The sequence below is a fragment of the Nicotiana tabacum genome, chromosome 5 (genome assembly GCF_000715075.1).
Source record: "Nicotiana tabacum cultivar K326 chromosome 5, ASM71507v2, whole genome shotgun sequence".
Classification (NCBI taxonomy): domain Eukaryota; kingdom Viridiplantae; phylum Streptophyta; class Magnoliopsida; order Solanales; family Solanaceae; genus Nicotiana; species Nicotiana tabacum.
This window is the reverse complement of record NC_134084.1, coordinates 9,740,623-9,812,711: the sequence shown is the minus strand read 5'-3', so window position 1 is coordinate 9,812,711 and position 72,089 is coordinate 9,740,623. Positions and strand designations below refer to the sequence as shown.

General features: G+C 39.5%; 1 protein-coding gene across 1 annotated transcript; it reads right to left on the bottom strand.

Moving 5' to 3' along the window:
• Positions 1-26,558: 26,558 nt before the first annotated feature.
• Positions 26,559-30,215, bottom strand: LOC107777993 (cytochrome P450 81C13-like). The gene is made up of 2 exons (XM_075253325.1): positions 29,171-30,215; positions 26,559-27,253 (listed from the first exon to the last, which is right to left on the bottom strand). The coding sequence occupies exons 1-2, from the start codon at positions 30,107-30,109 to the stop codon at positions 26,630-26,632; spliced, it is 1,563 nt and encodes a 520-aa protein (XP_075109426.1). The 5' UTR covers positions 30,110-30,215; the 3' UTR covers positions 26,559-26,629.
• Between the last annotated feature and the right edge of the window lie 41,874 nt (positions 30,216-72,089).

Genomic DNA, 72,089 nt, shown 5'->3' with positions numbered 1-72,089 from the left:
TCTGGTCTGATCTGGGTCGTTGATCTCAGAATGATCAACGGCCAAGATCACACTCCACATACCCACGAACAAACCCGACCCGTTCAACCCCGGACCAACCCAACCCCTTGCACTTGAAATGACACCGTTTCCCACTAGCTGAAAGATCCTGGCCCTTCATCTCGCCTCATCCGACGGCCAGGATCTATTCACCCACTAACTATATAAGCCTATAACCATACCCCACGCCCCATCCAAACACCCCCTACCTTTCATCGTCCTCACCACAGACCCTTTAGAACCCTAGCCGCCCCCTTTCCCCTCACCATTAATCCCGGCGGCATGGACGCCGGTGACCCCCACCTTAACACCCTAGGACCGCCTCACCACCCCGAACATAGATCTGTTGTCCTTTGGTCTCGAATCCCCTCCCACCTTCTCAAATCTTCATTTAAAGGTTCGAGTCGGACCTCGACTTACCCCGATCTACCCCTGTTTCACACCAGACAGTCCCCGGACCTCCCTCGTGACCAAACCATGCTTGGTTTGGTCCGAATCTAACCAGGGAAACTTAGATCCCAAATCTACCCTTAGGAACCCTAGAAGTCCTGATGCCTGGTCTGTGGCCGTTTGAACTAAATGATTAGGGTCTAATGGACCTTAATCGAAGTGTTCTCAGTAGAGAACACTTCGATTAAAGTCCATTCAGCCCCAAGAAAGATCGATTCAAATCCGAACTAGGGTTTGCTGATTTTTCAAGATTTCAGGTATTTGTGTTTTCCTTTTTATCAGTTCATGAGTTTTGCTGTAGTTAAATGTTTGTTTATTGCCCCAAAATGTTTAGTTGATTTTATTTTTGAATTGTTTGTCGACTGTGTCCTGTCCGCCTTGCCTGAACCTCTATGTTTGATCGAGTTTTTCTTCTATTCACTGATAATGTGTATATGTGTATGAGCTGTGCAATCAATTGAACTTTAAATTTGACTGATTAATTGATTCCCCAGTACAATTTTGGCTTAGTTAGTACAATTCGAATCATGTGTTTGATACTGTTAGATGTCTGATCATGGTTTTCGATTGTACATGTTATAATTAGTATAGTCGATTCGATACGTATCGTCAAATAGCTTCAGCTGTTTGAATAATAACAATTTGATCTGTTTCTGTTAAGCATTGTCTGAATCAATTAGGAATTGAGTTTAGCTACTTATAATTGATGTATTTGAATCAGAAATTTGAGGATTTGTTTTGTTTAGTTGCAGTCTGAAATGGGGGCATGTGCATTTGTGCACAATATGTGCATTAAGGCCTTTTTAAAGTTTAAAATAGTTTGACAGCATATGCTGTCAGGTTATATTCCTGCTGCCCATGTCTACTTTTAGTTTAATAAGAGGATAAGGGTGACTGTCAGGGAATATGATGGGGGGTTCCTAATTTTAAATGTTTGAGTGGGAAAAACAGCTGAAAAGGAATATGTTCTGAGTTGTTTAAACAGGCTGTGAAAGCTGATGTTAGGATATAAAAAAAACAGGCAGAACTTCCATGATGGGGACTGAATTTTGGAAAAAGAAAAACACAGACAGATTTTAGACTGAAAAATTTAGGCTGTGCCAGGAGATTGATTTTTAGAAGGCATAGATACAGAGAGATATCACAGAATAGGCATATACAAACACATACACAATAGAGAAAAACATACAAAAAATCAGAAACTGTTTCTTCCTACTGTTGTTTGGGTTTCATTTGTTCAACCTGTTCAATCAATCCTGATTTCTTCCAAGTCTCAACTAAAGTCTATTGTTTGGTTTGCATTGTTTGTTCTCCGGGACTTGGTCTTGTCTTGGAGCATTATTTCTACTGCATTGTGTGCTGCTGTTGTTTTGTTACTACTTGTTCTATCGGCTATAGTTGCACCTTGCTCTGGGATTTGTCCTGTTGTTATCTGTTGTTACTGCTGCTGCATTTGTTGCCATTGTTACTCTGCTGACTTCTCTTCTTCTTCAACTGTAAACACTTCCAGGTACACACTTCTGAAACCATGTGTTGTTGAAAGCTTGAAGTTTTGAAGCAGAAATAAAGAAATGAATGTTGTTTACTTCACAATGCTTATGTTCAAAATATAGCCATAGTTTGAATGATAATTTGGCCTGCATTTGTTTAACTTCAAACTGCAATTGCTCTGTATGAATTAACATACATTCTGATTGAGATGAACTATTAGATAGCATTGTTTGTTAGCTCAGACGTATTTTAATGCATATAACCATTGGGTCTTGATTTAGTTATGACATTATAACATAGAATCATGGCAAGCATCTGTATGTATTTTGTCTAGACCTCTGAACTGTCAAATCTGTTGTATTTGGTTCCATTTGACTTCAGGATAAACGTATCCCAAACAAATTCTCATGTGGTTACGTTAACAGTTTGGCCATGTACGCCAACTCTCTTGTTAGACTACTTGTTCCGATATAGGTTCGATATGGGCTTCGATATAGATTCACTGTTTCGAAATAATGCGATGACTTTTAGGAAAACTAATAGGCATTTTTGAGTTCAATTAGTAGTAGTTTTCCTAATAAATAGCCGATTTCATTAATCAAGCCCAAATAAGCTAGTTGTAAAATTCAAATTTGAAGGTCGTTTAATGTAAGTTAGTATATGTTATTAGTTTGCTTGCAATCTCCCTTAGCAAATTAACAAGCGTATTCACTTGTTGAAGACAAGGCATGAGGTAACTCTCACTTCGTAAACAACCAATCAGGTAATCAAACAAAATTCGGATTCGGCAAACATAGTAAAGATTTAGCATGTAGTTGCTTAAACAAGTAAATTTGGTATCTTCTTTCTTTTATTTTTTAGAGACAAACGTAATAGAAATGTAGTCACCTTAGGACATCTTTTTTTTTAAAAAAAGTAATGAGACGAGCCTCGTCAAATAAAGATACACATTGCGGGGCCCTCAATAATCGATCATAATAAACACATAGGTTTTGGGATGGACTGTCTAGAAAAGTTCACTCCTTCCCCAAAGATAATAACGCGTTAGGCTCTTTAGGCGCGACTTAATTAAATTACATTCTTAAATTCGGGTGCACATTGATGTGACCCAAATCCAAATCTCAACGGAGTCAAGATGTGTTAACAACTACGGGTGCATTGATTGCGACGTGGTTCAAGATGCATTTTCACGACATTGCAATTCTATAAAAAATGGTAATAATGAAAGCGGTTTAAACTTAATAAAAGCACATAAGTCACAACATGTATTTAAATCAGATATTTAGCCATTATAACAATTTAAGCGACCGTGCTAGAACCATGGGATTCGAGGGTGCCTAACACCTTTCCTCGGGTCAACAGAATTCCTTACTTAGAATTTCTGGTTCGCAGACTTCATTTGGAAAAGTCGAAAATCTCCTCGATTTGGGATTCAAGATAAACCGGTGACTTGGGACACCAAAAACCAAACCTTTCCCAAGTGGCGACTCTGAATTAAATAAATAACCCCATTTCGAATATTGTCACTTAAATTAGAAAAACTCCCTCGTGCATCTATCCCTTCGGGGCGGGCGCGCAAAAAGGAGGTGTGACAGCTCTGGCGACTCTGCTGGGGAACGAACCCAGAATCTCTGGTTCAGGGTTCAAGAATTCGAGCTTAGAATAATTGTTATATTTGGCTTTATTATCTGATATTTATTACATGTTTTGATATAACGTGCTGAATGTTGTCTTTTACCGCTTTGATATTATCTGAACTGTATATAAACTGTGCCGAAACCCTTCTCTCTTCACCTCTGGGGAGAAGCTTGCTGGTCGAGGCTCCCTATTCTGTTAGTGTCAATACCTGAAATAAGAAAGAGGACGGATAAGTTACGAAGCCGGACGGCCTTTTGGTTCCCGGTAAGTTGCCCCTCCTCGACTCGAGTTGTCCGCGCGGGTACACAGTCTAGAACATCTACCCAGGTTATAAACCTAGTATAACGAAACCTCATGCCGGATCCCTAGTAGGAACGCCTATCTGCATCATGTTGCATTTGACATAGGGGACTCAACACAGGGGTTGGGTCCATCTAGGACAGGCAACCTGGAATGAAAAGACCATCCTGCTGCATCCCGTTTGTTTTGCGCATCTATTTGCTTCAGATCTGCATGTTGACCGGTTTCCGAAAAATTTTCAAAAAAAGAATAGCAGGGTAGGGAGATAATTACTTATTCTTTTGGAAACCAATGTCCAAGTAATGTCAAAACCTCACCGGAATTTTCTTTAAAAAATATATATATAAAAAAAATGAAAAAAATAAAGCTTGTCTTTTAGTTTGACTATTCCTTTTAATCACTTTCAAAATCCAAAATATATATAAATATATAAATAAAAATCAAAAAAAAATTATTGTTCATTTGTAGTACTCTTTAAAAGATTTTCGAAATTTCAAAAAAAAATGAAAAAAAGGAAGTTTAAAATGTATAAGTATTTCCTTGGTTTCTTTTTAAAAAATAAATAATAAAATAAAATAAAATAAAACATATAAACAAAATTCCAGAAAAAATAGTTATTCTTCTTTTCTTTAAAGGATTTTATTTTTGTTTCCCCTATTTTGATCCGACCGAACTACGCCGGTTTGATTCTCACACGGTGTGAGATACGTAGGCAACTCTCATCGGGTCCAACCTCCCATTTTGCAAAAAAAAAAAGATCTTTTTAAAAAAAAAAGATCTAGATAATTTTAATTTTTGAGTCTAAAAAAGGTTTTTTTTAATCACCCTAAATAAATGTGCAGGATGAGCACGATACAAAACGAACCTTTTTCAATAATGACCAAGATCCCTTTTGAGTTGCGATTATGGTGGAACGACTTAGGCAAGGAGGGGCAAGGTAAAGTAAGGAAATATCTGAAAAATCTCCCGGATTTACTAGACATTCAGCCTCGGGGCGATATTATCAGATCATTGGTCACTTACTGGGATTCGGCGCACAATGTATTTCATTTCTCAGACTTCGAGCTCACCCCGACTTTGGAAGAAATAGCGGGATACATTGGGGGTGATGAAGCTCCGTTAAGGTTCAAATACTTGATTGCACCTAGGGCCGTCACGGTACACCGGTTTCTAGATTTCCTGAAAATACCCCGAACAATTCACCATCCAGATCTTGCCAAAGGTTTCTGCAGTCTCCACCTCATGTATGCTAGATACGGTCACGAGGGCGGGTTCAATAAGCCGGATTTCAAACTGTGTAGCAAAGGCAACCGACAAAAGTGGGACGAACACAGACTATTAGCTTTTATGACAGCCTTCTTGGGTCTTATAGTGTTTTCGAGGAAGGACGGAAACATCGATCTAAAAATAACTGGGGTCGTCAGTACTTTGCTTACCCAAGATAAAAGTACTCTGGCGCCTATGATTATGGCTGACATTTTCCGGGCTCTCACTGCTTGTCGAGCCAGGGGCGACTTTTTCGAAGGATGTAACCTACTGTTGCAAATATGGATGACCGATCATTTATGCCACCGCTCCCCGCTCTTGGGCTACGGTTCGCCCGAAAAAACTTGTATTGGAGAATTCTACACAAGAATCAAAGGGTTCAATTTACCTGAGGGAGTCACATCATGGACCTCACTTCTCCGAACTCTCACTGCTAGCCAAATCCAGTGGACGCTCGGATGGTCGCCTATTGAGGAAATCATATACATGCCGGCAACCAGGCCCCACTTTCTGTTGATGGGACTTAAAAGCATCCAACCCTATACACCATATCGGGTTTTGAGGCAACTTGGGAGATATCAAGTGGTGCCGAAAGATGAAGATCTGAGTACCCAAGTGATTAAAATCAGTCCGGACGGTCGTTTCCCCGAAGAAGAAGTTCGCCAAATCTGGAGTGAGTGCCAACATCTGACAGCAAGCACTTGTGTGATGGATATAGCAAAAGGGGAAGTTGCCCCAGGGTATCACGCTTGGTTCAGAGGCGACCTGTCTTGCGAAAGACCAGCTAGGAGACCGCATCTCAAAGATTTTGTAGAATCGTCCCAAGGGCAATGGAACTGGTTAGCAAAAGAAAAGGGGTATCGGGCAGAGATCGGTGATTTGAAGCTACAAATTGACAGTCTGAAATTCAATAACAGCATACAAATCGCGGCGGATCGAAGCGAAAAGAATAAATTGATCCAAGAGAATGAAGAACTTAAGGCCCAAATCCAAAAATTGAGATTGTCTCTTGATGAACAACCCAGAAGTCGATCAGACCAGCAGTTGATTAAGGGTTTAAAAAGAGAAGTCACGGGATGGCAAGATGGTTTAGAAGAATCTGAAAAGGTCATGGCAAAGCTCAAGTCACAGTGGGGAACAAGAGTAGAGAAGCATCGCCGATACTTGAACCAATTGAAACGCGACCACGAGAAAACTGTTGCCAAAATGAAGAGAGAGATGGCTATACTTGAGATCAAAGCAGTTAATCAGACCAAGGATTTCCAAATTGAGAGCAGATACTGGTACGACTTGTTAGCCCAGATGAAGTTAGAAGTACGGCAACTGAAGAATCAGCATATACAGGATTCTCAGGTATTCAAGATGTGTAGCGATCATATAAAATGCTTACTCATAGAGAAGAAGCAAACCAGAGATAGGATCAAGGCCATTGCCCATGCCATCACCAGACGATGTCTACGATGTGAGAACATGACCAGCGTTACCGTCCTCTCGGCAGTGATAGGTTATGTCAAGCAGACCATGCATGAGCTGGAGCAGCTTGAGAGGGATCTCGCACCTAGGACCGCGGCGAGGCCAAATGATGCCCCGCGGGCACCAATTTTCAAAACCATAATGTACTCATAAGTCGAGTCTTTATCGTAGCATCTTCTGCCTGTTTTTCCCATCAGTTTGTTTTAGTCTATTTGAGTCTAGGTTTATTTTCAAAGTTTGCTCTTTCTTTTGCAAAATGTAGTTTGTAATATAGACCGTTTCAACAATAAAAGGTGTGCTTCTTTTACGCTCATTTGTGTTTTGAACTACGTAATGATATGATTCACGTGGCATCGTGATACGTAGGCAATCCTCATCGGATCCGGTCGCGGTTTAACCAAAGAGAAAAATTGAAAAAAAAAGGGGAAATAATAAAAGGAAAGCCTAAAAGAATGCCGGAATGACACATGCTTTCGTCGCAAACATGTAGGAATCCATTTAACTGTATAGGTGCATCATTCCCAACGTGAGATTGCCTATCTGTTATTTGATTCGAATTAACCGTTCGTTTGTCGTTGAGTTCCTTCCAGGTTTTTGGAAAAGGTGGTTGGTTTGGTGAAAGTCTGGCCTCGCACCCGTATTTCACGAGATCGAAAAGGAGTGTTCAATTACCTATTGTTAAGACAGGAGGCAGTGCTCACACTTACTTCACTAGGTCAAAAGGAAGTGTAGAAATGTCTTCAGAGATTCCGTTGCCAACAATCCCTGTTTCCGAGGAAAGTTCTATCTCGGCCGTCCTCACACCCGAATCCGCAACTGCGGAGGAAAATAGAATCTTGCGGCTTCGCATGCTGGAAATGCTTGATGATTGGAATAATGGAAAAGAGCCACCAAGCATCGTCCCTGGATTCCTAGAGTTATTCTCCAGGACAAGCGGGATTTCTAATGTCCCCATAAGCTATCCTGCTACCCCATTCAGATACCCAGCCATTTCAGCCTTCTCTGCTGGATCGCCCTCTGAGTCTCATCCTCGAGTGTCAACGACGGATGTAAACACAAATATCTTTACTGCACCACCTTGCCCGATCACGGAACAACCTGCTGCATACAAGCCGACTTTTGACTCGTCCTCGTTTACATTCCAAGCCCCATCTTTCTCAATGGAACCAACTAGATTCGCCACCAGCACTAATCCTCCACAGCCTCAGTGCGAGCTTGCACCTGGGCAGGATCAGAACCCCAGAATTGCTGAACAAAATGAGATGGCCAAAAGAATGAGAAGCCTTGAACAAAGCTTGAAGAACATGCAAGGTTTGAGCGGACAGAAAAGCGTCTCTTACGCCGACCTATGCATGTTCCCTCACGTGCACCTACTAGTGGGTTTCAAGACCCCAAAGTTTGAGAAGTACGACGGGCAAGGTGACCCCATTGCTCACCTCAAGAAATATTGCAACCAATTAAGGGGAGCTGGCGGGAAAGAGGAATTGCTAATGGCATATTTCGGGGAAAGTCTGGTAGGAATAGCCTCGGAATGGTACATGGACCAGGACATGTCCCGATGGCATGTCTGGGATGATCTCGCTAGAGATTTTGTGAGACAATTCCAGTATAACATCGACATCGCACCAGACCGAAATTCTCTATCGAACTTGAAGAAGAAACCTTCAGAAAGCTTCAGAGAGTATGCTATTAAGTGGCGCGAGCAGGCGTCGAGGGTGAAGCCTCCCATGGATGAGGTGGAAATGGTCACTACTTTTCTCCAAGATCAAGAGTCTGACTATTTCCAAAACATGATATCAGCCATTGGAAAGTCGTTCGCAGAAGCGATTAAGATTGGAGAGATGGTGGAGAATAAGCTAAAAACGGGTAGGATTTTGAGTCAAGCAGCCATAAGGGCAACCTCCCAAGCCGTCCAAAGTGGGTCTGGAGTAATGGCAAGAGGGAAGAAAAAGGAGGAAACGGCTATGGCGGCATCAGAAACAAGGGAATGTCGTAATCCCAGGCCTCGTTTTCCAGAAAGGACTCCACAACACTACTACCCCCACCAAAACATGGCATATTCTCCTCAACCATACATGGTTATGAACACCCAGCCTTATGTCCATCCGCCACAACAAGCCAACCGAGGCCAAGCTCCACCTCCCAGAAATCAGCCTCCATACCGCAACCACTACAACCCACAGCCTCCTCAAAATAATTTCCGCCCTCAGGAACCACCTAGAAGGCGGACTTTCACGCCCATCGGTGAACCATACTCTACTTTGTTCCCGAAGCTAGTCCAGTTGGGTTTCCTGCAGCCAGTCCCTCAGACAAGGCACAACCCAACGTCGCCTTCTTACAAAGCCGGTGTCAGATGCGCCTATCATTCAGGGGCCGAGGGGCACGATACAAATAACTGCTGGTCATTGAGAAGAGTGGTCGAGAATTTAATAGAGCAAGGGAAAATAGTGCTAGGGGACGAGGAGGTCCCGAATGTGACTAACAATCCACGACCTGCTCACAATAATGGGCCGCTGATCGGAATGATTTGCGAAGACAAAGAATTTGACCCTGCTTTAAAAGCTATAATCGCCATTGTCGACGCAGGGAAAAAGCCTGAAACAGCCCAGAAACCAGAAAAGGGGGAAAAAGCCAATACTGTAAAGTGCGAGCCCGAAATGAAGGTGGAGAAGAAGGCGATGCCTGTGAAGAATGGAGTTCTTTACATCCCACGAGGTCAAGCAGAGAAGCCTCAGAGCTTCGAGGTCAAAAGGGCAAAACCTATGTACATACTGAAAGGGGCCTATATGGTCCGGGGAACGATTCAACCACCTCGGCTGAGTGAGCCAGTGGTTATCGGACGCGTGCCACAAAAGCCGATGACCAACCCGTCCACAGTGTCGTGGAATTATCAAAGAACGTTGGTAACGTACAAAGGTGAAGAAGTCATAGGGGAACTTCCGGAAAGTACTTTCATTGGAAGGTATTCAAACACCCAAGAGCTGAACAACGCCACACGGAGACGCTTCCCGCCAAAGAAGCCCGTAAGCATTGAAGAAGAGGAATTTTTCTTCCAACAAATGAAAATGCCAGACTACGAAGTAGTAGATCAACTGCGCAAATGCCCTGAGCAAGTGTCCATGTTATCTTTGCTAATGAGGTCAACCGAGCATCAAAAGATCTTACTCAAGACCCTGAATGAAGCATACGTACCAGTAGAAACCTCAGTTGAACAATTGGAACGGATGACGGAGAGGTTCTTTGCCATCAACCAAGTCTCTTTCAGCAAGAACGATCTACCCCCAGAGGGAGCGGCACACAACAAAGCCCTGCATCTAACAGTTAAATGCGAAGGCTACTACGTCAAGCGGGTAATGTTGGATGGGGGTTCAGGTGTCGACATTTGTCCCCTCTCCACACTACAGAGAATGGAAATTGGGACCGGAAGAATCCGCCCCAATAATGTCTGTGTGAGGGCTTTTGACGGCATCAAGAGAAACACCCTTGGGGAAATAGATTTGATTTTGACCATAGGGCCAGTAGAGTTTGAGGTAACTTTCCAAGTACTTGACATGGATACGTCCTACAATTTCCTCCTTGGCAGACCTTGGATTCATGCGGCAGGAGCTGTGCCTTCCACTCTTCATCAGATGGTGAAGTTTGAGTACGAAGACCGAGAGATCGTGGTCCATGGAGAAGACGAGCATGCTATTTATCGGGACCCATCCATCCCATATCTTGAACCAAGAGAAGGGAGCGAACACACGGTCTATCAAGCTTTCGAGATTGTGTTAGCAGAGCAGCATGAAGAGGGAAAACCTTGCCCCCAACCTTTCTTGTCTAACGCCTCGGTTATGGTGGCTAAAGAGATGATCCGGCACGGATTCAGGCCAGGAAAAGGGCTCGGACGAACATTGCAGGGAATAACAGAACCCATCACCCTGCCTTCCGCCAAAAAACTTTTTGGGATAGGTTTTCAACCAACCCTAGAAGATGAAGAATGGGCAAAGAAAAGGAAGAATAAGGGGTGGAAATTGCCTCGGCCACTACCGGCTTTATATGAAATTTTCGTCGGACCAAGATTCACTGAAGAAGAAGACGACGAGGTTTTCACGGCTGAAGAAATCGTGGAGATATGTGGGGCAATAAGAGAAATGCTCTACGAGGCTCACATGGTTCAACCAGGAGAAGGCACCAGCACCGCCAAAATACTATATATGGGGCAAAACACCAAACTCCGAAACTGGGAGGCCACGCCATTCCCGACTAGACGGAAGTCCGGGTAGACCTGTCCTGCCACCTTTCCTGCATCACAAGTTATCTCCAGGATATAACTTGGATGTTTTCTTCTTTTAATTGTTGTTTTGAATTCCTGAGTTTGTAAACATTGTTGTCTTCCAAATTTCAAGAAGAAAAATAAAAAAAATTATCGTTGTTTTCCCATTTTTCCTTTGTTCTGATTTTGTTATTTTTCCTTTATCTTTTCTTTCAGTTATAATAATGCGGCTTTAAATATGACATGCTCGCGGACTTCACGCCCAGATCACAGTGAGCTATTTAATTGTGAAATAATGAACCCAGAACCAGAATATGATGAAGAAGAGGCTTTTAGGGAAATAAACCGAGAGTTGGAACATTTTGAGAATAAACCTAAGCCAAATCTGAATGACACCGAACCGGTTAATTTAGGAACTCCTGAAGAAATCCGGGAGACCAAAATAAGCATTCACATGGACAAGAAAACACGAGACGCGATAATTCAACTTCTTTTTGAATTTAAAGATGTGTTTGCTTGGTCATACGATGACATGCCGGGATTAGGTGTTGATCTAGTGGTTCATAAATTGCCAATTCACCCTGATTTTCCTCCAGTTCAACAAAAGCAGCAAAAGTTCAAAACTGAGGTCAGTGACAAGATTAAAGAGAAGATCACCAAATAACTGAAAACGGGAGTGATTCGGGTAGTCTAGTATACAACATGGTTGGCAAATGTGGTTCTAGTACCGAAAAAAGATGGGAAGACTCGGGTATGTGTGGACTATCGAGACCTGAATAGAGCGAGTCCCAAGGATAATTTCCCATTGCCCAACATCCATATCCTTGTTGATAATTGCGCCAAGCACGAGATACAGTCTTTCGTAGATTGTTACGCTGGATATCATCAGGTATTGATGGATGAAGAAGACGCTGAGAAAACTGCCTTCACCATGCCTTGGGGCACCTACTGTTATCGGGTCATTCCATTTGGTCTGAAGAATGCTGGGGCTACTTACATGAGGGCCATGACTGCCATTTTTCATGACATGATGCATCAGGAAATAGAGGTGTACGTGGACGACGTAATAGTCAAGTCCAAGACGCAGGATAATCACATCCAAGACTTGAGAAAGTTCTTTGAGAGACTAAGGAAGTATGACTTGAAGCTGAACCCAGCCAAATGTGCTTTCGGAGTTCCATCGGGCAAGCTTTTGGGCTTCATAGTGAGCAGGAGAGGTATCGAATTAGATCCAACAAAGATAAAATCTATCAGGGATATACCTCCCCCAAGAACGAAGAAAGACGTGATGAGTTTGTTGGGCAGATTAAACTATATCAGTCGATTTATTGCCCAGCTGACAAGCACGTGTGAGCCCATATTTAAGCTGTTGAGGAAAGATGCGGCGATCAAATGGACGGCTGAATGTCAGGAAGCTTTTGACAAAGTCAAAGAATACCTTTCAAACCCCCCAGTTTTGGTCCCGCCAGAGCCAGGGAGACCACTGTTCTTGTATCTGACAGTCTTGGAAAACTCTTTCGGTTGCGTCCTCGGGCAACATGACATAACCGAAAAGAAGGAGCAAGCGATCTACTACCTGAGCAAGAAGTTCACTAGCTACGAGGCCAAGTATACTCTGTTGGAAAGAACGTGTTGCGCTTTAACGTGGGTGGCTCAGAAACTGAGACATTATCTCCAAGCTCACACTACTTTCCTCATAAGCAGGTTGGATCCTTTGAAGTATATATTTCAGAAACCAATGCCTACTGGAAGACTGGCCTAGTGGCAAATCTTGCTTACTGAATTCGACATAGTCTATGTCACTCGCACGGCAATGAAAGCCCAGGCGCTAGCAGATCATTTGGCTGAAAATCCAGTCGATGAGGAATACCAGCCATTGAATACCTATTTTCCAGATGAAGAAATAAACACCATAGAAGTGGTCTCGGAGGACGCTCATGTTTGGAAGATGTTCTTTGATGGAGCCGTGAATGCCAAAGGTGTAGGGATCGGGGCAATTCTGATTTCTCCTTCCAGTTAGCATTATCCAGCCACAGCTAGGCTGCGTTTCTTTTGCACAAACAATACAGCTGAGTATGAAGCCTGCATCATAGGCATGCATATAGCGATCGATCAGGATGTCGAAGACTTACTGATCATGGGAGATTCTGACTTGATCATCCGGCAAGCCCAAGGTGAATGGGAAACTCGGGATGTCAAGCTTATCTCTTACCGACAGCACGTGGAGGATCTCGGCAAGCATTTTAAATCAATAGAGTTCAGGTATATCCCACGATGTCACAATGAACTAGCAGATGCACTTGCTACTTTAGCTTCGATGCTACCCTACCCAGGCAACGCCCATGTCGATCCTTTGGAAATCCAAATCAGAGAGAGACACGGTTATTGTAACGTAATCGAGATAGGATCGTGCATACAGCCATGGTACCATGATATCAAGAGGTTCCTGAAGACGCAAGAATACCCCGAGCATGCTACTGGAGATCAAAAGAGAACCATTAGGCGGCATGCAAGTGGTTTCTTTCTGAGTGGTAAATTATTGTACAAGAGGACCCCGGACCTCAATCTACTAAGATGTGTCGACGCCGAGGAGGCAAGAAAGATCATGCACGAAGTACACGCAGGTGTGTGCGGACCTCACATGAACGGGTATGTCTTGGCAAAGAAAATCCTTCGAGCAGGTTATTACTGGATAACCATGGAAAAGGATTGCTTTAGCTTCGTTCGGAAGTGTCATCAGTGTCAGGTGCACGGTGATTTGATTCATGCACCTCCCACGGAGTTGCATCCCATGTCTGCACCTTGGCCGTTTGTTGCTTGGGGCATGGACGTCATTGGTCCGATCGAGCCGAAGGCCTCAAATGGACATAGATTTATACTGGTTGCCATTGACTACTTCACAAAATGGGTAGAAGCTGTCACTCTCAAGTCGGTCACCAAAAAAGCTGTAGTGGATTTTGTACATTCGAATCTTATCTGTCGCTTCGGTATCCCTGCAACTATCATCACAGATAATACAGCGAACCTGAATAGTCACTTGATGGGAGATGTGTGCGAGCAGTTCAAAATAACGCATAGGAATTCTACTCCTTATCGGCCCAAGGCCAATGGCGCTGTAGAATCGGCAAACAAAAACATCAAGAAGATTTTGAGGAAAACGATCCAGAGTTCCCGACAGTGGCATGAGCAGTTACCATTTGCATTGTTGGGGTATCGCACTACGGTACGCACGTCAGTAGGAGCAACTCCTTATCTTTTGGTTTATGGGACCAAGGCTGTGATACCAGCGGAAGTAGAAATCCCTTCGCTTCGAACCATTGTTGAAGCAGAAATCGAGGACAGCGAATGGGTTAAGACTCGATTGGAGCAGTTGACTTTGATTGATGAGAAACGAATGGCCGCGGTTTGTCACAGACAGTTGTACCAACGAAGAATGGCCCGTTCTTACAACAAGAAAGTCCGACCCAGGAATTTCGAAGTAGGTCAACTGGTACTGAGGCGCATTCTGCCACATCACTAAGAAGCAAAAGGGAAATTTGCCCCAAACTGGAAAGGCCCATACATCATCAGGAAGACATTGTCGAGAGGAGCATTGTACCTAGGTGACATTGAAGGAAAGGATCCCGAAACAGCAGTGAATGTGAACGCAGTCAAAAGATACTATGTCTGAGTGACGCCCCAGCGGTCCTGACACATTTGAAATACGGAAGGTTTGATTCCCACTATCAACCCTCTCTACAAACCTTTGAGCCGGTTACAAAAAAAAGGAAAAAAAAGAGAAAAAAAACAAACAAAACAAAACATTGATCGAATCCTGAACTACGTTTGACTTGATTCCGAAAGGATACGTAGGCAGCCTCTCCCTGAGGTTCAGTCACACCAACAATAAAATCCCATTTACCCTGAAATTGAAACCGGGGCACGTCAAGCGGTTTAGAAGTTAGTATCATCTACTTTTTCTTTGCCAAGCAAAAGCCTTTCAGATCAATTACCAAAGGTAACGGGAAGCCAAAAAGCGCCACGAATGGAGACCGGTACACTGTAAATTGAGAGAAATAAAATGAGAGAGTCTCGTCGGTGAAAATCTTTGGGCACCGCGAGGCGACGGGAGTAGAGAAATCAAAAAGAGAGAGCTTGTGTAGTAAAAACTCGTAAAGAGTGCTATCAAGCGACAGCAAGGAGGGAAACGAGAGAGGTCAACTAGCGAAATCCCACAAAGGGCGCTGTTGGCCGAAAAGATGACTCCACCCCAGAAAGTCTCGGCAAAGTTCCACCGGTTTGAAACACAAACCCATTTTGGTTCGGGAGGAAATGCAATTTCATTGAAGGTCAGGCGTCCAGTCCAAAGAGCATGTCATGTCCATTTAAAGTCAGCATTGTTTTCCTCAGATAAGTCTTTTTCGTCTCGAAAGGGACACTTCTTTTCTGAAGTTTGCTTTCTCCTTTCTTTGTTTTTCTTCGAGTCCCTTTCGTTTTTAACCCTAAGTTCCAGATATACCGGAAAGGACAGGTGGCAGGTTTGGTTTCACGGAATTCCATTTTGAAGGAAAATACCTCGTTTCGTTGGCACGTTTGGCCAAACCCGGTGAATCATGATGTTCGACTACATTTAAAGTAAAAAAAAAGGTGGGAGAGAAATTTCCCCAGCAAGTCCGCCTTGTACAAATCCCCACAGAACTTCCCTTGTACAAATCCCCCACAGCGCCATCCCTTTGTAAAATTCCCCAGCGAGCTTTCCCAACAAATCCCGGCAAGTCCGCTTTGCAACAACTCCCCGGCAAGACCGCCTTGTACAAATCCCCACAGAGTCTCCTAATTAAAATCCCAGTTGAGAATCCCCAAGCAAAATAGGACACAAAAAAGGGAGGCTTACAAGGCAAATCATCACAAAATTTGGGAAAATACAAGCCTGAGTAGTCCAAAAGGGTTTCGCCATTTGAATCCAATCAATGGCAGGACTTCTCAACAGAAATAAGGACGCAACAAAGCAACTGGAACAATCAAGGTCACCGAACCAACCGCCATTTCCGAACTAACAATTGTGTTTTTTGTTTGAGAAGTTGAAACAGGTATAATCCAAGACGACCGTGCAAGAAGCAGGTGTCACCTAATGAAGAAGGTACATGAGTACAAGAAACAGTTCGGTAATAAGGAATCCACTCGAAAGTTAAGTTTCCACGAAATTCTCTTTTATCGCTTACTAGAATAAGAAAATTCAAAAAAAAACCGGCCAGTTAGTATCCTCGAATTTTTCCCTTCAGTCAGCATTAGGGTTTTAAACCCTAAACTGAACTTTTCCTTTAGTCAGCATTAGGGTTTTAAACCCTAAACTGAACTTTTCCCTCTAGTCAGCATTAGGGTTTTAAACCCTAAACTGAACTTTTTCCCTTCAGTCAGCATTAGGGTTTTAAACCCTAAACTGAACTTTTCCCTCTAGTCACCATTAAGGTTTTAAACCCTAAACTGAACTTTTCCTTTAATCAGCATTAGGGTTTTAAACCCTAAACTGAACTTTTCCCTCTAGTCAGCATTAGGGTTTTAAACCCTAAACTGAACTTTTCCCTTTAGTCAGCATTAGGGTTTTAAACCCTAAACTGAACTTTCATATTCAGTCAACATTAGGGTTTTAAACCCTAAACTGAACTCTTTTCCTTTAGTCAGCATTAGGGTTTTAAACCCTAAACTGAACTATTTCCTTCAGTCAGCATTAGGGTTTTAAACCCTAAACTGAACACTTTTCCTTTAGTCAGCATTAGGGTTTTAAAACCCTAAACTGAACTTTTCCATTCAGTCAGCATTAGGGTTTTAAACCCTAAACTGAACTCTTTTCCTTTAGTCAGCATTAGGGTTTTAAACCTTAAACTGAACTCTTTTCCTTTAGTCAGCATTAGGGTTTTAAACCCTAAACTGAACTCTTTCCTTCAGTCAGCATTAGGGTTTTAAACTCTAAACTGAACACTTTTCCTTTAGTCAGCATTAGGGTTTTAAAACCCTAAACTGAACTTTTCCATTCAGTCAGCATTAGGGTTTTAAACCCTAAACTGAACTTTTTCTTTAGTCAGCATTAGGGTTTTAAACCCTAAACTGAACTTTTCCATTCAGTCAGCATTAGGGTTTTAAACCCTAAACTGAACTCTTTCCTTTAGTCAACATTAGGGTTTTAAACCCTAAACTGAACACTTTTCCTTTAGTCAGCATTAGGGTTTTAAAACCCTAAACTGAACTTTTCCATTCAGTCAGCATTAGGGTTTTAAACCCTAAACTGAACTTTTTCTTTAGTCAGCATTAGGGTTTTAAATCCTAAACTGAACTTTTCCATTCAGTCAGCATTGGGGTTTTAAACCTTAAACTGAACTTTTCCATTCAGTCAGCATTAGGGTTTTAAACCCTAAACTGAACTGTTTCCTTTAGTCAGCATTAGGGTTTTAAAACCCTAAACTGAACTTTTCCTTTAGTCAGCATTAGGGTTTTAAACCCTAAACTGAACTTTTCCATTCAGTCAACATTGGGGTTTTAAACCCTAAACTGAACTTTTCCATTAGTCAGCATTAGGGTTTTAAACCCTAAACTGAACTTTTCCATTCAGTCAGCATTAGGGCCCCAACCCTAAACTGAACTTTTCCCCAGTTGGTCAGCATTAGAGTTTCTCCCCAGCTAGTCAACATTAGGGTTCCAACCCTGAACTGAACTATTCCCATTCCGCCAGCCTTAGGGCTCCAACCCTAAACTGAGTATTCTTACCTTATGGCAACATCGTTGATCCAATCCCGGAGTTGGCATTTCGGAAACTGAAATTTTCCAATTTCTTCATCAATTCTATGAACTTCCTGGCAAATAACTCACGAAATTTTCCTAGTGAAACTGGAGCAGAAAATTTTGTTCGTTTGTTTTTTTTTTCCGTAGGTCTGACCTCGAGACACACGGATCGAAACGACCCACGAGATAAGTCTCAACTCAGAATAAAAGAAGAAAAAGACAAAAGAAGATGTGCCGAGACATTCGAAAGGCGAGAGGCAGATCGTTTAAAGGTTTGATCAAGGTCCCGAATTCTACCAACCCCGTCTTACCCAGTGCCGGAAATAAACAGGCACCTACAACTTGAAAGCATCAAGATTCAGATCGGAGTCTACAAGCAGAATCAGCTAAGACCCAGGATCAACTCGCAAAAGAATCATAGATAGGAATCTTGTAACTAGCGATTGACATGCACACGTAGTAGGTTCAGTTTCAATTTCCTTTGTTTGTAATAAGGGAGTCAGTATGCAACAACAGCAGCAACAACAGCGGTAACGGCAAGCATTGCAGTCCCATGGTAGTCCCAGCTACCCAAAGTTTCCCGAACTACATTGACCTGATTCCTGTTTAGCCCAGGATATGTAGGAAATCTTTGAAGCGAAGATTCGGTCAAATCTTTCAAAAAAAAAAGTGCTTCACACGGAGTCTTCCGATAGGCAAAAATCGCTCATATCTGCTCACTTTATCTTTGCACGAAAACCCTTCGTGTTTCCGAACAAAGAGGGGCAGCTGTGAGCACATGATTTTTGTTTTATGCGACAATCACTCCAAAAGAAACAAAAATAATAGCAATTGGTCTTGCTGTACAATTTTTGGATTTTTACGTGGCATTTCGTTAGTTATTTGCGATTCTGTTCATTTTTATTTTTATCAAACAAAATACAAAAAAATGTGTATGTCATGTGTAGTTGAACCATAGTCCGGTTATCAAAAGGAAAATCACGAAATATGCATGTTTTGTCCTATTTGTCACCTTGGTGATTTTACCTATTTTTAATATTTTTTGATGTGTGTGTAAATAATTGTATTAAGTGTTTAATTAATGGAGTTTAATTTTGTTTAATTAGGTTTTGTTTTAAAATAAAAAAATAAAAGAAAAAGAGTGCAAAATTGGCCTGAAATCAAGTTTGGGCCTGTTCCCATTTAAAATCTGAGGCCCAAATCGAGCCCAAAACGTGTGCTTGCCCCGGTCCAGACCAGCTGACCTCAGGAGCGTCCAAACGACGTAGTTTTGATCTGGTCTGATCTGGGCCGTTGATCTCAGAATGATCAACAACCAAGATCACACTCCCCATACCCACGAACAAACCCGACCCGTTCAACCCCGGACCAACCCAACCCCTTGCACTTGAAACGACACCGTTTCCCACTAGCTGAAAGATCCTGGCCCTTCATCTCGCCTCATCCGACGGCCAGGATCTATTCACCCACTAACTATATAAGCCTATAACCATACCCCACGCCCCATCCAAACACCCCCTACCTTTCATCGTCCTCACCACAGACCCTTTAGAACCCTAGCCGCCCCCTTTCCCCTCACCATTAATCCCGGTGGCATGGACGCCGGAGACCCCCACCTTAACACCCTAGGACCGCCTCACCACCCCGATCATAGATCTGTTGTCCTTTGGTCTCGAATCCCCTCCCACCTTCTCGAATCTTCATTTGAAGGTTCGAGTCAGACCTCGACTTACCCCGATCTACCCCAGTTTCACACCAGACAGTCCCCGGACCTCCCTCGTGACCAAACCATGCTTGGTTTGGTCCGAATCTAACCAGGGAAACTTAGATCCCAAATCTACCCTTAGGAACCCTAGAAGTCTTGATGCCTGGTCTGTGGCCGTTTGAACTAAATGATTAGGGTCTAATGGACCTTAATCGAAGTGTTCTCAGTAGAGAACACTTCGATTAAAGTCTATTCAGCCCCAAGAAAGATCGATTCAAATCCGAACTAGGGTTTGCTGATTTTTCAAGATTTCAGGTATTTGTGTTTTCCTTTTTATCAGTTCATGAGTTTTGCTGTAGTTAAACGTTTGTTTATTGCCCCAAAATGTTTAGTTGATTTTATTTTTGAATTGTTTGTCGACTGTGTCCTGTCCGCCTTGCATGAACCTCTGTGTTTGATCGAGTTTTTCTTCTATTCACTGATAATGTGTATATGTATATGAGCTGTGCAATCAATTGAACTTTCAATTTGACTGATTAATTGATTCCCCAGTACAATTTTGGATTAGTCAGTACAATTGGAATCATGTGTTTGATACTGTTAGATGTCTGATCATGGTTTTCGATTGTACATGTTATAATTAGTATAGTCGATTCGATACGTATCGTCAAATAGCTTCAGCTGTTTGAATAATAACAATTTGATCTGTTTCTGTTAAGCATTGTCTGAATCAATTGGGAATTGAGTTTAGCTACTTATAATTGATGTATTTGAATCAGAAATTTGAGGATTTGTTTTGTTTAGTTGCAGTCTGAAATGGGGGCATGTGCATTTGTGCACAACATATGCATTAAGTCCTTTTTAAAGTTTAAAATAGTTTGACAGCATATGCTGTCAGGTTATATTCTTGCTGCCCATGTCTACTTTTAGTTTAATAAGAGGATAAGGGGGACTGTCAGGGAATATGATGGGGGGTTCCTAATTTTAAATGTTTGAGTGGGAAAAACAGCTGAAAAGGAATAGGTTCTGAGTTGTTTAAACAGGCTGTGAAAGCTGATGTTAGGATATAAAAAAACAGGCAGAACTTCCATGAGGGGGACTGAATTTTGGAAAAAGAAAAACACAGACAGATTTTAGACTGAAAAATTTAGGCTGTGCCAGGAGATTGATTTTTAGAAGGCATAGATACAGAGAGATATCACAGAATAGGCATATACAGACACATACACAATAGAGAAAAACATACAAAAAATCAGAAATTGTTTCTTCCTACTGTTGTTTGGGTTTCATTTGTTCAACATGTTCAATCAATCCTGATTTCTTCCAAATCTCGACTAAAGTCTATTGTTTGGTTTGCATTGTTTGTTCTCCTGGACTTGGTCTTGTCTTGGAGCATTGTTTCTACTGCACTGTGTGCTGCTGTTGTTTTGTTACTACTTGTTCTATCGGCTATAGTTGCACCTTGCTCTGGGATTTGTCCTGTTGTTATCTGTTGTTACTGCTGCTGCATTTGTTGCCATTGTTACTCTGCTGACTTCTCTTCTTCTTCAACTGTAAACACTTCCAGGTACACACTTCTGAAACCATGTGTTGTTGAAAGCTTGAAGTTTTGAAGCAGAAATAAAGAAATGAATGTTGTTTACTTCACAATGCTTATGTTCAAAATATAGCCATAGTTTGAATGATAATTTGGCCTGCATTTGTTTAACTTCAAACTGCAATTGCTCTGTATGAATTAACATACATTCTGATTGAGATGAACTATTAGATAGCATTGTTTGTTAGCTCAAACGTATTTTAATGCATATAACCATTGGGTCTTGATTTAGTTATGACATTATAACATAGAATCATGGCAAGCATCTGTATGTATTTTGTCTAGACCTCTGAACTGTCCAATCTGTTGTATTTGGTTCCATTTGACTTCAGGATAAATGTATCCCAAACAAATTCTCATGTGGTTACGTTAACAGTTTGGCCATGTACGCCAACTCTCTTGTTAGACTACTTGTTCCAATATAGGTTCGATATGGGCTTCGATATAGATTCACTATTTCGAAATAATGCGATGACTTTTGAGGAAAACTAATAGGCATTTTTGAGTTCAATTAGTAGTAGTTTTCCTAATAAACAGTCGATTTCATTAATCAAGCCCAAATAAGCTAGTTGTAAAATTCAAATTTGAAGGTCATTTAATGTAAGTTAGTATATGTTATTAGTTTGCTTGCAATCTCCCTTAGCAAATTAACAAGCGTATTCACTCGTTGAAGACAAGGCATGAGGTAACTCTCACCTCGTAAACAACCAATCAGGTAATCAAACAAAATTCGGATTCGGCAAACATAGTAAAGATTTAGCATGTAGTTGCTTAAACAAGTAAATTTGGTATCTTCTTTCTTTTATTTTTTAGAGACAAACGTAATAGAAATGTAGTCACCTTAGGACATCTTTTTTTTAAAAAAAGTAATGAGACGAGCCTCGTCAAATAAAGATACACATTGCGGGGCCCTCAATAATCGATCATAATAAACACATAGGTTTTGGGATGGACTGTCTAGAAAAGTTCACTCCTTCCCCAAAGATAATAACGCGTTAGGCTCTTTAGGCGCGACTTAATTAAATTACATTCTTAAATTCGGGTGCACATTGATGTGACCCAAATCCAAATCTCAACGGAGTCAAGATGTGTTAACAACTACGGGTGCATTGATTGCGACGTGGTTCAAGATGCATTTTCACGACATTGCAGTTCTATAAAAAATGGTAATAATGAAAGCGGTTTAAACTTAATAAAAGCACATAAGTCACAACATGTATTTAAATCAGATATTTAGTCATTATAACAATTTAAGTGACCGTGCTAGAACCACGGGATTCGAGGGTGCCTAATACCTTCCCTCGGGTCAACAGAATTCCTTACTTAGAATTTCTGGTTCGCAGACTTCATTTGGAAAAGTCGAAAATCTCCTCGATTTGGGATTCAAGATAAACCGGTGACTTGGGACACCAAAAACCAAACCTTTCCCAAGTGGCGACTCTGAATTAAATAAATAATCCCATTTCGAATATTGTCACTTAAATTAGAAAAACTCCCTCGCGCATCTAACCCTTCGGGGCGGGCGCGCAAAAAGGAGGTGTGACAATAGCCATACGGGACGGACCAAGTCACAATTTCCAATGGTGCACGCCCCCATGCTCGTCATCTAGCGTGTGTGTCACCTAAAAGTAGTACAACGATGTGAAATTCGGGGTTTCATACCCCCAGGTCAACATTTACAATCATTACTTACCTCGAACCAAACGAAAATCAACTCCGCAATTCCCTTGCCGCTCGGCCCAGCCACAAATTGCCCTGAATCTATCCAAAATCAATATTATAGCATCAATACAAGCCAAAGGGACAAAGCCCACACGAAAATTATCAAATTAAACTCAAAATCCAAAAATTGGCCAAACCCGACCCCCCGGGCCCACGTCTCAAAATCCGACAAAATTATAAAACTAGAAAATTCATTTGCTCACGAGTCTATACATACTAAATTCATCAAAATCCGACATCAAATGGTCCCTCAAATCTTCAAATCAAACTCTCCAATTCACTTCCATTTTCCCCCAATTTTACACCCCAATTTCCAATTTAGATGATGAAAATCAAGACACAATCATGGAATTTAACCAAAAACAAGTGAAGATCACTTACCTCAACCACTTCTCTGAAATTCCCTTAAATAATCGCCCAATTTCGTGGTATGTAGCCCAAAATATGATAAATGGGTTCAAACCCTCGATTTTAATATTTAACATTGCTGCCCAGATTTAACCCTTCGCGAACACGGTAGCTCCCTCACATTCGCGAAGCACAATTGCCTCTAACCCGGAAATCCTTCTACGCGATCTCAATGACTCACTCGCGAACGCGAACCTTTACTAGCATAGTCATCACGAACGCGACAGCCTTCTCTTGAACGCGATGAATACTCAGATCAACCTTCACGTTCGAGTCCAAACCTTCACGAACGCGAAGAATAAAATTTATCATCTCAGAAAACACTCTTCGCGAACGCGAAGCCCTTCCGCAAACGCGATGAACAAACCTTCTTCAACAGAAAACCAGCAAAATCTGCTAACACTCAAAACGAAGAATTGGTTTGTTAACCACCCGAAACTCACTCGAGGCTCTCGGGACCTCAACCAAACATGTCAACACATCCCATAACATCATTCAAACTTATTCCAACCTTCGAAACGCTCAAAACAACATCAAATCACCCTCGGATTCAAGCCTAAAGGATTTCAAAACCTCCGAATTCCGAATTCGATCAAAAAGTCTATCAAATCTCGTTCGAATGACCTGAAATTTTGCACACACGTCATAAATGACACAATGGACCTACTCCAATTTCTGGAACTCCATTCTGGCCCCGATATTAAAATTTCTCATGCCAACCGGAAAATGCCAAATTTCCAATTTCGCCAATTCAAGCCTAAATCTTCCACGGACCTCCAAAATACATTTTGATCATGCTCCTAAGTCCCAAATCACCTAACGGAGCTAACCAAATCATAAAATTCCAAATCCGAAATCTAATACTAAGAAGTCAAAACTTGGTCAAACCTTTCAAACTTAAAGCTTCAAACTGAGAATTGTTCTTCCAAATCTATTCCGATTATCCTGAAAACCAAAACCAACGATTTACATAAGTCATAATACATCACTCGGGGCTAGTCATGCCCAAGAACTGGCGAGCAAAGTGCAAAAGCTCAAAATGACCGGTTGGGTCGTTACATCCGCCTACGCAGTTATATACATGAGCTTTTGGGTACTTTTACCCCTCAGATGAGAGAAACTTTGCTTTTAGATGAATCAAAATAGGGCCCCATCAGACTTGATTGGTATTTTCAGCTTGCAGGTAGGCCTAAGTTGAGGTCTACCCCTCTAGAGTTTACAGTTATAGAGTGGTACACTTGGGCTGAATATGGCAATGGGTTCCGGCCATGCCTCCCTAGGTTTGGTTCGTGACACTCGCAAATGCAGCAACTGTCAAGTCAAGGAGAAATTGGAATTACGATGTAGACCTCGCAAATGCGAAGTTTACCCTCCTCGAAAATGCGCCGATATGGTCGCAATTGCGACCTACCAAACTTAGGCCTAACCTTCGGAAATGCGAACCGTCTATAGTCCCACCTGTCATTTTCGTAATTGCAATGTTGGTGCTCGCAATTGTAACAACTACTGCACCAGCACACCAGAAACCTATATTTGAGTCAAAACCTTTTCAAAATACGTCTGAAGCTCACCTGATCCCTCGGGGCTCCAAACCAAACATCCACACAAGTCTAAAAATATCATACGAACTCGATCGCACGATCAAAACACAAAATAACATCTATAACTATAAATCGGACATCAAAACGCATGAATTCCAAATGAAAACTCAAAAACCTCTAAATTTGCAATCAAGTATCTGAATCATATCAAACCAACTCCAAATGACAAAATTTTTTACAGACAAGTTATAAATAGCAAAAATGACCTATTTCAAATCACAAATCAAATTACGTACCCGATATCTAATATGTGAACCTATGGTCAAACTTAGAGAAACCTCTAAACCTCAAATTGCCAACTTTTGACAAAATAATACAAATCAACCTATGGACCTCCGATTTCGATTCGGGGATTACGCCCAAGTCCAGCTCATGATATGAACTTATTGAAGCAATCAAAATACCGTTCCGATATCATTTTAATAAAAGTCAAACTTCGGTCAATATTTCCAACTTAGGCTTCTAAGCCAAGAACTCAAGGGTCCAAATCAACCCCAAACCTCCCTGGAACAAAACTAACCAACCTCGCAAGTCATAATATCACAGATACACATATTTGAAGCATCAAAGATGTAACAGGGCTCAAATATACAAAATGATCAGTCGGATCGTTACTATTGTCCTTCTTGAGCGTCTGGTGGTGTAGCTAACTTGGATTCTTTCAAGGTGTTAGACTCAGATAAAAGAACCTTCTCTGATACCAATTATTATTTTAGATTTGTATCGTGGCACAAGAGGGATGGATGAATTATTTCTTACTAGTTTTGGCAAATCACAAAACTTAGTTCTTTGATATACCCAAAGCAGACACAAATAGCTAGTAAAGTACGGAATATAAAGAATAAAATAATTTTAACGTGAAAATCTCCTTGCTCATGGGAGTAAATATCAGGACCTACCCTCGTATGATTTGCCTTCAAACTTCACTAATTTCAAAGAGCGGTTTTAGGTTATAGCTCATAACCAGTGAGACTAACTCTAGTACCCTACCTCTACAATCGACCCAATTATAGTGATCGCTTTCCAAATAACTCTACTTTAAAAAATAAAACAAAAATATCACTATATTTGTGCTAAACTATGATTATGCTTCTCAAAAGCAAATAGGTTATAAGGGTGTATGACTATTGCCAAGAATAAAGTTCTTGATTTGTAAGAATAACATTAGTTAAAAGCGGCAGCAATATGTCTCCTTATACAGGTATGAGGGTGGCTGAATTCTTTCTTTAATTAATACTCCAAACGTAGAATATTTCATTTAAGAAAAATCCTCTTCTAATTTGATTTGGTTTCCTAGTTGTTTCCACATCCTCAACCTTTTCCTTCCAGGTAAGTAATTCCTTATCTACTGAAATCCTCTTAGCACATGGATTCCTCTACCTAATATCTTTAATTGTTATGCACGAACTGACTTCTTTTCGTAATTCAACTTGCGCACGTGTTCAATCTTCGCGTTTCTAATTGGCATTCTATGTTATCAAGCTACAAACATGGTTCTCTTGTCATCTGCGTATCATATTAGTTCATTAGTTTAGTAGCACGGTATCCTATCCACGAAATTTGATTCTTTTAATATGATTTATCCTAGTTTTTCAATCATCGAAACACATTCATACTCGATCATGCTCAGCCAACAAAAGCTAGAGAATACTAGATTTACAAGGTCAGATCAAACATTCATCATTTTTATTCAAGATACGAAATACTACTAAGAGAAAGTAAAACATCTTGTAATCGATTTTTTCTCTCCGGCATTTACTCTTTATTAACATAACCTTTGAATTATTTCTTATTTATCATCCATTGTTGATTAACTTTTCACAAAAATAGCAGAACAGAATAGTGACAAATACCTTATAAAGAGCATCAAATCATACGTGTGTAGCATAGTGGGTATAGAAGTTTACATTTGGCATAGACAAATTGCCTCAGAGGTTGGATAGATGCTGGACAAGATCTTCGCGCGGAGTGCAGACAGCCTTTAAAGGCTTGTTTTGCATAGTCATTCTAGAATTATAGCTTTCCTCCAAGCTTTCTGTTTCCCCAATTTGCCAGTCAAAGCATTGAATAAGTGCACCTAATGCTAAAGAAACTGCTCGCAATCCCATATCAGCTCCAGGGCACGCTCTTCTTCCCATTCCAAATGGTACAAACTTATAATTGAACCTTTCTGTTTCTCCTTCCGTTGCCTCAAATCTTTCTGGCTTAAACTTGTCAGGCTCCTCCCATACCTTGGGATCCCTGTGAATGGCCCAAGCGTTAACAAATAGCAATGTATTTTTTGGTACATCATATCCTCCAACAATACAATCTTCAGTTGAAAAATGAGGCAATAGAAGTGGTACCGGAGGATATAATCTCATTGTCTCATTAACAACGCAATACAAATACGGAAGCTTGTTGAGGTCAGATTCGTTCAGCAAGCGTTTGTTCCCAACTTTGTTGTCAATGTCAGCTCGTAGCTTATATAATGTGTCAGGGTGAGCTACAAGAAGCCTTATTACCCATTGGATGGTTGTTGATGAGGTCTCTGTTCCTGCAATAAAAACTACCTGCAACAAAATAAATGTGGCCATCATAAAAATTTAAAGGATCTATTTTTATGTTAACATACATATACAATTTATATTTGAATAATATATTTGTCGGACTTCATGTTCATGTGCTCATTTAAAATCTCGGAAATACAAACGAAGTTTACCATTTTACAAAAACAAGTAGAATTAAAATTATGGGTGGCAAAAGTGGCACAAACCCATTTGACCCATCCAGGTTTTAATGGGTTGGACATGAGCTACTTTAATGATGGGATAAGTTTTGGCACGACCCAACTAAACTCATTTGTTTTCAGTAGCCCAAATCAGCCCATGATTTAAGCCCAAACTTGCCCACGAACAACAATTGTCTTTTACAGCTTCTAAGGATGTGTTTTGATATGAAGTGATTTTATCACTTATTTTCTCATGTTTGATTGGTGAGTGGAAATTTTTTTCCGAAAAATATTTTCTAGTGTTTGGTTAAAGAATCGAAAATATTTTCAAAAGAAAATAATTTTTTATGCTACTTTTCTCAACTCACTCCACCCAAATCCCCATGTTTCCTTTGACCCCCCCCCCCCCTTCTTCCTCCCAAATACCCAACGTTTTCAACATTCTATATTCTTCAAGAATTCAATTAGTTTTTTAAAAAATCCACACAAATCCAAAGAAACTAAGTGATGCTTTACTTTTTCTCATAAGAACAACATTGAGATTTGAGCTTTATAGCTGAAAAGAAAATATTCTTTTTCTTGTCGAAACAAAACAAAAGTATTCTTTCTATAATATGAAAAGAAAGTACTCATTTATCGAAATGAAAGAAAATACTTTTCTACAGCATGAAACGAAAGTATTTTTTTTGTTGTAATAAAAGAAAATACTTTTCTACAACAGGAAAAGAAAATACTCATTTTGTGAAAAAGAAAATATTTTTTCTACATCATGAAAAAAGTATTTTTTTTATTAAAATAAAAGAAAATACTGTTTCTACAACATGAAAAAAGTACTCATTTTATGAAAAAGAAAATACTTTTTCTATATCACGAAAAGAAAATACTTGCTTTGTTGAAACGAAAGAATTTTTTTTTCTAAATCGTAAAAAATATTCATTTTGTTTAAATAAAAAAATATACTCTATCTACAACATAAAAAATAAAAAGTGAATAGGGATAGGGAGGTACAGGTGTAGGGTGGGGATTGGGGTGGTGGGAGGTGGGTTGGGTTGGGTAGAAAGTTCTAATTTTACTATTTTTTTTTATTATTCAGATCTTTGTTAGTATTATAAGATAAAGAACTATCAAATAAAGTTCTAAATTTAAACTGAGGAAAGAAATCATTATGCATAAACTGACATTTACTTCAAAACACAAAACAACTTTTACATGCTTGTTTAAAAATTGGGAATATTACAAAGATTTGGGTCAATTTAGATAGGTTGGGTTACAATCCATTGTATAGCCCATCTTGACCCATGTAAACTTTGGAAAGGGTTGGACTTATTTAATGAGTCGTTCCATCTAGACCAACCCAAAAACAGTCAAAACAACCCATTTGTCACACCTATTAAAATTAGCTCTAACAAGTCGAGATTAGGCTGCTTATTGCCAAGCAAATGCAATCATGCATCAATCAAAATGAGGACTATATAATAATAATCTAAACAGAGGGAAAAGACCAATTAAAAAGAATGAAATGAGAGCACTAATTTTGAATATATCTACTTTAAGAGACAAGTATTGACTAATCAATCCTAGATGAGATGCACATGGAATTCACGTTTTTGAAAGTGACAACAAAGAAAAGAAGTCCGCATGATAAGAGTATATATCTACTCTAAATGTAAGCAGTCACATCAAACTTAGATGAAAGTTTAATTTTTTTATTTTTCTTTTATTTTCTAAAAGAAGAAGGCCAAAATAACAGGATACCAACCAGCATAATACTTTTGATGATATCATCTGTGTAGAATTCAGGCTCTGATTCTTGAAGAGACAAGAGATTTTCGATCAGCGTGGTTTTCTTCTCCCTGTTTCCAACAGTAGTATTAGATTGTGTAACACTACTTTTCTTGTGTCGAAATTCATCAAGCAAGCTGTTCAAGAATTCATTTCTTTTATTGTGAATTGAGGCCATCTTCTTCTCCAGCCCTTTGTAACCAATCCACCTGAATACTGGCAAGAAATCACACATATTCAAGAACGATATAGTTACTAAGAAAGTCCCTCTAAGTTTTTCAATAATTTCTATGCCCTTTTCCTTGCCAGCATCTTCCTCCTTCACAATATGTCTGCCAGCAATAATTTTGGTCATAAGGTTGAAAACAAAAGTAAAAGACCAGTTGGTCAAATCGATATTTTTGCTACTATCCTTTGAGAATTTGTATAACGAACGGATAAATATTCCAACTTCTTGATCTCTAAGGATAGAAGATTTCTGTAGGCTATGTGAAGAGAAGAGTTCAACGACAGTTAATCGGCGAAGAATTCTCCAAAGTTGGCCATAGGGTGCCCAAACATAGACAGTATAATTGTAGGTAAACTTGTCACCGGCCATGGTCTTGGGCCTATTTGCGAATACGATATCATTCTTGGTTAAACATTCTTCAACAGCAGATGGTGAGGACACAACAATCACAGGCATAGAGCCCAACTTGAGGTATAAAACAGGACCATATTTAGCTGATAAGGATGTTAGAGTCAGATGGAGAGTTTTCTTGAGAAGGTAAAGGTGACCAATTATTGGAAAAGAAAATGGACTTGGAGGTAGATTTCTTCTCTGATGGAAAATATATTTGATTAAAGTTGGAAGAAGAAACAGTGCTATAGCTAAGTAGAAGTAGGAAGAGAATGAGTAGGAGTATTGGTTCTCCATGGTTGAATCAAACAAGAAAGATTGAGCTATAAAATGAAGAAGAACCACTTAAGTTGACTATTTAAGGAGACACTATTTAGCATTGGATAATATTTTAGTTGGAAATTAGAAAAATAACTTGGTGAGTTTCTTTCAACTTTTTCTCCTATCCCCTACTCGGAGACGTGTTAAAATGATGTGTTACAATTTGAAGTTTGGGTTTGAAATTTAAATTATTGAATTTTAAATTAATAATTTGTACATATTTAATATATATTTTAAAATAAATATAAAATTTAAACGAAAACTACTAAGTTCAAACGCGTAACTAATAAGTCATCTCCGCTCCTACCACACCCCTAATTTAATAATAATAAAAAAAAAAGGGAAAAAACGTGATGAAATATCAATTCCAAAAGACAACCACAGAGTTTGAGGAGACCACGCAAGAGACTGCCTATTTTCTATTGAAGGAACATTAAAAAATACAGAAAAGAACAAATCTTAAATAATGAAAAAATAAGGTTGTTTGACTCAAAAATATCCAAACCTTTTTGAACAAATCAAAGAATATGAAGGGGTAAATCTTAGTCAGACATAATTAATTCCAGATCAAAAAATTAGTAGTATGGATCGCATACAAGATAAAAGAGATGTAAATGATCTTATTGAAATTCAATATTGTGTCTCCCATCGATCGATAAGGGATAACTTTACATGTTCTTCTATGGATTACTTCATTCCTATCAAGAATACAAGAAGAGAGCTTCAGAGAGAGAAAGAAGGGAGTCACCCTCTTAATCGAAGGTTTCCCCCCACTATATATAGTCAAGTCACCCTTGTCCTTTACTTGGGCCGACGCCCTCTTGCCTCCAATATGTCTCGATCGTCCCTTTAGGCGTTGTTTCTTCCGACTCAGCGGGTGTCGGAAAAGAGATGTAGAGTAGACTACGCTATCTTTCACTGCCTAATCACCTTGTTAGTTTAGTCGTGACGGTCAAATTTTGACCAATACAAAGGTGCTATTTGTTGAAATGCCAGAACAAAAATTTCCCAGTCTAATTGGCAAATGACAAATGAGAAACATGACATATTCTCATTTTGCATGTGTTGAATCATGTAAACGTCTGATTTAAAACAAATAAAGACTTGAGAATTTTAAAAATTAACAGTTTTACGAATAGGCTTATCATGACACTTCAGCGCATTGAGAGGACTAACACGCAAATCTCTAAAGTATTATCACTTCAATTTTTGACTACCTGTTACTACTCATCTGAATTTTCAGACATCTTCTTTTAGTTTACCAATTCTAACAATTTTAGAAAGTAAATAGAAACTGAAAAAAAAATTATTTAATGCATAAAAGACTCCTAATAAGAAAAGGGGAATTTCCAAGCACTACAATAAAAAGGGGATTTAGCGACAATTGCTTATAACAATAAACTAATTGCCGCTAATATATTCATGAAAGACAAATATTAGCGGCCAATAAATTAACGAGTAATTAGTATATCTTTATTTGTCATTCAAGAGAACAGATAGTAAAACTATTGTTTTTGCTTTTAGTATTGCCTTTAATTTTTATTTTTTCCTCTAAATAGCTTCCCGCCTAAATATATACCCTCTCAATTTAGACTAAAGATTATAAAAAAAAAGTTAAATCAGGAGTTACCTTAATTGAAAAACCCTATACTACAAAAATCTCATCCGCTAGCATCCGCAACTAAAATTGCTGGCCACCATAACAACCAAAAGAGTCAATAAATTTCTATCTCTATCTTGTGTAGGTGTTGAGTTGATTAAAACTTTCTTATTAGTTGGGTCTATGGCTTTGATTGTCGATGATCATTCACATCTTTGTATCTTTTTTAATTTGGAATTGACGAATCTATGGCATGGTTTTAAATTAAACAAACTATTAATTTTATAGCATATTTTTTATATGGAATTATTCTTATAGTTATTTAACTTCATTGTTCCTATATTCTAGATCTATAGTTGTTTATAGAAAAGCTGGTTTGACCAATTCAAGGTGAAAATGGGGTTGAACCAAAATAAATTTTATTTATAAACTTTTTTTATAATATAGATTTTAGAATAGCATTTATCTGCCAAAGCTTGTTTGGTTGTGTAAGGTGGAAGTGGTTGAACATGAACAAGCTAGTTGATTTTTTCAGAAAATTTAAAATTGAAAAAACAAATCAATTGAGCTCTGACATGCCTTTCTTTTAGTACTATTTTTTGTACTAGTACAATATCCTAGTTATTCAGATTTTATAAACCTACAAATGATCAATGTATTCTAAGTTAGTAGGGAAGACGATTGATTGGAAAATTTATTAAAGTCAACAATGTTGTTATAATTAGTACTATTTATCCATCTTCTTTGGTATTCCTTCTTTTCCGGTTCAAATAATAAAGTTAATGTAATTTTATTTCTAAGAAGTGCTCGGGATAATTTTTGATTGATATATCTTAAATTTTTGTGCTATGGATTTATGCATTAAGAAGATGATTTAGTTAGTATTTGTTCTCAATTTGAAGGTACACATGATGAGTTCATAAACTTATGTATTGTTGAAGTTGCAACTAATGAGCAGGAAGCTCATTTAATTGGAATTTACTCAACTCATGTAGTATCTCTTTGTGAACCGTGTGCTTTTAAGGACCATAAAATATTGATTGAAAATGCACATTTATTTTCGTACAACTACTTTTCTCTTGCAAGCTTGCACAATCCATTACAAACACTTGCTTAATATTCCCAAACTGATAAGTCTGTCAAGTCCTTATCCTTAAAAGAAAATCATGAAAAATCTTACAGCTTTTAGCATATAGTAGCAGCACAAAATATGATACAACTATAATTTTAGAGAAAGTATGCAAAAGCTTTTGGACGAGACGAAAATTACCATATATTACAGTATTCGTTCAACATATTTGGTATGTATTTTGATTTCCTTTCGGTTAAAATAAAGTTGTATTGATTTTAATTTTTTCTGATACCCTTTTCGATTTGTTACAGGTGGAAGCTATTACAGTTGGCATAAGTCGAACACACTTCTATTTCATTTCTTCATCTCGAGAAGCATGAGACATCAATTTCGTGATGGTCAAGAGCGAGAAACTAGAGCTGTCAAAGTAAATTTGGATCACATCAATTCTATAAGTAATTAGTTTCTAACATTTTCGTTTCTTCATGCAAATAGGCAAAGGTTTATCTAAGAATGATAAAGCCCAAAAATTTACTTTACAGTATTGGCTAGAAGCTTTAAGTAAATTATGTATGTGATCTATCTGGATTTTTCTTTTCTTTTCTGAAAACACAATGTGTGTCGATTATGTATGTAAATATATGAAGAGCAACAAAACCCAACATATATAACGAATGAATTACAAAATCATATTTCTTTCATGCTCCTTTGTGTCCATCGTATTATTCAAGTAAAAAAAATATTTTATTTTTTTTATTTTTCGCGCAACGTGCGGGTACGAATACTCGTTGTGATAGAAAACAAAGAGATGCAAAAATGAGAGGCAAGCTGCTCAGAAAGATCATGGGACTATTGTAATGCAAAACCTGAAGGAGGGAGAAGTTTTATGGTGTGCCTCACACAACTAACATTAGTTGTATGAGGCTCCTTTTTGTCTTACAAATTTGTGGACCCCAATCTTACACTTCTGGATCCACAAAACTGTGAGACAAAAAAAGATGCCTCATACAACTAGCGCCAATTGTACGAGATACAAAATAAAATTTTCCCTAGCGAGGGTAGTAAATTTTATCCAAATACAAGATGAACAGTGGCAGACTGTCAGAGGCAAATCAGCTGCTAAGGGAGAGCAAAGCGGTGGGCGACATGAGTTGAATGTCGAAAATGGTTTTTGTCCATTGGATAAGACAAATTCCTAGTTACAAAAGGCAGGATGTATGACTAAATCAAGGAAGGAACAGAGGAATGGAGAGGTAGATTCGGGGGCACATCTTCTTATCATATCCAAGCATGAATCTTATTACCTGGAATATTAGAGGGTTTAATAAATGCTACAAGCAAAAAGAGTTTAAGGAGTGCTTGAGGAATAAAAATATTTCGTAAATAGTAGTCCTTGAGCATAGAATCAAAGAAAAGAATGCACTTAGAATGAAGGATAAGGATAGTAAGGGTGGGGCTGGTATCACAACTATAGTCAAAGTAATAGAGGTAGAGTACGAATTCTCTAAGATCCTAGAGTAATTAATTATACGATGATAAGTGCGCTAGAGGAGTGTATCCATGGCAAGGTGATATGTAATAACATGAACATATAATTCTATTTTGTAGTTGTTTATGGGCTACATACCATTGAAGATAGGAACATGTTATGGGAGGAACTTCGAGCAATTCAAGGCACTCAACAGCGACCTTGGTTAACTACGGGAGATCATAACACTATCCTCTTTGCCCAGGATAGGCATTGTGGAAGCCATGTACACGTAGTAGAAGTAAGAGATTGTATTGACTATCTGTTTGATACTGGTATAGTTGTTATGTAGACGTATGGCGTGTGGTTTACTTGGACTAATAGTCACGTCTTCAGCAAAATAGTTTGGGCTTTGGTGAATGCATATTGGATGATTATTCTTCCCCATTGTTTAACCAGAAAATAGGAATTTCGGTCAAAGCTTAATTTTAGAAGAACTCGCATTACTGATAATTAAATATGAAACAAATAAGAAGAATTAAATTAAAAGATAGCTGAGTAAGCAAAAGAAAGCAAAGTAAATCAGTGTATTCCAATAATAATCCGTGTCCCTTTACAAATGTTATTTCTCTCCTTTTATAGCTATTTCTAAGTACTACGCTTCTTTCCTCTCATAATAGAGCCATAATGAGCATTTAATGGCATTATTGTAACATTATAATTGGTAATCATAACTGTTTCGTGAAGATTCTGTAATGTTTTCCATCATTGATGCTCATTAATTACGGATAATACGTATCTGTACTTTTTGCTATCTAGGTTCATTCCTCCGATGTCTCTTCAAATTAACAAGAGATTCGAGTAACCGTTCCTTTCTATTTTCTTGAATCTTTGCATGTACCTATTAAGGCTCGTGTCTCTTTGAATACTCTTTGCTAGCTGTCATTCTTTCATTTATCCATGTGTCTTGACATGTTAGCACATAATTAATTCTAAATGTTAACTTATTTTTCCAATACAGATAATCCTTCCACTTGCCATTTATTCATCAATTGAATATTTGGGAACTTGATCTCATTAAAGCGGAAATTTTTGTCACCATTCTACATATCATCATACCTTCTCCAGAACTGATGCTTCGCATGTCACTTCTATTTAATGCATGTGACACGTGGTGATGTTTGATTGGTTATCCAACCCTTCAGTGCCTTTTAAGGCTTTTTTACGGAGTACATCAATCACGAAGTGACAGTTTTCATCATGGCGTTCCTATCATTACACTATTGTTTGACGGTTGCTTCTGAGTATAAATATAACCTTCGTCTTTTCTTTCTCATAAGAGTTTTCCTTCTTTGAATATTCAATCTTCTTTTCTTCCTCGTACAGCTATGTCTTCTTCGAACCCTAATCCCTAAAAAGTCCCTATTGTTGATGAACTTCCTCTTGCTCTAACTAGGAGCAGGAGATGAGGTAGGTTACATAGTTTAGGATCAACATCCATTCGAGGTGCTTCTTCGTCTCTACTTAGTTCTACTCCTCCTTTTTCTTCTAGAACTAGGGGTTCTCTTCCACATAGATCTTCTGCCAGAAGTAGGGACTCTAATGAACTAGTTCGTGAACCCATAGTAGACGAAATTATCCCCTCTAAACTTTCTTTTTATACTGATAGAGAATCAATTAGGAATCAGGTTTCTTTTATGTCCTCTCTTGATCGTGCTGATGTTTACCCTTCTCAGATTACCGAAGGTTTGATCTCTGTTGTACGTAGAGATTGCCATTGGAAATTTAACTTCCCAATTATAATTCATAATGCAAATCAAAGGATCACGTCCTTCAAAGCTGGATTTTCTTTCGTGTATACGTATTCCTTTACACTGAATTTTAGACCGCCCATTGACCCTGTTATTATCGAATTCTGTCGTTTTTTCAATGTTTGTTTAGGAAAAATTGGCTCTATTGTAGGGAGGGTTGTTGCATGTTTAAGACAATTGGCTAATTTGGCTCAACTACCCTTCACCTTTTTTTCATCTAATCCACCTTTACTCTCCTAAGCTATTCTGTCATGTAATTTTTACTTTGGAGGCAAAGATTAAGAGGGTTTTAGTTAGCCCTGAGGATGATAAAGATCGTGGCTGGTGCGCCCGATTTGTTGTTGCTCCCACGGTAGGGCTAGTAGGTGAAGAAAATATGTCATTCCCTGAAAAGTAAAATTTTGCACGTAAGTTTTCTTTACAACTTTCTCTTTTTTTATCAAAAAGAGTTTGTACTTCCCGTGACTGTTTAGCTTTTTTATTTCAGCAACAATGGGAACTGTTGAAGAGATTTCCAATTTTCATGGTTGGGTAGAAAAGTTATTGACCATTGCTCCTATGGAAGTTATATCTTGGAAGTACCTCTCAAATAGGTTTGGTTGGAAGGTTAAGACCCATGGTAAGAATTTTTCCTTCTATTTTCATCTATTCTTTCATTAGAATGTTTTTAACCCTTCTTTTTATCGGGGTTTCCTATTCGAGATGTAAGTGCTGAATCGATTGCAGCTTCTAGGCTTTCTTTGGCAAGAGCTCAGGAGATAATCTTGAGTTCTTCATCGAAAAGGAAAGCTGACAAACCCCAGGATTCTGAGAAGGAAGAGAAATGGGATGGAAGTTCTTTGGTTAGAAGGTCGTGGGCTAGAAGACGCGTTATTTCGGATGACGAAGCTACTCCTCCCCGTTTTGTTCCCATGACCGAACCTACTGAAGCCATATTAGTGAGTTCTGACGAAGATACTCCTATGGCAACTCGTGACTATGATGAACAACTTTTTTTACGTGGGTTTGATAGTGAAGGTTTTGATTTGGTGTCTGATGAAGTACCTCTTGCCTCTTTTCCCGTATCTGTCCCAATAGAACGCTCTTTGGATATTTTTACTACTTTTATTTCTACTCCACCTCAAGACATTATGACTTATTCTACAGTCCCCACTACTAATGTTTATCGAACTGAAGTTGGTTCTTCAAGTAGAAGTAAGGTGATGAAGCAAATTACCATTGAGGTTCCTGCCGATGGTAATCTTATAAAGAAGTCTGGCCAAGCTGACGTATGGTTGAAACTCTTGATTGGTCCAGTTGAAAAGTCCAAGCTAGAAAGTCATAGTTCTTTGACTTGGATGAATGATATAGTGCAATAATTATTGAAGGTATTAATGTCTTTTCATGTTCTATTCCATTTTCTTTCTGCTGAAATTCTTACCCTCTTTTTTTATATAGATCAATCTCATCGGTATGGAGATGATGAAAAGGGTTTCCCATACATAGCAATTGATGCATGATTACTAGATTGAGGCAGATAATTGGAAAGAGTAGTATGAAAGTCTCCAGCTTGAGATGGAAGTTTTAGAAGAAAACAAATGTACCTTAGAGCAGCAGCTGAGGGTCACGGCATCAGAGTTAGCAGTTGAGAAAGCTTCTTCCAACCAGACAGACAAGGATAAAAACCTCATCGAGTTATCTTTTGCTGAACAACTCTCCAAAGCCACCAAAGAGATAAGAGGTCTGAAGGCCTTGTTGAATGAGAAAGAGGTTTATGCAGGTGAGCTTGTTCAAACACTCACCCAGACCCAAGAATATCTCCGTGTGTCTTCTGATAAGGTCAAGTTTTTGGAGAGTTCCCTTGTCCCTTTACAATCTTCTTACGATGTTGCTTTGACTGAGAGGGAGCAACTCGAGAGTGAAATTGATCATTGGGAAAGAGACTATGAGGCTCTTGAGGACAAAGCTGTTGTTGAAGTAAGTTGGGCCATATTGAACATGCGCCATGATTGTTTACTGTGAAAATGGTACTAACAATTAATTTTGATTAAGTAGTTCTAAAAATAAGTGATCTATTTTTATGCTAGTTGTTAGGCAATTGATGTTATGTGAAAGACTTAGAAACGATATAAGAGTTTAAAAATGAGATGTTAATCAAACCGAATCGCTATCAATCGGGGCCTCGAGCTTGCCTATTCGAGAGCCTTGGGGTCGAGTCTGAAGCTCGGCTGGGAGCTATTGAAGGTGGTCGATGGGGACTAATAGTTATAAACAAATCAATGATGACTCTTTATGGCTAATAATAAGCAATAAATGATGAACTTTAAGTAGAACACAATAAATATGAGCAATAAATGAAGTAATGAGATCAAGAGAATGTGTTAGAGAGCAGAAAGAATGTTCTAGTATATTTAGTATGGAGCAACAGATATCTACAAAATGACAAGGATCCCCTGTATATAAGAGGGGAATCCCAACATAGTACGACTGCATTTATTACAAAGATGTGGAGATGGGATAGCTAGTTAATACCATGATACGGGCTCAGACTAGCCTGACAAACTTTGCCGGCTCTAGCATCACGACTTGGGAACTCCCCATTTTCTTTCTGTAACCGTCAGTCTCATACTGCCCCAAGGTCGAGCGTCGATGGCCCCCGAGGGATGAAACTCAACCATGGTCTTGAGCCTTCGAGACGTACCTACGAGGCGTCATAACGATGGAAAATCGGACCCTCCGATTTTACCGTATACAATGATACCCTTATGGAGGTTAGCTAAGAAAGTTTTAACTTGGATACTGAGTTAGCAAAGATTAAAGAGACCATTGAAAATACTCAGCAAGGACAAAGTTTCTCTTCTCCCATGGCTGATACTCCCGAGAATGTTGAAGTTGATCCTGGTGCAGTGGATGTCCCGGCTCCTTCAGACCAAATCGAGCCTTCTGTTGTTGATAATGTTGTCTTGAACTCTTCTTCTGTACCTGCTCCACAGTGAAAGTTTATTTGTGAAGTTTGACTCCCCCTTTTTTTTTCTTTTTGGTGGAATGTGTGGTGGTATTACCCCTGATCCCATTTTGGGGTTATGTTTTTGGTAACAGCATGTCCATAGGTCTTTTCGGGGCTTTAAAATGACAATCAATTTAATACTAAGTTCATACTTAGTTTTAACTTAATATTATAAAATTTTCGTTTTAACTTAATTCTTTTGAGTTTTTGCTATACTCCTTTAATAATTTTCTTTGTTTCTTTATAAGTCCAAGGTCTTGCTTTTAATACGTGGGTTTTTGTCTTACCCTTTTGACTTTTTGAATTTTAGAAATGCTTAATTAATTTCATGGATTTTTGAATCAACATGAATTATAAAAGAGGACCCTTTTATATACGACACTTAATGAAGAAGACGTCTCAACTTCATAATGGTGTAATCATACGAAAAGAGAAATAGGAACACACATATTTTTTTAAATAACTTTGAGAAAAATTTTCATTCGAACTTGTCAAGCTTAAATAATACCATACATGTATTTAATTATCTTCTATAACCCTTCTGTAACTGTTTTCTTTTACAACAGATTTGTAAAAAAGAAAATCCAAGGGTTACTTTATGACTCATGGCTAAATACTGCCTTTAACCTAAACATTCATTGAAATTTGTATCCACAAGTGTATTCTTCACAAGTTTTTGGATCATGCTTGCATTTTTGGCTCGTGACTTTGTTCTGAACTTGATATTTATTGAGTAGACTTTAGGCTTGACTTGAAATTTAATTGTTTCAGCCTTCTTTGCCTTCCTTATACATATATCATATGTTTATTGGGTGATTCAAGGGCTATGAGTGAGGTAAGTTGCTTTGTCTGTCCAGCTCCTGTATTTATACAGGGCTGGTCCTAGGCAATTTAAGTGCTTCTTGGACCCCCTTCTTCTTTTTAAAAAACAGAAAATCCCATTATGTAAAATAGTTGTAACCCTAGACCGGGAATTATGTTCTTTCCACGTGTCTTTCAGGTCGTAATTCATCATTTAGTGCGGGCTAGCTTTTTGCCTATTATCTAAAAATTTTAGTAAAATTTTAATAATTCAAAAATAAAAATCATGAGGGGGGATACCTGACCGTTGGTATTTCCTTTCCTTAGAAGTAGTATTCCTTCAAATAAACAATATTTCAATTTGAAGGTAGAATCTTGTCATCTAAAGTTTCAAGTTCGTATGCTCTTTTTCCTGCGATATCATGAATCTTGTAAGGCCCTTCTCAATTTGGACTCAACTTTCCTACATTGGCTGCCCTCGTGGATTGGAAAACTTTCTTGAGTACGTAGTCCCTAATCTTGAAGTATCTGAGACGAGCTTTCCGATTGTAATAGCGCTCAATAACTTGTTTTTGCGCTGCCATCCTTATTAATGCGGTTTCCCTCCTTTCTTCAAGTAAATCTAGGTTTACCCGCATCTCTTCTTTGTTCGACTCTTCAGTAGCTTGAGTATATCTCGTACTTGTCTCCCCAATTTCGATTGGAATTAAGGCTTCAGCTCTGTATACAAGTGAAAATGGTATTTCTCCCGTAGTTGTTTTTGTTGTTGTTCGGTAAGCCCACAAGACTCCGGGTAATACCTCTGGCCAATTGCCCTTTGATTCCTCCAGTATTTTCTTTAAATTATTGATAATGACTTTATTCATTGATTCAGCTTGTCCATTACCCACCGGATGGTAAGGTGTTGAGATAATCCTTTTAATTTGCCAGCTTTGGAAGATTTCTGTGATTTGTGCACCTATGAATTGTGGACCATTATCACATACAATCTCCTTCGGCACCCCCAAATCGGCATATGTTGTTTCTCCAGATGAAATCTCTGACCTCTTTTTGTCGCACCTATTTGAAGGCTCCTGCTTCTACCCACTTAGTAATATAATTAGTGGGTACTAACAAATATCTTACCTTACCTTTGGCTTGTGGTAGTGGACCTATAATATCCATCCCTCACTTTATAAAAGGCCATGGTGCAATAACTAGATGTAACAATTCAGCTAGCCGATGCATGTTGTTGCCATATCTTTGGCACTTGCCACATTTAGCCATGAAGCTTTCTGCCTCTTCTTCCATTTTTGGCCAGTAATAGCCAGCTCTAATTATAGTTTTCACTAAAGATCTCCCATCTGTCATGATTTCCATAGTGTCCCTCATGTATTTCCTTCATCATATATTCCATTTGAGAAGGCCCGAGACATCTTCCTAGAGGACTACCGAAAATTTTCGATATAAATTGCCTTGATTTAAATAGTAACGAGCAGCTTTTTGGCGAAGAGCTTGAGACTTTTTCTTATCTTCAAGTAGTATTCTGTATTACAAAAAATTGACAATCTCGTTTCTCCAATCCCAAGTTAAATTATTTTAATTTACCTTGTTTTATCTTGATCAAGCACTGAATGAAATAAATGTATCACGGAAGCATTTTCATCATTTGTTACTTCCACAGCAGATGCAAGATTAGCTAGAGTGTCTGCCTTGGCATTTTCTTCCCTTGGTATCTACGTGATTTTCCAAGTTTAGAATTGTCTAACCAGATCCCGTGCCTTTTCCAGGTATTATTGCATTTTTGTCTCTCTTGTCGTATAAGTCCCCGACATTTGATTAACAACGAGCTGCGAGTCACTTTTGATTATGACCTGCTTTATTCCGAGCTCTCGTGTCAATTCTAAACCTGCAATGACAGCTTCATATTCTGCCTTATTATTAGTGATTGGATGACATTTTATTGCTTAACGTACGGTTTCACTCGCAGGGGGTACTAGGACAATCTCTAGGCCTGCTCCTTTACATTTGATGAACCATCAGTAAATAAGATCCAGGTACCTGGATTAGATCTGTTAAATACCTGTAGTTCTTTTTCTGCCTCCAACTGTATCCCCTGGCTAAAATTTGCCACGAAATCTGCTAAAACTTGTGACTTTATTGCAGTTCTAGGTTGATATGTAATGTCATATTCGCTTAGTTCTATAGCCCACTGGGCTAATCTACCCGATAACTCTTGTTTATGCAATATATTGCGTAAGGGGTAGGCGGTTACTACAGAGATAGAATGACATTGGAAGTAAGGTCTCAATTTTCTAGATACCATAATTAAGGCTAATGCAAGTTTCTCTAAATGAGGATATCGAGTCTTAGCATCTAGCAAAGATTTGCCAACATAATAAATCGGTGATTGTTTACCTTGGTCTTCTCGAACTAGTACGACACTTACCGCTACTTCTGAAACTGCAAGGTAGATAAGCAATTTCTCCCCGTCTTTTGGTTTGGCTAGAAATGGTGGATTTGACAGGTATGCCTTTACTTTTATAAGCACTTGTTGACATTATTCATACCATTCAAATTGGTTTTTCTTTTTTAAAGCTGAAAAGAATTTGAAGCACTTTTCTGATGACTTGGAAATAAACCTCCCCAAGGTTGTTATTCTTCCTATCAGCCTTTGAACTTCTTTTTTGCTCGTGAGTATATCCGAAATTTCTTCAATAGCTTTAATCTGCGTAGGATTTACTTCAATGCCACGGTTAGAAACAAGAAATCCCAAGAACTTACCTGATGACACACCAAATGCACATTTCTCGGGATTTAACTTCATGTTAAATTTGCGAAGAATCTGAAATGTATCAGTCAAGTGTGGAATATGATACCCTGTTTGTTGTGATTTGACCAACATATCATTTATATATACTTCCATGGTTTTTCCTAGGTGTTCTTGGAACATTTTGATCACTAACCTTTGGTATGTGGCCCTAGCATTCCGTAAACCGAACGGCATAACTTTGTAACAGTAAGTCCCCATGTCTGTGATAAAGGAAGTTTTTTCTTCATCTAGAGGATCCATTTTAATCTGATTATATCCTAAATAGGCATCTAAAAAACTTAATAATTCATGCCCTGCAGTAGCATCAATTAGTTGATCTATATGTGGTAATGGAAAAGAATCTTTAGGGCAAGCTTTATTTAGATCAGTATAATCTAGACAAACTCGCCACTTATCATTCTTTTTGGGTATTACTACAATATTATCCAACCAATCTGGATAATTTACCTTGCGGATGGAAATTTTTAAAAATTTTTGCACCTCATCTTGAATCACCTGATTCTTGAAGGAGCCTTGCTTCCTTTTCTTTTGTTTGACATGTGGGTATGATGGGTCTTTATTTAATTTGTGAGTCATTACCTATGGTGGTATACCTATCATATCTGAATGGGACCAAGCAAAACAATTTGTGTTAGCCTTAAAAAATTCAATCAACTTATGTTTCATCTCTGGACTGAGGTTGGTTCCGATGTAGACTTTTATGTCCAGCCAATGTACAAATAGTACCACAACTTCCAATTCCTCGATCGTTGTTTTAATATTTTCATTTTCGTCTGGTTCCTAAATAGTATCGGGCCTCGAATCTACATCTGTTTGCCTATCTTCAGTTGAGGTTCATGTTGTCACGTCCTGAACTGAATTCTGTGATTGCTATTTTTCGTCACTTTTTGCATTTGAATCTGCAACGGAATTAATGCTTCATGAAGCTTGTTGGTCACCACGAATTTGCCATATTCCCCATGGTGATAGAAACTTGATAACTTGATGTAAGGTAGATGGAACAACATCCGTTTCGTGAATCCATGGGCTGCCGAGAATCATATTGTAAGCCATATTCATTTCTACTACCTAAAATTTTGTATCCTTGACTATTCCTTTTGTGAATGTGGTGAGTATTATCTCCCCTTTTGTTACGACGCTCGAGTTGTCAAAACCAGACAAGGTGCGTGCCTTGGGTATGAACTTATCATCGGCTTGCATCTCTTTTACCACTCTTAACAGAATGATATTCACGGAACTAGCTGGATCAATCAAAACTCATTTTACATTAGTGTCATGTACAAGTAAAGATATTACCAGTGCATCACTATGCGGGGTTAGCACGCCATCTGCATCTGCATCATCAAATATAATACTATCTTCTTCCAAAACCTGTCGAACTCGTTTCCCATGGGTAACTGTAATTTTTGATACCTTCTTTGCTGTCGTATATGTCACACCATTGATTTTTTCCCCTCCACTTATGAATTGACCGTCCTTTTTGGTGAAGAAGGTTTTGGCGGTTCCTGTCTATTCTTCATATATGCCTGCTTTCCTTTTTCACTAAACAGTTCAATTAAATACCCTTGTTTTAATAAATGTTCTACTTCGCCTTGTAGTAATCTACAATCCGCTATTTTGTGATCGTGATCGTTGTGAAACTCACACCAAAAATCAGGATTTCGCCTGTTTAAGTTTTATCTCATTTCCTTTGGCCACCGTACCTTGTCTCCCATGCTTATTAAAACAACCACCAACTTGGATGTGCTACCATTAAAACTGTAACCGCCGATCTTTGCCTTCGAGTTTCTGTCATCATCTCGCATCTCTCGTGTATTTCGTTCTTTTCCGAACCTTGATGGTGAACCTGACTCTCTATCTCTTGATCTATGATCGTACCTTGGATTTTTCAGTTTTGAATGCGAGTCTCTTCCTGCTGGTCCCATGTAAGGCTCGTACCTATTTTTGCTGGACCTTTTTTCAGTTTCAACTCGCCTTGAACTCACCCTTTCATCTTTTCGAGAGTGAATGATAGTATCTTCTTCTATCCGCAGTTTCGTGTTGTATCTGTTATAAACATCATTCCAAGAAGTTGCTAGAAATTCTCGTAGACTTTCCTTGAGTCTCCTCGTGGGTTTTGAGCTTTTTTCCATTTAAATTACTTGCAAAGGCCATAGCTGCCCAGTTATCAGGTACATGTGGCAACATCATCCTCTCACGCTGGAACCTGTCTACGAATTCCTTGAGCAACTCCGTATCTCCTTGTTTTATTTTGAAAATTTCTTCCATTCCTTTTTAAACCTTTTGAGCTCTCGAGTGTGCTTTGATAAATGAATCTGCAAGCTCAGCAAAAGAATCTATAGAATTTTCGGGTAAAAGAGAACACCATGTTAATGCTCCCTTCGTGAGCGTTTCTCCGAACTTTTGACTAGTACTAATTCAATTTCTTGCTTGGTCAAATCGTTGCCCTTTACGCTAGTTGTAAATACGGTTATGTGATCCCGAGGGTCAGTTTTTCCATCATATTTCGGAATATCGGGCATTTTGAATTTCTTTGGAATTGGCAAAGGAGCGGCACTTGGCTTCCAAGGTTGTTGAGAGTATTTGTCCATATCTATTCCCTTGATTATAGGTGGCATTCCAGGTATCTGCTCTATGCGATTGCTCTGCTCCTTGAGCTTTTTTTGTAAAGTTAGTACTAAATTATGTAAATTAGAATTGACTGGGTTACCTGAGCCTCTATCACGAGATTTGCTAGGAGTTCCTCCACTGCCTGAGTTAGTGAGTCTTGAGCGAGGATTTTCCATGGTGTTGTTGTTTGGAGTTGGTGTTGGTGGTGCAACACCTGGTTGCTTGTTAGCAAAAGCCTGAAGAGTGTTACTGACCTGTTAGGCGATTAATTTTTTCAAAGCTTCATCAATAGCTTGGTTATTTTCGAACTAATAATTCGTATTTGATTCAGATCTGTCAGGAGTCCCCTCTTGAGATTGTTGAGGAGAGGGGATGGAGCTGAAGTTCCTTCACCTTGTTGATTCTCCTATCATTGCTGATTTTCTTGGTGTTGTAAATCTTGCTGGTTATTGTCATTGACATTCGACATGATTGTTTCGACAAGAGAGTTGGTTTGGAAAGTAAAAGATTATTAGAATCCCGGCAGCAGAACCAATTTGTTTAACCAGAAAATAGGGATTTCGGTCCAAGCTTAATTTTAGAAGAACTCGGGTTACTGATAATCAAATATGAAACAAATAAGAAGGATTAAATTGAAAGATAGCTGAGTAAGCAAAAGAAAGCAAAGTAAATCAGTGTATTCTAATAATAATCTGTGTCCCTTTACAAATGTTATTTCTCTCCTTTTATAGCTATTTCTAAGTACTACGTTTCTTTCCTCTCATAATAGAGCCATAATGAGCATCTAATGGCATTAATGTACATTATAATTGGTAATCGTAACCATTTCGTGAAGATTCTTTAACGTTTTCCATCGTTGATGCTCATTAATTACGGATAATATGTATCTATACTTTTTGCTATCTAGGTTTCTTCCTCCGATGTCTCTTCAAATTATCAAGAGATCCGAGTAACCGTTCCTTCCTATTTTCTTGAATTTTTGCCCGTACCTATTAAGGCTCATGTCTCTTTGAATACTCTTTTCTAGATGTCATTCTTTCATTAATCCACGTGTCTTGACATGTCATGATTATTAACTTGATTTTTCCCAATACATGAGGTATCTATTTTGGATCAAGGTTTCTCTGACCATTCAAATCTATGCATAAGGCTTGGTGATAATATACTTGTGGGGATTTCTTGAAAGTGGTAGATAATACTTGGTTGAGGTCATGAAAAGGATACTTTATGGAAAGAGTCTGGTAGAAACTGAAGATATTATAAGGGTCATCTCAAGCAGCTAATATGAAATAATTTAGAGGGATTGAAACAAAAATAAAAAATCCAAGACAATAGCTCGCAGATATTCAAGTCCAAATGAGGAGTCATGATCACCAATATGAACTATTTTTAAATGATATGGGAATCAAACAACAATTTAAAAGAAAGACACAAAATTGAAGAGAGTATCCTTAGATAGAAGTTCAAAATATAATGGTTGAAGCTAGGAGATTCTAAAAATGCTTTCTTCTTTGCAAATATGAAAAGCAGGATCAGTCAAAATAGGATCAAGAGACTAATCAATATAAATGAGGATGAAGTAAGGACGTAACTAAGGCAGAAATAATAGGATTTTATAAGACATTCTTGGGATCTACTACTTCTCAGCTTTCAACATTAAATCTTAATGTTATGAAAGAGGATAGGGTCCTACGAAGACAATAACGAAGGAGGAAGTAGAACTAGCTCTAAATGGATTGCACATGTAACGAAGGAGGAAGTAGAACTGCTCTAAATGGTATTTATGATCTCAAGGCCCCAGGATGTAATGGATATTATGCTTACTTTTACAAGAAAGCTTGGACACTAATTGGAAAGAATTCACACAAGTTGTATTGGAGTTCTTTGCAATAGATGAGATGTATTGACCTATGAAGTGTACTATTACTCTGATTCCAAAGGTGTAAAACCCAACTAAAGTCTCAGAGTTCAGACTATCTTATGTTGCACTATTCTTTATAAAATTATATTAACGATATTAACACATAGAATGCAACGAGTTTTGGACACTATTTAATAATAGTTTGTCTGGTTTTTACCTAGTAGGATGATTACTAGTTTTGGAAAGAACTCTATTTGAAGATTCCTCTAGAAAGCTGGTGATGAATTGTCTATGAAAGCCTTAATAGCATGGGAAAGGCTATGTTATCCTATGTCTGCTAGAGAATTGAACTTGATGGATGTGGCGGTTTTGAACCAAGGTGCCATTTGTAAAATATTATGAAATATATACAACAAAAAGAGATAAATTGTGGGCTCAATGGGTACATAGTTATTACGTAAAATTTAAAATGCAAAAGTTTGTAGGACACTCAACCAAATCAAGCCTCATGGATAATTAAATGATCTTCATGGCTAAATTTATGTTTGACGAAGATGAATACAATGAAATGGATGTGCAACAGTTGGATAGGTTCTCCATAATGGAACTATACTGTAATGTTAGAGGCGACTATCATATAGTTGATAGGGAGAGATTAGTTTGGAATAACTATGGTTAATCTAGATGGGGCTTCATTTAATATTTGACTATTTACAAGAGATTGCTCACCAGAGGTAGAATGGCATAATGGACCTATTGAAGACCTGGGTTGTACCCTTTTGTGAACTAAATTCTAGTTTAGGAGACTTACGAGTCTCTCATCACAGAAGCGGATCGTCCATAAAAACTACGATACGAATTACTGGTCGTTGAAAATTTTCACATGACGGATGAACTTCCTTACTTCCACATCCTAAATATTCCTTTTCAGGATAAAGAAAGTCTAATCTCATCGCTTGTTTCCCATAAGAAACATTAGGTAACCATTTTTTCCTCTTTATAGATCATAAGTAGGGTTTAAGAGGAGTAATTAGTAAGATTATAGCTCATCTAGAACCCTTTATCAATGGACCTGACCCAACAACATTTTCCAATTCACTCATACATAAAGGAGTGATAAAGCTCCATCATCTAGCCAAGACAAAATATATTCTTCCTTTTTATCTCTCTTGGATTATTCATACTAGAAGATAAATACTTCTCGACCATCATACTATGAGATTACCGTGCTATACATATGTTGGCATTAAATAACCTCTCGTTATCGCCAGGGAAGTCTTCAAGTACATCATAAAAAGTATGCTTAATGTCCCATATCATTTGAATCATATAGATACATCCTCAAGATCTCATGTATCTTAATTTCTTGTGTTTACAATTATGACCCATAAGTTATAACTGATACTAGCAAATGCAAACTAAATAAGATTCCCTCAATAATCTTCCTCTTCTCACAAGTCCATCAACTTGAATTCAATTTGCTTTTCTAGTCATGCTCTGCCAAATCGTATTTCTCAAGGTTTTGATGTTGTTTTGTGTTTTGAGACATTGGTCAAGTTAATGGGAGGTATATAGACTAGTTAATATATTCGGATGAGGTCTTGAGGGGCTCGGATGAGTTTCAGACCACCTGGAGCATGTTTGACATTGATAATTTTGCTAGTGTCTAGTGTGCATCACGACCGCAGGCATAGCATTCGTAAAGAAGTAATTGTGGCCTAGAGGTTGGCCTTCGTGTTCACAAAGTTGTGATCGCATTCACGGAGGGAGGTTGGTCGATGACTTTCATGTTCAAGTGCGTTGCAATCGTGCATAAGGTTGGGTATATGGCATACACATTCGCAAGGTCCCCGTCGCTTTCACGAAGAAGGGATTCCTAGCGGTGGTAGTTTGTGCTTCACGAACGCGAGATCGTGGCCACATTTGCAAAGAGTAGTGCTGGTAGAGGCATTTTATGTCCAAAATTTTGGGATTTTGCCCATTTTCACATTTTTTTAGTTTTGGAGAACGAGAGAAGAAGATTTAAAGAGAAATTTCACTACAATCTTGGAGGTGAGTAATTTCTATTTGATTATATATTTTATTTCCGATGGATTGTTTTTTAACCTAAAAGATAGAATTTTGATGTGAAATTTGGGGGTTTTATGTAAAACTTAAGAGAGTATATTTTGATATTTTTTACATTAATTTAAACTCGGAGTTAAAATTTAATCATATATTTGGACTCGACGGGTATTGATCATCGTGATTTGGTTTCAGATTTTGGACATGCAAGCCTGGGCTGAATTTTAGGAAATTCTTCAATGATCGAAGCTTTGTTGATTGGAATCACTTCTTATAGTATTGTTTGACTTCCATGGATGATCTCTAGCTTGGATTTACATGATTGGAAGTCATGACCGAGGTTTAGATGCGATTTGGAGTTGATAACTAGACGGATAAGGTAAGTATCTATCACGACCCAAAACTCAGGCCCGGCCGTGATGGCGCCTCTCGTGAAGACAAGGCCAGCCGACACACTCCCAATTCATTTTAAGCAATTAAGATAATACAAATTAAGTCTTTAACATAATAATAACCCCAAAATAAAAGTGAATAATACAGTTTGTGGAATAGATATAGCCCGATATCGGGGTGTCACCAGTCATGAGCATCTATCATAAAAACTACAAGTCTGTTGGAAGCTCTCAACCCTCGCAAGCAGGACCTGAAGCGCCTGAATCTGCACACGGGGTGCAGGGAGTAAAGTGAGTACTCCAACTCAGTGAGTAATAATAACAAATGCAGACTGAGCAATAGAAATCACGTAAAGGCACATCAAAAGGCTATAAAGAAGCTGTAAAAGCCAGTAAAAACAATGAAATAGTGAAAATATGTAAAGTCACTTTAGTTCAGTTTAAGCTTCTTTAGAATGCCTTTTTAACAGTTAAGCAAGTAAATGACAGGCAACTAGAAAAGATAAATACATAAAGAACCGCCCCTCAGGTATAATACCAACAGAATCAACCCCTCGGGCAACACATGGAACAATACCAGCCCCTCGTGCTATATCTCAAATCACAATGGGTACTCGCGCTCACTAGGGGTGTGCAGACTCCTGGAGGGGCCCCTTACGGCCTAAGCGCAATATCAAGCTATCTCGTGGCATCATCAATAGGCTCTCGGCCTCATAATCATAAACAGTGTTTCCTCATAACATAGGCCCTCGGCCTTACTCAGTCAAAATCCTCACAAGTCACTCGGGCAATAGTAAAACATGATTCTCAGTCCATATCATTTAAAAGATCATTTAAGTGTTAAAACAGAGCAAACATGGCTGAGTTATGAAAGCAGTGGAATATAGCATGACTGAGTTCAAGTATAAAGTCAAAACAGCGAGGAAATATCAATAAAAATCTCCTAAGAGTTTAAATAGTTGGCACGAGGCCCAAATATGGTGTTCAGCCCAAAATATGATGTTCACAAACGGATTTCAGTCAAATACGTGATAAAATAGTCATTTGGGACGGACTAAGTCACAATCCCCAATAGTGCACGACCCCACGCTCGTCATCAAGCGTGTGTGTCACCTTAATATAGCACAACGATGTGCAAATCCGGGATTTCATTCCCTCAGGACATCATTTACAATCTTTACTCACCTCTACCCGGTCCAAAGCTCTAGCTCGCGATGCCTTTGCCCCACGAATCGGCCTCCGGATGCTCCAGATCTAATCAAAATCAGAACCACAACGTCAAAATATGCTAAGGGAATGAAGCCCAAATAAAAATAATCAATTTACAACATAAATCCCGAAATTACCAAAACCCGACCCCCGGGCCCACGTCTCGAATTCCGATAAAATTTACATCAATGGATTCCTTATCACTCCCCGAGATTATTTATACCAAAAGCATCGAAATCCAACCACAAATGTCCCCTCAAATCCAATTTCTAGGTCTCCAATTTCAAGCCCTAGTTCTTCAATTTTAGGCTTAAATTCCATGATTAATTAGGTAGATTTCACATTAGAATCGAGTTTTATGTCCATGAATCTTACCTCCAAGTGTTTCCCCTTGAATACTTCTTCAATCGTCTTCAAAAAACTCCAAAATCGCTCAAAAATGGTGGAAATAAACCCCAAAATCGTAGACAAGACGACTATTTAAACATTCTGCCGATGCCTCATTTCCTTCTTCGCGAACACGGTCAACGCCTCGCGTTCGCGAAGCACAAATCAACTTTGACCAGAAATTTCCTCTTCGCGATCATGACTTGCCCATCGCGAACGTGATGGTTCCTCAGACAGCTCTTCGCGAATGCACTCCCTCTCTCGCGAACGTGATGAACAACTTGACCTCAAACCCAGCTGGCCAATTTTCTCTACGCGAACGTGGAGCCTCCCTCGCGAACGCAATGCACAATAATCCAACCCTTCACGAACGTGGATCCTTCCTCGCGAATGCGAAGGCTAAAATATCAGCCTCCTCAACCAACCCTTCGCGGTCACGGCTCCCCTCGCGTGAGCGCGAAGGTCATTTGTCTGCAACACTAAGCAGCACTTTTCTGTACTTTTCCAAAATATGAAATGGTTCGATTGACCACCTGAAACTCACCCGAGGCCCTCGGGACCTTAACCAAACATGCCAACACATCCTATAACCTCATTCAAACTTGTTCCAACCTTCGGAACGCTCAAAACAACATCGAAAGACAATCGGATTCAAGCCTAAAATTCCAAAATCTTCTAAATTACGCTTTTGATAAAAAACCAAACCAAACCACGTCCGAATGACCTGAAATTTTGCACACATATCCCAAATGACACAACGGAACTACTGCAACTCTCAGAATTCCATTCCGACCCCTATATCAAAATCTCACCTATAAACCGAAAATCGCTAAAAAACCAATTTCGCCAATTCAAGCCTAAATCTACTCCGGACCTCCAAAACACATTCCAATCACGCTCCTAAGTCCCAATTCACCTCCCGAAGCTATCCGAACCACCGGAACTCACATCTGAGCCCTCTAACACATAAGTCAACATCCGGTTGTCTTTTCCAACTTAAGCTTCCTCAAAAGAGACAGTGTGTCTCAAACCTTACCAAATCCTTTCCGAACCCGAGCCAACCAACCCGATCACATATAAAAATGATAGTCAAAGTAATAAGAAGTAGGGGAAACAAAGCGGCAACTCATGAGATGACTGGCTGGGTCATCACATCCTCTCCCTCTTAAACAAACGTTCGTCCTCGAACGAGTCAAGAAACATACTTAAAGCCTCACAAAGGTGAGGATATCTGCTCCGCATCTACTGCTCAGTCTCCCAGGTAGCCTCCTCTACGGGCCGACCTCTCCACTGCACTTTCACTGAAGCTATATCCTTTGATCTCAACTTTCGAACCTGACGCTCCAAAATAGATGTTGGCTCCACATCATAAGTCAAATCATCATCTAACTGAACCGTGCTGAAATCCAGAACATGAGATGGATCCCCAATATACTTCCGGAGAATAGAAACATAAAATACTGGATGCACACTCGACAAGCTGGGTGGCAAAGCATGCTTATAAGCTACATCCCCAATCCTCCTAAGCACCTTAAAAGGCCCAATGAACCGAGGACTCAATTTTCCTTTCTTCCTGAATCTCATAACACCCTTCATGGGTAAAACCTTCAAAAGAACCTTCTCACCGACCATGTAGGACACATCTCGAACCTTCCTGTCAGCATAACTCTTTTGTCTAACTGCGCCGCACAAAGCCTATCCTGAATCACCTTTACCTTTTCCAAAGCATCCTGCACCAAGTTTGTCCCCAATATCCTAGCCTCACCCGGCTCAAACCAACCAACTGGAGATCTACACCGCCTCACATACAAAGCCTCATATGGAGCCATCTGAATACTCGACTGGTAGCTGTTGTTGTAAGCAAACTCTGCGAGCGGTAGAAACTGATCCCATGACCCTCCGAAATCAATGACACAAACACGCAACATGTCCTCCAATATCTGAATAGTGCGCTTGGACTGCTTGTCCGTGTGAGGGTGAAAAGTTGTTCTCTACTCAACCTGAGTACCCAACTCTCACTACACAGACCTCCAAAACTGCGAAGTAAACTGAGTGCCCCTATCTGAAATGATGGAAACTAGGACACCATGCAAATGAACAATATCCTGGATATAGATCTCTGCCAACCGCTCTGAAGAATAGATAGTACACAAAGGAATGAAGTGCACGAACTTGGTCAACCGATCCACAATCACCCAAATAGCATTGAACTTCTTCAAAGTCCATGGAAATCCAACTACAAAGTCCATGGTGATCCTCTCCCACTTCCACTCTGGAATATCCATCCGCTGAAGCAAGCCACCCGGTCTTTGATGCTCATATTTCACCTTCTGGCAATTGAGACACCGAGCTAAAAATCCCAAAATGTCTTTCTTCATTCTCCTCCACCAATAATGCTGACTCAGATCCTGATACATCTTCGCGGCACCTGGATGAATGGAATACCGCGAGCTATGGGCCTCTTCCAAAATTAACTCCCAAAGCCCATCTACATTAGGCACACATATCCGTCCGTGCATCCTCAACACCCCATCATCACCAATGGTCACATCTCTGGCATCATCATGCTGAACTCTGTCCTTGAGGACAAGCAAATGTGAATCATCATACTAGCACTCTCTGATGCGATCATATAAGGTAGAGCGAGAAACCACACAAGCCAATACCTGACTGGGCTCCGAAATATCTAACCTCACGAACCAATTGGCCAAGGCCTGAACATCAACTACAAAAGGTCTCTCCCCAACTGGAATATATGTCAAACTCCTCATACTCACCGCCTTTTGGCTCAAAGCATTGACCACTACATTGGCCTTCCCCAAATGGTACAGAATAGTAATTCATAATCCTTTAGCAACTCCAACCATCTTCACTGCCTCAAATTAAGATCCTTTTGCTTGAACAAGTGCTGGAGACTATGATGATCAGTAAACACCTCACAAGACACACCATACAAGTAATGCCTCCAAATCTGCAACGCATGAACTATGGCAGCCAACTCCAACTCATGAACGGGGTAGTTCTTCTCACGGGGCTTCAACTGACGAGAAGCATAAGCAATAACTCTACACTCCTGCATCAATACACAACCAATACCAACTCTCGAAGCACCACAATACACGGTATATGATCCTGAAGTTGATGGCAAAACTAATACAGGAGTTGTGGTCAAAGCTGTTTTGCGCTTCTGAAAGCTCTCCTCACACTTATCCGACCATACAAATGAAGAACCCTTCTGAGTCAACTTGGTCAAGGGTGATGCAATAGACGAGAATCCCTGAACAAACCGGTGATAATAGCCTGTCAAACCAAGAAAGTTGTGAATCTTTATGGCTGAGGACGGTTTGGGCCAACTCTGAACCGCCTCTATCTTCTTCGGATCAACCTAAATTCCTTCACTGGACACCACATGCCCTAAGAAAGCCATTGAACTGAGCCAAAACTCACACTTTGAGAATTGTGCATAAAGTTTCTCCTCCCTCAATCTCATAACACAACTCTCAAATGCTCTGCGTGCTCCTCCTGACTATGCGAATACACCAGAATATCATCAATGAAGACTATGACAAATGAGTCGAGATTAGGCTGGAACACACTGTTCATCAAATGCATGAACGTTGTTGGGGCATTGGTCAGCCCAAAGGACATCACCAAGAACTCATAATGACCATATTGGGTCTTGAAAGCCGTCTTAAGAATATCCGAGTCCCTGATCTTCAACTAGTGATAACCTGAATGGAGATCAATCTTGGTGAACACTCTCGCTCCCTGAAGCTGGTCAAACAAATCATCAATGAGAGGCAAAGGATACTTGTTCTTAATTGTTACTTTGTTCAATTGCCTATAATCACTACACATCCTCATAGTTCCATCCTTCTTCTTCACAAATAGAACTGGTGCACCCTAAGGTGACACACTAGGCTGAATGAACCCCTTATCAAGGAGTTCCTGAAGCTGCTCTTTTAACTCTTGCAGCTCCGCTGGTGTCATACGATACGGCGAAATAGAAATGGGTTGAGTGACCAGCACTAGGTCAATACCAAAATCAATATCCCTATCCGGTGGCATACCTGAGAGGTCTGCGAGAAAAACATCGGGAAAATACCTCACAACTAGAACAGAATCAACACTGGGAGTTTCAGCACCGACATCCCTCACAAATGCTAGATATGAAAGACAACCCTTCCCAACCATACGCTGGGCCTTCAAGAATGAGATCACTCTACTGGGAACATAATCAGTCACACCTCGCCACTTAATCTGTGGCACACCCGGTATAACCAATATGACTATCTTGGCATGATAGTCCAGAATAGCACGACATGGAGATAGCCAATCCATGTCCAAAATGACATCGAAATCCATCATACATAATAATAAAAGATCCACTCGGGTCTCTAGACCCCCAATAGTCACCACACACGACTGGTACACACGGTCTAAAACAGCAGTATCGCCCAGCAGGGTAGATACATGAACAGGTGAAGCAAGAGACTCACGGGGCGTACCCAAATAATGAGCAAAGTATGATGACACATAAGAAAAGGTGAAATCGGGATCAAATAATACAGAGGCATCTATGTGGCAGACTAAAACAATATCTGTGATAATAGCATCGGAAGCAATAGCATCGGGTCTAGCTGGAAGTGCATAGAAACAGGCCTGACCGCCACCTGATCGACCCTTCCCCTCTAGGGTGGCCCCTAGATGGCTGACCTCCACCCCTAGCTTGTTGGGCGGGTGATGGCGAAGTAACTGGTGCTGAAGCCGATGGCTGACCCCTCTACTAAGATGAACCCTCAAGATGACGAGGACACTGCCTCCATATATGACCCATCTCTCCACACTCATAACAACCTTTAGGTGTTGGAGAAGGGCACTAAAGGGAACCCCTCGCACTGGAGTGACTAGCAGATGCACCTGGCATAGAAGAGCCCTGAACTGATAGAGCACGGGACAAACTCTGAGCTGGAAGGGCACTAAGTGATGACTAGCCCTGATGTAAATTGTGAGAACCATGACCCGATGATGCCCCACAATAACCTGGGTGAGCTGGCTGAGCATTCTTGAACGGACAGTCTTTGTCGTGCTGGAACTGACCCCTCGAAGGAGCACCACTATAACTACCAGATTCTAGAGGCCTCTTAGCCTCCATCTCCTCTTTCTCCTGGTAACAAACTGACTCAATCTCACGAGCAATGTCTACAACCTCCTCGAAAGTAGAACCAGTCACCCTCTCGTTGGTCATAAGAATACGAAGCTGATAAGTGAGGCCATCAACAAACCTCATAATCCTTTCTCTATCAGTCGGAACCAACCAAATAGGATGACGAGCTAACTCGGAGAACCTCATATCATACTGCATCACAGTCATCTCCCCCTGATGCAACCACTCAAACTGCCTACGCAACTCCTCTCTGCGAGACTGCGGCACATACTTCTCCAGAAAGAGAATAGAGAATTACTGCCAGGTAAGGGGTGCTGCACCAACAGGCCTACGCCTCTCAAAAGCCTCCCACCAAGTGAAGGCAGCTCCAGAAAACTGATAAGTAGTTAAAGCGGCCCCACTGGTCTCAGAATACCCATTGTACAAAGCATCCTCTAAAACTTATCTAAGAAATCCTGGGCATCCTCGCCCTCTGCACCACTGAAGGTCGGAGGCTGAAGTCTACCAAACCTCTCCAACCTACACTGCTCATCTTCTGGCATGGCAGGAACTATATAGTCCTAACCAGCTGCAACCGGCTGGGTTGGATGTGCCCCCGGTGTCCGAAGTCCATGCACGACCTTCTTATGTGTACGAGCGGCGGGGAGTCTGATTGTTTCTCCCGGCCTGAGAAGTAGCTGCGGTTGTAGTAAATGAGACCGCCTGAGCTAGACCAGTGCATATTTATAGAATCTGAGCCAAGGCCTCCTGAAGACTTGGAATCATAATGGGCACAGCTGGTGCCTAAGTTGGTACTGCTGGAGCGTCCACAACTGGGACCTGATCCTGAACTGGGGCGGCTGGTAGATCTACAGGTGCTGCCCTAGCTGTTGTAGTGGCCACACCTCTACCCCTACTATGATCACGACCGTGTCCTCGACCTCTAGTGGCCACAACTGGTGGTACTGGTGGTCGTCCATCCTAATCGGTAGCGTGTGTCCTCACCATCTGTGAGAGAATAGAATAACAGAAGTTTAGTACTCGGATCAACAGATTCGCACGACAAGAATTTCAAGAATATGAAGTTTTTCCTATAGGTTCTGCAACCTCTCGAGGATAAATACAGACGTCTCTGTACCGAACCGTGAGACTCTACTAAACCTGCTCATGACTCGGGAAACCTATGTAACCTAGGCTCTAATACTAACTTGTCACGACATAAAACCCAGACCCAGTCGTGATGGCACCTCTCGTGAAGACAAAGCCAGCCGACACACTCCCAATTCATTTTAACCAATTAAGATAATACAAATTAAGTCTTTAACATAATAATAACCCAAAAATAAAGGTGAATAATATAGTTTGCGGAATAGACATAGCCCGATATCAGGGTGTCACCAGTCTTGAGCATCTATCATAAAAACTACAAGTCTGAAAGAGTCTACACAACTATTACATAACTAAAATAGGAGAAAATAAGATAGAGGGAGAAGCACTAGGCTGCAAACACCGAGCAGCTACCTAGTGAATCTCCGAAGTCTGCTGGAAGCTCTCAACCCTCGCAAGCAGGATCTGAAGCTCCTGAATTTGCACATGGGGTGCAGGGAGTAAAGTGAGTACTCTAACTTAGTAAGTAATAATAATAAATGCAGACTGAGCAATAGAAATCGCGTAAAGGCACATCAACAGGCAATAAAGAAATTGTAAAAGCCAGTAAAAACAATAAAATAGTGAAAATATGTAAAGTCACTTTTGTTCAGTTTAAGATTCTTTAGAATGCCTTTTTAACAGTTAAGCAAGTAAATGACAGGCAACTATAAAAGATAAATACATAAAGAACCGCTCCTCGGCCACAAAACCAATAGAATCAGCCCATCTGGCAACATATAGAACAATACCAGCCCCTCGGGCTATATATCAAATCACAATGGGTACCCGCGCTCACTGGGAGTGTGAAGACTCCTAGAGGGGACCCTTAGGCCCAAGTGCAATATCAAGCCATCTCATGGCATCATCACTAGGCTCTCGGCCTCATATCAACAAGCCACCTCATGGTGTACATATCAGGCCCTCGGCCTCATAATCATAATCAGTGTTTCCTCACAACATAGGCCTTTGGCCTTACTTAGTCAAAATCCTCACAAGCCACTCGGGCAATAGTAAAACATGATTCTCAGCCTAAAATATCATTTAAAAGATCATTTAAGTGTTAAAATAGACCAAACATGGCTGAGTTATGAAAATAGTCATTTAGGACGGAATAAGTCACAATCCCCAACAGTGCACGACCCCACGCTTGTCATCAAGCGTGTGCGTCACCTCAATATAGCAGAACGATGTGCAAATCCGGGGTTTCATACCCTCAGGACATCATTTACAATCATTACTCACCTCTACCCGGTCCAAATCTCTAGCTCGCGATGCCTTTGCCCATCGAATCGGCCTCCATATGCTCTAGATCTAACCAAAATCAGAACCACGACGTCAAAATATGCTAAGGGAACGAAGCCCAATCAAAAATAATCAATTTACAACATAAATCCCGAAATTACCAAAACCTGACCCCCGGGCCCACATCTCGGATTCCGATAAAATTCACATCAATGGATTCCTTATCACTCCCCGAGTTCATTCATACCAAAAGCATCAAAATCCAACCAGAAATGACCCCCAAATCCCAAATTCTAGGTCTCCAATTTCAAGCCCTAGTTCTTCAATTTTAGGCTTAAATTCCATGATTAATTAGGTAGATTTCACATTAGAATCGAGTTTTAAGTCCATGAATCTTACCTCCAAGTGTTTCTCCTAGAATCCCTCTTCAATCCTCTTCAAAAAGCTCCAAAATCGCTCAAAAATGGTGGAAATAAACCCCAAAATCGCAGACAAGACGACTATTTAAACATTCTACCCATGCCCCATTTCCTTCTTCGCGAACACGATCAATGCCTCGCGTTCGCGAAGCACAAATCAACTTTGACCAGAAATTTCCTCTTCGCGATCGCAACCTGCCCATCTTGAACGCGATGGTTCCTCAGACAAATCTTCGCGAATGCACTCCCTCTCTCGCGAATGCGATGAACAACTCGACCTCAAACCTAGCTGGCCAATTTCCTCTACGCAAACGTGGAGCCTCCATCGCGAACACAATGCACAATAATCCAACCCTTCGTGAACGCGGAGCCTTCCTTATGAATGTGAAGGCTAAAATCTCAGCCTCCTCAACCAACCCTTCGCGGTCGCAGCTCCCCTCTCGCTAAGGTCATTTGTCTGCAACACTGAGCAACTTCTGCACTTTTCCAAAACATGAAATGGTTCGATTGACCACCCGAAACTCACCCGAGGCCCTTGTGACCTCAACCAAACATGCCAACATATCCCATAACCTCATTCAAACTTGTTCCAACCTTTGGAACGCTCAAAAAAACATTGAAACATCAAATTCGCATCGGATTCAAGCCTAAAAATTCCAAAATCTTCTAAATTACGCTTTTGATAAAACAAATCCAACCAAACCACGTCCAAATGACCTGAAATTTTGCACACACATCCCAAATGACACAACGGAACTACTGCAACTCTCGGAATTCCATTCCAACCCCTATATTAAAATCTCACCTATCATCCGAAAATCGCCAAAAATCCAATTTCGCCAATTCAAGCCTAAATCTACTCCGGACCTCCAAAACACATTTCGATCAAGCTCCTAAGTCCCAATTCTCCTCCCAAAGCTATCTAAACCACCAAAACTTACATCCAAGCCCTCTAACATATAAGTCAACATTCGGTTGACTTTTCCAACTTAAGCTTCCTCAAAATAGACTAAGTGTCTCAAACCTTATCAAATCCTTTCCGAACCCAAGCCAACTAACCTGATCACATATAGAACTGATAGACAAAGAAATAAGAAGCAAAAATAGGAGAAACAGAGCGGTAACGCATGAGACGACTGGCCGGGTCGTCATAGTATCTTGCCTAGCTTTGCTTTGAGGAAATTTTTCCTAATAAATAATGTTTTTTGCTATATGCAGGAGTGATGTATATGCTAGGTGATGATCATATATGGATGTGTCATAGTTATCTATGCTCGGGATAGATTCTATGTTACTTTATGCCTTGTTTGGTTGTGTTTTCTACCTACTCTAGGTTTTACTTGATTGAATGACTACGTGAGCACAATAAATCACATTAGAGATAATGTTTAGATTAATAATACTTTACTTTAGGTATGATGAGCTATTCTTGAGATTGTTGATGTACATGATTTGGCCGTAGTTATATATATATTATGAACATATATCCATACTTGTTATTTTTGTTATATGCCGTAAATTGTTATATGACTACTTGAGGTTCCTTATTTGTGTTAGACACCATTTTTAGAATTTTGATGCTTATTGAACATGATGGTTATTTTGATGATAGATTATATGTTGTAACTGCAATCATACATCAAAGATAAGCGAATATCATACTTAGAGATTATTTCTTGTACACATGCATATATCCGTGCATGATTATTTCTCTGTGCATGCACATATTATATGTTTATCTCTTATCCATATGCATACTTCCCTAAATATGGTTTTTGTATATGTACTGAGGTCCTGACACGTGAGATATCCATGCAGTTGCAATATATATGGCACAAGGTTTCTGTCGCATGATTAGTATGAAATTAATATTGAGTATGGAACATGAGTTATCCATGGGGACTGACACTATTATTATCAATTAAGTTTTCCATGCAACTCGTGAGTTGTCCGTGCATGTGATATTGTTGTTGGCATGTGAGTTTTTAACAAGCTGATTAGTCATTTTGAGCTTTAGCATTTTGGTTGATGATATGAGACTTTGAGTAGCTTCATATTATGCATTATTACTTGCGGGTATGGTTGGGTTTTTATTTTTTAGAGACTCGGGATTGATTTGAAAAAGTAATTCTCAATTTGGAAGCTTAAGATTGGAAGAGTTGACCAAGGTTTGGCTTTTGAGTAAACAACCTAGTAATTGAGATTTTATAGTTTGAATAGATTCGTATGGTATCTTGGACTTGGGAGTATGTTCGTTTTTAAATTTGGATGTCGGTAGAAGGTTTTGGCTCTATTTGTCGGAAGTTGGAAATTTGAAAAATTAGAGAGTTCATAGGTCTGACCACGAGTTGAATTTTATGGTTTCAGACTCGAACTATTGTTCTTGAAGTTGGAATAGGGTCATTTAGTGCTTTAGAAGTTGTGTGCTAAGTTTGGTTGTGACATAGAATGTGTAAGTGTGATTAGGATGTGTTCGGCGAAGTTTGAAGTGTTTGAAAACTAAGATAATGACTGTGATATTTGACTCTTGGATGATGTATTTGGACTTTTTGGGATGATTTGGATGGGGTCCCGTGGGGCTCGGGTGTGATTTGGGGGTGTTTCGGACAAATTTTTGTTGAGTTTGCATTTCTGATTTTCTGGTGCATCTGATGAGTTTTGTGATCGCGAAAGGATCTTCGCGCTCGCATAGGGTTTTTTGGTCGCTAGTGATTTGTGCATCGCAATCGCAGTATAGAGCTTGCGTTCTTGGAGTATGGAGGAAGATGTTCATTGCATTTGTGCACCTGGTTTTATGTTCGCAAAGTATTGAAGGAGGTCAGACAATAGAGGTTCGTGTTAGCTACTGGTGTCTTGTGTTCGTGTTGTTGGGAGGCCAGTTGGCCTTCACGTTCTCGGGGAATGGTCAGCATTCACATAAAAGGGAGTCAGGGGCAATATGGATTTGTGAACTGCGCTAGCAATGATTACTACTAGGCAAAGTATTTAAATTGTCATTTTTGGAATTTTATCCATTGTTTTGAGCCCTAGACATCGAGAAGAGGATATTTTAAAGAGCAATTTCGCTACTATATTGGAGGTAAGTGATATTCACTTGGATTTAGTATTATATATTGATTATCCATGAATTTTTGCACTAAAAACTTTATAATTTTGAAAGGAAATTTGGGATTTTGTGTATACTTTAATAAAGTGTATTTTGGGCATCAGAGTATCAATTTCGACTAGGTTTTGGAAACAAATTATATATTTAGAATCGGTATGTTATGGGTCAATGAATGCCACGACCCAAAACCACTTACTGGTCGTGATGACTCCTAACGAAATGGCTAGGCAAGCTGAACATAACAATAATGGATCATAATAACAAAAATAACAAAATAGTACCAGTTTAATGCCAAAATCATAAATAACTGCATCGAAAATAATCCCCCAGAACTAGTAAATACAATGACATGAGCGCTAACTGAAGTAAAAGACTGAAATACAAATAACCATACTATTTGAATGGAAATAACAGTACTAAAGTGGAAAGAGATCCAAGTATGCGGTCGAGATGCAACTCTACCTCATCTGTCAAAAATGATCAAAGCAACAACTCACAGCTAGCCACAACTCAGTCCAACACATGGATGTGCACAATTAAGTGCAGAGTATAGTGTGAGTACAACCAACCTTATGTACTCATCAAGTATCATGACTAATCTCGACGAGGTAATAGAAGCAAGAATTATAAATGATACTCGATAATAACCTGTGCAGTTTATAAATTTAACAAGTACAGAATAGTAATATGATGAAGTCATGAATCACAGATAAAACCACTTTGGTGCATACAATGCATTAATAGACTCTGCTCAGTCACGTGCCAATAATCACATCTCGCACGATGTAGTCACGTGCCAATAATCACAGCCACACCGTGCCAATAATCACAATCCGCAAGATGTGTTCACATGCCAATAATCACAATCTGTACGGTGTGTTCACATGCCACCAGTCCAATCCATATCACTGTAAGGCCTCGTAAAAGTCCACCCAAAACCCGAGGTTTCGTGGTGTTGAGGTAGGCTAATGTATTTGAGGGTAGTAGAAGGTAGGAACTTTTTGGGTCGAATAATGCACTGGGGAGTTGAAGGAAAATTATGGCAGAACAGGGTGTTTCTGCAGTTCATTATGCGATCACAACTGATCTGCGGACCGCTGATCCGCCGTAGAGTGAAGCAGAGAAATGATCCAATTTTGGAGTTGTTTTGTAGACGGCTATGAAATCGCATAAGCGTTTTGTGGGTCGAACATCCGTCGTAGAACCAGCATGACAAATTTTTGAAGGAGGTTCTGCGGTCCATTATGGGACCATATAATTGATCTGTGGACTGCAGACCTATTTCATACCTGCAGAGAAGTTCCGGAGGACCATTATGCGGTTAATTTTTCGGACAGTAGAAGTGTTATGCAGTCGCATATGCGACCGTAGATCTTTATCGGGGCTTCATTTTTCTAATTTTATAACTCGCCCCCATTTTATTTTATCTATCCATAGGGGTCATTTTTGAGGGATTATTTTATATTTTAAAGAGAGGAGAGAGCAACTCTAGAGAGAGAAAGGGAAGGATTCAAGGATTTCACTACTCAACCTGGATCAAGCCTTGGGATTTCATCAAGAGGAGCGTGCTAGGGTTTTCAAAAGGTAATAATTTCTTATCCCAATTCTCCAATTTTGCATTTTGGGTTGGTTATGAGTGATAAGATTAGGCATACCACATGCATGAGCTAATAGGGATTGTGGGGAAGTTGCTAGACAATCTTGGTTGATTTTGTTGTTGAATTCATTGAAGAAAGGTTGGATTCTCATTGTAGCATCTCTAGCCATATGAATTCCTCTAATCATGCTTGTAATTCTCTCCTCTTCTATAGATTGGCATCGTTAGGAGTTTCGGGACATTATTGTTACACCACGAAAAGCTTTTTCGAGGTATGAAGGTTAAAATTTTCTTCTTATATCGGAATTTCCGTATTCTTCCAAAACTCCATTGTATGTAATTCGAACTTGAAACACCATTGAGATGGGATATTCAAGCTAGTTAATTGATTCCCAAGTTGCATAAGGTGTCAAAAACCTCGTGTATTAATGATTCTCTATTTCAATTTAATTATGTTATACCCTTTTTGGTAAGAAATCTTTGTACGAAATTATTGTGGTCAAATTCTTATATCTCATATGATGAAATCTTATGGACATATATTTTTTAAGGACAAAGGTGCCAAAGAGTTTTATTTTAAAGGAAATATTTTGTACAACTATTATCTTTTTGAGAATACAAATTGTGGCATTGGGATTCACCTCCACCCGCATACATTGGGATGAGGCAGTAGGGCCGCTTTGTGTAGAGATTGTGGCATTGTGATACACCTCCAACCGCACACATTGGGGTGAGGCGGCAGGGCCGCTATGTGTATAAATTGTAGTACTAGTCCTAAAAGGAATAAGCGGTCGCTGCATATATAATCCGGTCTAAAAGTCCGGAGTCGAATCCCATAGAGAACTAAGGCTTAGCTACATTTGTTTAATATCACTAAGAAAACAAGTTTGAAAAATTTTCTAAATTATAAAGATTGAGATTTTTATTTCTAACTAATTAACTAGCAAATACTACAAAGCGGTAAAATTATCAACTAACGAGACAAAGGGTTGGAGACTAAATTAAGGAGGCCTAGAGTTATGATTTCCCCAATTGTCGGAATCCTTCTAGCTATGTTCCCTACAATTTTGCCAATGTATTCTCTACTTATCGTAAGCACTTTAAGTGTCGTAATTCTCTCTCGAGCAACTACAACAATTTACTAGATATATTCTCTCGAACTACGCTAGTTGTCTTGATCTAACCGCTCATTATGACTACGTCAAGGCTTTGTTATTTCTAAACCTACCTTTAAACCCGCTGTATTGATTTCTCACATACGTTAGGAGTGACGTTGTTCAACAATCACCTAAATATGTATCCTTTCCCAAGCAACACATAATAAATAGGCACAGTCAATCGATGGCCATTCAATCAACAACAATAAACACGTAGTTGAACAAGTAGAGAAATCCAACGGCTCAATTATATAAAAACATAACAAGAATTTATCCAACGGCTCAATTATATAAAACATAACAAGAATTTATCCTACAAAAGGTTCCATCAAAACCCTAGATAACAAATTAGTTATTCATAATAGTATGTAAAACTACAATACTAAAAGCCATAACTAACAATGAAAAAAATAGGAAGATGAAGGAAAAACTCATTGAAGAATTCCCCGCCTTACTCCTATTGTGTCTCTGCCTCCTTAGGTCGAATCTCCGGTCTCCTTAGCCTCCTTAGGTCTAGATTATGTCAAAAGTATGTCAAAGGTCTCCAAAATACCGTTTTTCCGTGTATATATACCAAGTAGGGTTGGGCCCAAACAATTACACCTTCTCCTGTACTAAAAAGGACACATTTTCCGGACAGGACGTGCGCGGCCGCGCTTGGACCGCGCTCAGACCACGCATATCCCCTTTGATTCTTCCTGACGAGCGTGGCCTGAGCACGGACGCACACTTGACGTGCACTTTTCACCCTTTTCTGTTGGGAATTTGGAAAAATGTAAAACACTAAAGTTGTATCTTAAGTTAGCTTCCCAACCATATATTGTGGATCCCAAATTGAGTTCTGAGCGAAAAGTTATGTGAATTTTACTAGACAGTACGCAATATGCCTACTCGAGTCTTCATTTTGTTGTTTTATCATCCGTTGATCCCCGAACACAATCTCGGCTTAATTCCTTGGGCTTTTACTCAAACTTCAAATCTCCAAATCACTTGAATTCATTCCATAACATCTACATAGCTTGGAATCCCTCCTACAAGGCATAAAATACACAATTAGTACAAAATACAAGCGATTAAAGCTTAAACTCAATTAAAGTGCAGTAAATTAAAGTGTAATAAGTGACCAAAATACGTAATTATAGTCTATCATCAGGTGGCAAGGCCACTTTGTGTTGAGATTGTGGCATTGTAATTACACCTACACCCACACACGTTGGGGTAAGGCGGCAGGGCCACTTTGTGTAGAGCTTGTGGTATTGTAGAAGAGGTTGTTATAGAGGATCCCCAACTTGAAATTCATAAATGTTATTGAAATCTTTAAATGAAATTGCTATGGGTTTTAACGGCTATTTAGGTTATTTCATTGCTTCTATGAGTCGTCACATTTATGTTGTACTTCCAATCATTGAAGAGGCTGTTTGGTTTTCATACTAGTACTATTACATATATACCTTTTTGCCGGGGATGATGCATCTTTAATGGATGCAGGTAGTTCCATAATAAGCAGCATTAATCAGTGATAGCAGTACTTCCATCCTGACTTGGTGAGCCCCACTTCATTATGGGGTCCTGTATCTCCCGTCTTCTATCTATATTGTTTTGAGGTATAGCTGGAGCCCTTTTGCCAGCATCATTATGCTACTCTTTTGTATCTATTAGAGGCTCTGTAGACATAGCGTGGGTGGTACCTTTGTTTTGGGAAGTCAAATTAGAAATGTTGTATTTGTATCATATGTTTCCCCTTCTAGACTATAAATATGTAATGTAATATTTTGTGAAATCTTGAATGAAGTTCTAACACTAATGAAATTTGTACTGTTCATGTAACCTTCTCATTGTCTAAATTAATGAAATAGATCATCTCTTTATTCATGGGTGAGTTCGGGTAGAGAGTATTGTACAGGCTTGCTCAGCCGGGTTATCTCGGTTGAGCATCAGTCGCGCTTTTCGAGGTCGGAGTGTGACAGTCTCACAGAAAGCAAATATACAAGATTACATGTACATGATCAATGAATATCAAAATACATACTCCTGGACTGGTATAAGTGGCATGATGGAGTGTATGCATGTGCAAAGTGCGATATCATAGCTCAAATCAGGAAATAACATCACGAAAGTAGCAATTATCAGGTTTAGTCGGGAGATTAACTTCTATGTAACCTCAAACATGGTACAAATAGCTACAACAATGGTACAAATATAAGAAATATCACAACATGAAACGTAGCAATCAATTCAAGGAATATCCTAGTCTAAACACTGCCCCGAGCATGAATAATACCCTGGTGCATGCACATGGGCTCAACCCCACACATGTGTGACACCCATAGTACGTATCTATCACATATAACTAAGGCGACTAGTGTCTCAACCAGGTTTAGGTAAGATACTTACCTCAAGCAAGCTAAATCAGTACTCTAAGAAGCCCTTCCCGCAAGAATCAACCTTCAGACTACCCAAATCTAGCCAAAATAATTTAATATCATTAATAAAATTCATCAAAAATAATTCCAAACAATAAAGCTAAGATCTTGAATCAATTATGCAAAGTCGGCCCAAAATATTAACCTCGAGCTCGCACCCCGAAACCCGACCAAACATAAATATTTCGAATGAATCCCAATATATGTGTTTCATCTAATACTGACCTCAAATTGACCCTCAAATCATCAATTCTCACTTTCGAAAATCATAGTAAAAAAAACTCCTAAATTCTACCTTAAATTCTTGTTGGTATGCAATGCAGGCAAATGACAACATAGAAGGCTACTACTAGCAACTAATGGAATTCCTTATGGTCCAACAAGAACTCCAGTAGATTACTTGTGAACTTAATTCTCTATGAACATATTTTTCCTTTACAATGGAGAGGATTCACTCATACTACATGTTCAGGTTGGTATACTCAGTGCGGATGCTCATTTTCTTTTCTAATATATGCTTTTCGGATGATTGGAGAGCTACTGAAGATCGTATTGGTGGTTGGAGATTCATATTTGCCTCGTCCTTTGGAATGCAAAACTTGGCGCCTGGTGAGAGCTTTAAAGGTGTTATTGTGATGTTTTGACCTTGGCTTGTGGATACACACACCATAGTTCTTTGGAAGCTTATTCATTTACTTTATGCAATAGTTAGCATGGCTATTATACCTAGTTGTAGTTTTACTTCTTTTAGCTTTGGTTTTAGACAAGTTTTAAACATTGGATCCTATTTTGGATTTCTGTTATATATATTAGCCACTAGGCAAGCTGCTTAGTGATATATTTGCTATATAAAAATATTCTTATAAATTAGGTGTAATAATCTATGGGTAATCAATATCTAACACCAAAATCAAGTAATGATTACTTACCCTTTCAATTGTGATGAAAATCCCTCCAAATATTGCATCCAACCGAGCTCAACAACTCTAAACATGAGAAACTAGCGAAACACTTCGAAATTATATTGTGCCCAACATTTCTACATTTGCAGACACTTAACCATATCAGTGGTCAAACTCTGAGTCCTATTAACAATCCGACCAATCGCTTCTGTGAAAACCAAGACACACCTACGGCTCCGCTTCTACGGTCAACCTTCTGCATCTGTCGACTCTCCTCCTCTAGCCATGCACCGAATCTGTGGCCATATTGCCGCTTTTGAACTCGTGCGTATGCGGCTAGAACCTCACAGTGCAAAAATACCAGAACATGTCTTCCCAAACATATGAAAACGAGTAGAACCAATCTGAAATGCACTCGAGCCCCTCGAGACCCCGTTAAAATATACCAACCAATCCAAAGAATCACACGGACCTACTTGAGGCTTCAAATCACAAAAACAACATCAAAATCACGAATCACACCTCAATTCAAGCCTAAGGAAATAATTCAAATTTCAAATTCAAATCTTACGCCGAACAAACCTAAACAACTCGGAATGAGTTAAAATTTTGCATGCAAGTCCCAAATGACACAACAGACCTATTCAAACTCTCACAACAAGAATTCGAACCCGTTACAATCGAAGTCAACTCTTGGTCAAACCTATCGACCATTAAAAGTTCAACTTTCCAACTTTCGCCAAATAGAACCAATTCGACCTAGGAACCTCCAAATCTAATCCAGACGCATGCCTTAGTCCATAATCACCAAATGAACCTATTAGGACTATCAAAACATCATTCTAAGGTTCTCTACACAAAGTCAAACTCCGGTCAACTCTTACAACCAAGCAACAAAGTTCCTCATTCAATCCAAAACTTTCCCGAAACTAAATCAACCACACCCACAAGTCAAATAATCATAAATACACATATATAAAGCATCAAACACGGGAAACGAGGCTAAAATACTCTAAACAACCGGTTGGGTCGTTATATTCCCCCTCTTAAACAAACATTCATCCTCGATAAGTTTAGAATCGTACTTGGAGCCTAAAAAGGAAAGGATATCTTCTCGCATCTCCTTATTGATCTCCTAAGTAGCCTCCTCGACCGGATGAACCCTCCAATGAACCTTCACCAATGCTATATTCTTCGACCTCAACTTTTAAATATACCGGTCCAATCTACCAACTCTGTATCATAAGTCAAATCCTCATCCAACTGCACCGTGTTGAAGTCCAATACATGTGATGGATCCCCATAATACTTTCAGAGCATAAAAATATGAAATACTTGGTGAACTCCCAACAAATTAGGTGGCAAGGCAAGTCTGTAGGCCACCTCCTCAATTCTCTCTAGCACCTTAAAATGACCAACATATTGAGGGCTCAACTTGCCCTTCCTCCCAAACATCATCACCCTCTTTATGGGTGAAACTCTGAGTAGAACCTTCTCAACCACCATACATGCCACATAATGAGCCGACATGTCAACATAACTCTTCTAGCTGGATTGTGTTGTATGAAGTCACTCCTAAATTAACTTCACCTTCTCTAAAGCATCTTAAACTAGGTCAGTTCCTTTCAACCTAGCCTCCCCAAAATCAAACCAACAAACCAGAGAACGACATCGCCTCCTATATAAGGCCTCAGACGAAGCCATCTAGATACTCTACTGATAGTTATTATTGTAGGCAAACTCTACTAACAGTACAATTGATCACATGATTCTCCGAATTTAACGGAACATGCTCATAATATCTCCTCCATAATTTTAATAGTGCGCTCGGACTGCCTTTCTGTCTGAGCATGATATGTTATACTTAGCTCGACCTGTTTACCCAACTCACGCAGCACTGCTCTCCAAAAACGCGATGGATATAGCATGCCTCAATCCGATATAACAAACTCGGGCACACCATGAAGGTGAACAATCTCCCAAATATAAATCTAAGCGAACTACTATGAAGAGTGGGTAGTCATGACTGGAATAAAGTGTGAAGACTTAGTCAGTCTTTCCATAATGATCCATACTGTGTCGAATCTCCTCAAGACCCATGAAAGCGCAACTAAAAAATCCATAGTGATACGCTCCCACCTCCACTCTGAGATATCAAGCCTTTGAAATAGAAGACCTCGTATCGGATGCTTGTAGTTCACCTGCTAATAGTTCAAACACTGAGCAACATACTCAACGATATCCTTCTTCATCCTCCACCACCAATAATGTTGCCTCAAATCAAGATACATCTTTGCGGCCCACAAATAAATAGAATACCGCGAACTGTGGGCCTCCTTAAGAATCAACTCTCATAACCCATCTACATTTGGAAGACAAATTTGGACCTGAAGCCTCAATACCCTATCATCTCCAATATCAGCTCCTTAGCATCACCGTGATGTACCATTTTCCTTAGGACAAGTAAGTGGGGATCATCATAGTGACGTGTCTTGATGCACTTAAACAAGGACGATCGTGATACAATACAAACAAGTACCCTGCTAAACTCCGAAATATCCAACTCCACAAACCAATTGGCCAAAGCTTGAACATACAATGATAACGGTCTCTCCCCAACTAGCATATAAGCAAGACTCCCCATGCTCTCAGCCTTCCTACTCAAAGCGTCGATCACAACATTGACCTCCCGAGGTGATAAAGAATGGTGATAACATAGTCCTTTATTAGGTTTAACAACCTCTGTTGCCTTAAATTCAAATCTATTTTCTTGAATAAGTGTTAGAGACTCATTTGATCTGTGAACACCTTGCAAGATACGCCATAAAGATAATGCCTCCAAACCTTGAGCGTGTGAACAATGGCTGCTAACTCCAAATTGTGTACTAGGTTGTTCTTCTCGCGGGCTTCAACTTACATGAAGCATAAGAAATCACTTTACCCCCCTGCATCAGCATACATCCAATTCCAATAGCATCACAATAGATTGTATAGGAACACGATCCTGAAGGTAAAGCCACCATTGGAGCTATAGTCAAGGCAGTCTTGAGCATCTGAAAAAACTCTCCTCACACTCATCAGACCACCTCAACGTGGAACCCTTTTATGACAATATAGTCAATGGGGCTACTATAAATGAAAACCCCTCCACAAAGTATCGATAATACCCACCCAATCTAAGGAAACTTTGGATCTCAATAGCAATAAATGGCAAGGGCGAACTCTGAACTGCCTCAATCTTTTTTGGATCCACCCTAATCCCCTCATTGGACACCACGTGGCCTAAGAATGCCAACGAGTCTAACAATAACTCATACTTGGAGAATTTAGTGTATAGCTTCTTCTCTCTCAGAGTCTGGAGCAAGATCCTCAAATACTACTCATGATCCTTCCGACTGCGAGAATACACCAATATATCATCAATGAATACTATGATGAAAGAGTTTAGATACAACTGAAATATGTTGTTCATCAAGTTCATGAAAGCTACTAGGTCATTGGTCAGCCCAAAACACATCACTCGAAACTCTTAGTGGCCATAACGGGTCCTGAAAGCCGTCTTTGGATTATTTGAAACCCTAATCTTCAACTGATGGTACTCCTATCTCACTTCAATCTTCAAGAATACCCTAACACCCTGAAGCTGATCAAATACATCATCAATATGCGATAGTGGGTGCTTGTTCTTGATAATAACCTTGTTCAACTACCTATAATCAATGCACATCATCATAGACCATCT

Coding starts and splice junctions, on each gene's coding strand:
- LOC107777993 (XM_075253325.1), bottom strand. CDS start 30,109: ATGGAGAACCAATACTCCTACTCATTCTCTTCCTACTTCTACTTAGCT. Junction 27,254..29,170: donor TCATCAAAAGTATTATGCTG/GTTGGTATCCTG, acceptor ATTTTGTTGCAG/GTAGTTTTTATTGCAGGAAC.